General features: G+C 45.4%; 1 long non-coding RNA gene across 1 annotated transcript; it reads left to right on the top strand.

Annotated features, from left to right (window-relative positions):
* Nucleotides 1-21,556: 21,556 nt before the first annotated feature.
* On the top strand, nt 21,557-55,300 carry LOC129049840 (uncharacterized). Its single transcript, XR_008513216.2, has 4 exons — nt 21,557-21,742; nt 47,545-47,637; nt 51,790-51,888; nt 53,294-55,300. It is a non-coding gene; the product is annotated as an uncharacterized LOC129049840 (long non-coding RNA).
* Nucleotides 55,301-72,089: the final 16,789 nt, after the last annotated feature.

Below are 72,089 nucleotides of genomic sequence, written 5' to 3'. Positions count from 1 at the left end.
CTTTGAGAAGCAGAGGCGGGTGGATCACGAGGTCAAGAGATCAAGACCATCCTGGCCAACACGGTGAAACTCCGTCTCTAGTAAAAATAAAAAAATTAGCTGGGCACGGTGGCACACGCCTGTAGTCCCAGCTACTCAGGAGGCTGAGGCAGGAGAAACACTTGAACTTGGGAGGCAGAGGTTATAGTGAGCCAGAATCACGCCACTGCACTCCAGCGTGGCGATAGAGCAAGACTCCGTCTCAAAACAAACAAACAAAAAAGAGAATATAGCCAACTCAAACAATCAACATCATCAACCTGCTTGATATATTTAAGTTATTGACTACTAAACACAACATGAAGCAAGAAAATACATTTTTTCAAGTGCATCATTTATTAAGATAGGTTATATGCTGAGTCATAAAATAAGTCTCAATAAGTCTAAAAGGGTTGAAATCAACAAAGTATATTCTCTCTCTTTTTTTTTTTTTTTGAGACGGAGTCTCGCTCTGTCACCCTGGCTAGAGTGCAGTGGCGCGATCTGGGCTCACTGTAAGCTCCACCTCCCGGGTTCACGCCATTCTCCTGCCTTAGTCTCCCAAATAGCTGGGACTACAGGCGCCCGCCACCACGCCCTGCTAATTGTTTGTATTTTTAGTAGAGATGGGGTTTCACCGTGTTGGCCAGGATGGTCTCAATCTCCTAACCTCATGATCCGCCCGCCTCGGCCTCCCAAAGTGCTGGGATTACAGGCTTGAGCCACCGTACCTGGCCAACAAAGTATATTCTCTGACCACAATGAAACTAAATAAGAAAACAATTTTTAAAATAAATCTGAAAAATATCCAACTATTTGGAAATTAAACAACATACTTTTCTTTCACACTTTAAAATAATCCATGGGTCAGAGAAGAATCATAAAGGAAGTTAGTATTTTGAATGGAAACAAAATAAAAACAAAAGATAAAATTGTGAGGTTTATGTTTTTTAGAGGGAAAAAGTTTTATTTTTAAATGCTTACATTAGAAAAGAGGAAAAATGTAAAATAACCTGAGATTTCATGTTAAGAAACTAGAAAAAGAAAAGCAATGAAAACCCAAACTAGATAGAAAGAAGGGAATAAAAAATATAAAAGCAGCAGTCAGTGAAATAGCAAATGTAAAAACAATGGAGAAATCCATGACACCCAAAGTTTGTTCTTCAAAAAGTTAGATGAATTGATAAATTTCTGAATTGACTGATCAAAAAAGGGCATCTCTGACTCTTTACCAACATCAGGAATAAAATAGAGTCTATCTCTAGAGTCTGCAGACATTAAAAGGAAACTAAGAAACTATTATGAAAATCTTTATATCAATAATTTCAACAACTTACCTAGAATTAATAAATTCCATGAAATATACAATTTATCAGAAGAGACACAAGAAAAGACAAATATCAATAATTCTGTATATATTAATATTAAATTAAATAGAATTAAAGACCTTCCCACAGTGGAACTTCATGCCCAGATGGTTTAAGTGGCAAATTCTGTTAATTATCTAAGGAAGAAAAGATAATACCAATGTTATGTAAACGTTTTCAGGAAGCAGAGGAAAAAGGAATGTTCTCAACTGACATGATAGCATGATAGGGAGATAATACAAAGAAAATATTTAAAAAGTATTGACTGATTTCCTTCGTGAATAATGAGGGAACTTCCTTAACAACATTTGTCAAATTACATTTAGAAATATTAACAGGAGGCCAGGTGTGGTGACTCATGCCTGTAATCCCAGCACTTTGGGAGGCTGAGGCGGGTGGGTCACAAGGTCAGGAGATCGAGATCATCTGGCTAACATGGTGAAACCCTGTCTCTACTAAAAATACAAAAATTAGCTGGGTATGGTGGCATGCGCCTGTAGTCCTAGCTACTCGGGAGGCTGAGGCAGGAGAATTGCTTGAACCTGGGAGGTGGAGGCTGCAGTGAGCCCAGATTGTGCCACTGCACTCCAGCCTGGGTGACAGAGAGAGATGCCGTCTCAAAAAAAAAAAGAAATATTAACAGAATACTGTTAATATGGAAGGTTGTTTTGGTAGTCAAAAAACAAGCAATGTAATTCACAATATTACCAGAGAGAAATGATTATCTCAATAGATGCATAAAAATCACTTGATAATATGTGACATTCATAGATTATAAAAACTATCAGAAAAGTTGGAAGAAGAAAGCTTTCTGAACACGTTAAAGGATGTCTATGAAAAACATGGCCAACACCATTCTGAAAAGACCAGTTGTTTCTCCCTGAGATCAAGGACAGGTAAGGATGATCATTTTCACCATTTATTTGCACTGGCTTGAGGTCCTAGCCAGTGCAATAAAACAAGAAAAGGGAATAAAAGGCATAGCAATTGAAAAGAAAGAAAGAAAACCATTTTTATTTGCAGACAACATGATTATGTTCATAGAAAATTCTAAGAAATCTGAAAATGCTACGAAGTGAGTAATGAAGATTTCTTGTTACAAATATACAAAAACTACTGTATTTTTATATACAAGCAAGAATAATTGGAAACAAAATAGGAATAAATTGAACAAAAGTAATGCTGAACACTACATAATACTTTTGAAGGAAATTAAAGAAGATAGAAATATACGGACAGGTATACATGGTAAGAATCAAAGCTGTTAAGATATCTGAGAGGTTTTTTCCCTCCCCGACAATACTCTAACATCAAACTTGTGTGGGTTTTCTGTACCAATTTTCCAATTCTCCAACACACACTGGATATCTGACAATTCAATGCAATTCTGACACCAACCCCTGGAATTAGTGCAGACTTCATAGATGAAAGGTGCAGACCCCCACCCAAAGACTGACCTACTTTAGATGCCAGATGCAAAAGGGTTACCCAGGCTACTCACATTTCTGTCCAACAGAGTACAAATTTGGGTGTTCCCACAAATCTCTTCATGTTCAGTGATTTGCTAGAATGGCTCACATGACTAAAAACAATACTCTACTGGTTAATGATAAAGGATAATACTCAGGAACAGCCAAAGGGAAGAGATGCAATGAATGGGGCAGAGCCGCAGTGATTCCCCTGTTTTTTCCGGGGACTCTGCCCTCCCAGAACCTTGATGTGTTTTCCAACCCGTACACTCCTGCAGTTTCCTTGTTCAAACGTTTTCCTAGGACTCCTAGGTGGTCGATGAGTGGGGCTGGAATTTTCAACACTCTAGTCACTTGGTCTTTCTGGTGACCCATGGCATCTGAGAGGCCTCACCCTAAATCACCTCATTAGCATAAACTCAGGTGTAATTGACAAGGAGTTGTTAAGAATAACAAAAGAACGGCCTGCTGGGTGCAGTGGCTCATGCCTGTAATCCCAGCACTTTGGGAGGCTGAGGTGGGTGGATCACTTGAGGTCAGGGGTTTGAGACCAGCCTGGCCAACAAGGAAACCCTGTCTGTACTAAAAATAGAAAAATTAACTGGGCTTGGTGGTGGGCGCCTGTAATCCCAGCTACTCAAGAGGCTGAGGCAGGAGAATCACTTGAATCTGGGAGGCGGAGTTCTCACTGATCCGAGATTGTGCCACTATATTCCAGCCTGGACGACAAAACAAGACTCAATCTCAAAAAAAAAAAAAAAAAAAGAATAACAAAAGACACTCCCATCAACTCCCATCACTCAGGAAATTCCAAGCGTTTTAGGAACCCTATGCCAGTAACTAATGACAGAGACAAAATAAGCTTATTCTACTATAATTTTATGTCTACCCAAATTAATTTGTAGATTTAATGTAACTCCAATCAATACATCAGTTGGATTTTGAGAGAAATTGATAAGCTGATTATAAAATTTATATGAAAATGGAAACGACCTAGTTTGGTCAAGACATTTTTTGAAGAGTAGAGCAAATGTGGAGGACCCATACTATCTAATGTTGTCTACAATTCAACAAAACTACAATATTCAAGACAGTGCAAGAATAGGCATATAGAAGACTGAAACACAACCACACATATATGATTAGTGGATTTTAACAAAGAGGCATAGGCAATTTCATGGAAGAAAAATAATCTTTTCAGCAAATGATTCTGGGACAACTGAATATCCACATAGAAAAAATAAAGCTTGACTCTGCCTCATGTTGCTCATCAAAGTGAATAGATCATATGCTTCAGCCAAAGACTTAAAAGATGAAACTTCTGAAGGAAACACAGGGAAACATATTTCTCACCTTCGAGTAGGCAATGCATGCTTAGGATACAAACAGCACTACCATAAAAGAAAATTTAACAGTGGCTCACGCCTGTAATCCCAGCACTTTGGGAGGTTGAGGTGGTTGGATCACTTGAGCCTGGGAGTTCAAGACCAGCTGAGGCAACATGGTGAAATCCATCTATACAAAAAATATAAAAATTAGTTGGGTATGGTGGTGCACAGCTCTGGTCCCAGATGCCCAGGAGGCTGAGATGGGAGGATTGCTTGAATCTGGAAGGTTGAGGCTGCAGTGAGCCATGATAGGGCCACTGTGCTCCAGCACTTTGGGAGGCTGAGCCAGGTAGATCACTTGAGGCCACGAGTTTGAGATCAGCCTGGCTGACATGGTTAAACCTTGTCTCTACTAAAAATACAAGAAATTAGCCAGGCATAGTGGTGCACACCTGTAATCCCAGCTACTTGGGAGGCTGAGGCAGAAGAATAGCTTGAACCTGGGAGACAGAGGTTGCAGTGAGCTGAGATTTTGCCACTGTACTCTAGCCTGGGTGACAGAGTGAGACTTCATCTCAAAAAACAACAGCAACAACAACAACAACAAAAACAAAAAAAAGAAAGGCTTTTCTCAATTATCCTGCCTAAAGTCAGCCTTCTTCAAGTTCCCTCTTCTACAGCACTCTATTTATTTCCTCGGAAATAATGATCATGTCACCCTATCTTGTTGATGTACCTCTCTGTAGAGCAGTGCCCCTCCCTCCCTTGTGAGCACATAAACTCTCAAGACCTCTGTCAGTCTCATTCATTTCTGTATTCCCAAGACCCAGAACCATGACTGGCATATAGTAGATAGCTTAACAGATGTTTGTGAACTAGGTGAATGAGTGAGTGCCCCAGCTCACCTCACTTGGTAGTGGCAAGATGTGGCTTCCTACACAGGTAGGTTTGACCCTAAATTCCACACTTTTTGAACTGCGTGCTGACTCTTGTCTATGGGAAGGACAGACAGGTAAATAAATAAATAAATACCAAACTGTGTTAGTCTGTTCTCTCTCTTTTTTTTTTTTTTTTTTTGATACAGGGTCTTGCTCTGTCACCCAGGCTGGATTACAGTGGTGCTATATCAGCTCACTGCAGCCTCAACCTCCCTGGGCTCAGGTGATTCTCTCACCTCAGCCTCCAGAGTAGCTGGGATTACATGCGCCATCACATCCGGCTAATTTTTGTATATTCAGTACAGATGGGGTTTCACCATGTTGGCCAGGCTGGTCTCAAACTCTTGGCCTCAAATGATCTGCCTGCCTTGGCCTCCCAAAGTGCTGGGATTGTAGTAGTGAACCATTGTGCCCTAGTTGTTCTCACATTGCTATAAAGAAATGATCCAGACTGGGCAATTTATGAAGAAAAGAGTTTTAATTGGCTCACAGTTCCACAGGCCTTACAGGAAGCATGGTGCTGGCATCTGCTTGGCTTCTGGGGAGGCCTCAGGAAACTTACAATCATGGTGGAAAGAGAAGGGGGAGGAGCAGCGTCACATGGCCAGAGCAGGAGAAAGAGGGAGGGCGGACGTGCCACACTTTTAAACAACCGGATCTCATGAGAACTCACTCAATATCATGAGAACAGCACCAAGGAGATGGCATCAAACCATTCCTGAGAAATCCACTCTCATGATCCAATCACCTCTCACCAGGCCTCACCTCCAGCACTGGGAATTACAATTCAGCATGAAATTTGGTTGGGGACACACATCCAAATCCTATCACAAACAAACAAGCAATAAGAACACAGCAAACCCCATTTTCTCTCTCAAGGAAATAACCATTTATAATGTAAAGTAAGTGGCAAAGCTGACTAGCTGAAAGAGTTAAATGAAAAAAATAAGGAGGATTAGGAGGTGCAGGGGAAGCCAGTTAAACTTGTTTTTTTTTTTTAAGTGATTGTTTTTTCTCTCTCTCTCTTTTTTTTTTTTTTTGCCAGAGGCCTAGGTTTGCAGTCTGCAGAGCTATCTACAGGGCTGGCAGGAGACCCCTGAAAAGAAACCAGAGAAGCTTGCTGACAAAAGACTGGAATTCTGGTATCTCTTTTGTTTTCACCCAAGTCTGTGGCCACTGACATTCCTCTTTTCCACCACGGGTGGATAATAAGCCCCCTTCTCAGGAATCGAAATGCTCTTATACATTTTAATGTGACCTTAGACAGCGCTGTTCAGAAATCACAGGCCCATCTGACTACACTTGAGGTTGAATTGAGCTAATGGTATTCACCTCATCTTTAGATGCAAAATTGGAAGATAAAAAGACCTTGATGTGAAAAGAAGGGGGGGATGTGAGGGAGGTGGGGGGTGGACGGGTTGCGGGGGGCAGGAGGGGGGAAGCAGATTAGAGATACTGCTTAAAAATCACGTGATTGCGCATTGATAACGAAATGTCTCCTCTTTCCAAAATCCCCCATGGGCTCGAGAGATGTCCTCATTCTTTTATTTTTAACGATAGAATCTTTTTATTCCTGAGCTGGGGAAATTTGAATGTTGCTGCATATGTGGCCAGGAGATACATTGACCTTTAGCAAATCTTATTTAAAAAAAACCCAGATTGAACAGTTATTGCAATATTCCAGCCCTGTAAGATGAAAAGAGAGAGAGGAGAGGAGGGAGAGAGAGCACTTTCTTCCTCTGTAATCAGATGTGGATTAAATTTATTAAAGATGCTGTGTCTCCTTTTAAATGACTGGCAACCCTCTTTCTGAATTATCAGGAGCTGGCTGGAGACACGGCACCCTTCTGATTTCATCTTAAGATGACAGAGAAAAGTCTAAAATGGGAGAAAACTTGGTTCCTCTCTGTTGCTCTTTGGCTAAAACTTGGTTTTCATACATTGAGCCAAATGCATTCAGGGCTCCATGGTGAGGCCCAGAAAGGGGTGAGGGGAAATGGGAGGGTGGGGGCACAGGGTGTGGTCAGATCAGCTTCCCAGGAAAGAAGCTGGGAGGGAGCCCCAGCAACTCACATGAAATGCACAACCGCTAGAGACAGGCTCATTTCCAGCTTTGACGTGCCTGCTGTCTGTCAAGGGCCCAGTGAATGCTTCCCACCCCCAGGGCTCAGCCGCCTCCAGGACCGAGGGGCCCATTGGGCAATCTATCACGGAGCACACCTGGCCTGCCCAAAGGACACAGCAGGTAGGGGGGGTGGGTGGGGAGGGCAGGCTGGGGAGTGGCTGGCAGGGAGAGTGGGACCCCAGGTTAACTCCAGAGAATGGATCCGAATTGCTCAGACAGGACCTCAGGCCTCTGGGTGTATCCATCCAGAGGGGTGTACATAATTTATCAATGTAGAAAGGGTGACAGATTGGGATGGTCTGGCCTTTGGCTTTCAGCTTGTCTGTATTTATAGAATTGGATGTTGGGCCTGCAGGCCATTGCGCTCTGACTTTAAAATTGGGCATGCTGACTCAGGTACAGGTGGTGCATGGAATTGTTTTTGTTTTCTGTTTTTTTAGTTTTTTAAGACATGGAGATCTTGTTTGCCCCCATTTATCACAACCATGAAGCTGCTGTGGGGACATTTCTCCATCTTTCTGAGAGTGAGGGTCCTCCGTATGTCTTCGCGAAGGATGTCCCCGTAAAAGGGAAATTCTGAAGCGCATTTCTAGTTCCCATAGAATTTCCTTTGTGGGTCCTTGTTTGGGAAGAGAAAGTGGCAATCCAGGGTCACTGTGTGCCATGGTATAATTGTAGCAGAAGGTTGGCTACGGCAAGCCCACTTAAAGCCTGAATTTATGAGAGTTCAAAATTCACCCACCCTACAGAGGAAACACTATAGTTCTAATTTTCCCTTAGCTTAGAATTCGTTCATTCATAAGGAAATTCCAGACTAAAAGATGAGTTTGCCTAGAACGTCTGGGTATTCAATATGTGTGTGGAGTGAATGGAAAGGTGAATAAATGCCTGAGTGAATAACTGAATGGAGTCTATGCCCAGTGAAAGTGAAAGTCACATTAAGCATGGGCATTTCAGTGAGTGCTGAAAGTGAAAGGTGAGTGAATGAGTGAGGGAGTAGATTTCAGACTGAGGGGAAAGTGAGCAGGACACAGAGCAGGTGCTTCTTAAAATACATTTCGAGTGATTGAGGGGGTGCGGGACAAGCTCCACGGGCATGTGGTAAAGTCTCCAGGACAGGATGGTGAATGAATGGATGGTTTTACTTTCCGCATAAGGAGCTCATGGGTGGGTGGGTTACCCCTTCCTACTGCTAGAGGAATAGCTCAGGTTGCTCCAGAGCTCCTGAAGTCAAGTTCAAAGCAAGCTGTGTCTGGCTCCTAATTGCAGGACTGCCCCTCTGTTCTGGGATGTTCTGCTGTTCCTCCTTGGAGTCCTTGTCCTCAGGGCTTGGCCCTGGTGGCAGGATGGGTTGGCTTGCTGCCTGAACAGCACACCTGTAGAGCACGCCGCCCAGCCTGGTGCTGGGAATCTCCTAGAAAAAATGAGAGTTCCCACCCCTGCCCTCCAGGGCCTGAAAGCTTTCTTTCCATTGCGTGCCTAGAGCCCAAGGGAGAGCCAGCAGTGCTCCTCCTCACCTTGTCCTGAGCAGTCCTCAAAAATGCAGTCTTGGAGGCGTGGAGGCTAGGGAGGGGCACTTGGTCAATCCCTCGGACCGGGGCCACCTCGCCTGAAGAATCCTTCAGTTTGGATGCACCTGCCAGGGGTTCTGAGACACTGGCCTGGGTCCACCTGACCCAGCCAGGCCACCTTGGTGGGGCGAGGATGGGGTGGGTTGCAGGGTGGGGCCGTGGTTAGCTGTGGCACTATCGGGGGCTGACTTCTCCCACCCCAGGAATGTGCTGACGGTTCTGAGTGTAGAATCCCCAACCTTTGTCAGCAAATCACAATCTAAAAATGTTACAAAACTCCTACAAGAATGACAGATCATCCGTGCACATGGCTACTTACAAGCTGGACTTATTAGGATTGTGTTTGTGGAAGAAGAGGGCTGGCAGAGGCATTAGTGAACACGCTTGGGTTTCTGGATCCACAGTTCATCTTGAGGTGTGAGACTTTGGGCCATGGACTGTCCCTTCTGAGCCTTGGTTTCCCCTTTCTAATGAGAAGGCCTGTGCTGTGGGGGAGTCGGTGGGGGGCGGGTGTGTTTGAGGAATGGAGATACTCGTGCGAATGGCTGGGCATAGAGTAAAAATGTGATGGGCAAATAGTGGTTATTTTTGTTTGCAGAATTCTGTGTTTAATAATGAAAAAGAAGAAGAAAGAGGAGGAGGAGGAAGAGGAGAAAATAATACTATTTCTTGAGTTCTTACTATGCACTAGTTTAAGCACTAAGCCCATTGCAACACTGTAGTGCTTTACCCTAAAGTTACTATTAGGGTTCCCACTTGCCAGTTAGAGGAATGGGCTTACTTAGTGAGGTGAGGTGATTTGCTTGAGGTCACACAGCTACTAACTGGCAGTGCTGAATTTCAAGCCCCACCCCGCCCAGGGTCTGTGTTCTCACCCACTGTGCAGTGGCCAAGTCTGGGTGGCTGGTGTCCACCATGGGAGAGGACATCTTGCCTAGGACCCTATCTTAGTGCCACTGGGCCCAGGGAATAGGGTCAGAGCTGAAACACATGTGGTATGCATCTTAGGTGCTCATGAAGTGCCAACCACTTGTCTGGCACAAGGGATTTAACAACTTATGTCGGTGGGAGTCAGTGCAGAGTGCCTGTAGCTGAGGGGCCCAGTGTATTCAAAGAGGGATTGAACTAGCAAATATATGCACGCTGGGAAAGCTGCCCCAAAAACTGGCCCCAGTGAAAAGAGGCTTCCTGTATTTTGCCACACGTATTTGGAGTAGAAATTATCATTGAAGATCAAGGGCTGGGCTGGAAGCACAGCCTGCCCTGGCTGTGTTGCCTGTGGTGAAGAGTGCTGGTGGGAAGGGGTGAGGAGTGAGAGATGGGGGCCTACAGTGGGATCAATGGACTGAACGGATTTGGGGGCATGTGGTGAAACCTGACCAACCTTGACCTTCAGTGAATGGGGAAGAAGGCTGGATCTAATAGCCCCATGTGATTTTAATGACTGTCCTGGGAAAAGTTTGCACTTCGGAGGAGGATGGGCTGGACGCCTGCAGTGACCGTCCACTAGCTCTGATCTTGGACAAATCACTTACCCTCTCAGAACCTTCTTCCTTTCATTTGCAGAATCGGGAACATAATAAGCCTCCCCATATAGATGTCAGGGCTAAGATATTAAGTAATGGATGCCTAAAAAAGTACATTTTTGGCTGGGCGCGGTGGCTCACGCCTGTAATCCCAGCACTTTGGGAGGCGGAGGCGGGTGGATCACGAGATCAGGAATTCGAGACCACCCTGGCCAACATGGTGAAACCCCATCTCTACTAAAAAACACAAAAATTAGCCGGGCGTGGTGGCACGCTCCTGTAATCCCAGCTACTCAGGAGGCTGAGGCAAGAGAATCGCTTGATAGTCTGTCCGGCAGTAAATGTTTGTCAAATGTGTGAACAAATAGGTAAGAGCAACACTCAAAGGGTAACAAGAGGTGGAGCTTAGTTACTCCCCAGGGAGCTACGGGCAACCTGATGGAAAGATTTTAGTCATGGGAGAGATGAGGACGCTGTGCCCTAGGGAGACAGAGTGGCCTCTGCAAGGTCATACTGTGATGGTGGTGGGATTGGAAGTGAGGTTTTTCTGTCTACCAAAGCTGACCTTCCCACCACCCTCCCTCAACCTTCTAGACAGGGGCACAGCTCTCAGAAAGGGCCCAGGAGCTGACGCCCTTCACAGTGGACACAACTATCAGTTTGTTCCTTGAGAGAAATGACACAGCTCCACTGACCTCCAAGTTAAACATACATCCCCAGAGCGCAGAGGTGTCTCGGACCTGCTCTGCTTCCCAGCCAAGCCCAGGATGTGTGAAGAGCTGGTCTTTTCCACTGCCTGTTGGGCTGATCAATCAATAATCTTCCGAAAGTGAAGAAGTGTTTCCCTGTTTGCCATCGCTGGTGAAATCATTGTTACTGAAGATTTCTTTATCTTTCATCCACTTGCAAGACATCACAGGAGCTAATAATAATTAGTTTTATATTATCATAAAATATCCATAACCTATTACTTGTCATTTGAACCATTCTTTTTTTTGAGACAGAGTCTTGCTCTGTCGCCCAGGCTGGAGTGCAGTGGCGTGATCTCGGCTCACTGCAACCTCCGCCTCCTGGATTCAAGCAATTCTCCTGCCTCAGCCTCTTGAGTAGCTGGGACTACAGGTGCGCACCACCATGCCCGGCTAATGTTTGTATTTTTAGTAGAGACGGGGTTTCACCATGTTGGTCAGGATGGTCTTGATCTCTTGACCTCGTGATCCGCCCACCTCGGCCTCCCAAAGTGCTGGGATTACAGGCATGAGCCACCGCGCCAGGTCATTTGAACCATTCTTAAGGATACAATTCAGTGGCATTAAATACATTCACAACATTGTGTAATCATCACCACTACGTATACCCAAAATTTTTTCATCATTCCCACCAGAAGCTCTGTGTCTATTAAAAACAACTCCCTCTTCCTGCTCCCCCGCCGTGCCCCAAAGGCGAATTCTTATTTCGAAAAGGCCCCTCTCCTTGCCCCTGAACCACTATCCCTCTTTGGGAACATTTTTTAAATAAACACCAGAGTGCCCATCCAACCCTGCTGAACACGAGGAAGCTGACTGGATGATTCTGGGCTCTGAAACCTAATTAGGGGAAAGGGGAAACTAAAAACAAAGATTCCAAAAGAAAGAAACCTGGGCTGCTTGAAGTTACCTTCTTCCTGGAGGGTGGGGGTGGGGTCCGCCCCAGGAGATGGAAACCTGGACGGAGGTTTGTTTTTGAAATGTCTGGGCTGGGCTTGGCCTGCTGGCTCTCCTGGACACGGCTGGAGCTGCCTGTCTCCCTTCGCCATGCAGACCATGAACTATTTCTTTTGCTCTCTGTTCCAACTGCCTCTGAGGCCCAACCATCAGCTCCCTCTCCCCTGAAGGCAGCTGGGCATGGACATGTGCTGGTGGGAGTCAGCAGCAGAGGGCAGGGGAAGGCTGGCTGGTTGGTTTGTTGGGTTTCATCCTAGGCTACTGTTTCCCTGAAAAGAAGAAGAAACGACTCAAAACATCCATCTCTGGTTCCAGATATCAATAAGGGGGGAATCAAAAGCACTTGAAATGTTGGTGTCACACTGTGATTTAAGTCTACTACTTTCTAGCTGTCACTTCTGACAGGAGCTTCAAACCTTTGAGACTCAGTTTCCAACTTGGTGAGAGAAGATAACTTGAGTACCTTGTTGCAAATTTATTTATTCTGCAATAGGAACACAGTGTCATGGGCCCTTGGTGGTCTTTTGAAAATGTGCATTCTTTGTCCACCTGAAAACTCCTATTCATCCTGCAAATCCCAGCTCACGTAGCCCCTCTTCAATCCAGAGAACCTCAGAAGCGAATCATTTCCATCTCTGTTCTATTTCAGTAGCTAATACAGTTTTCTGTTGTCATATTTACAGCTCTGTTCTGGTATTTATATTTTTACTCTTCCGCTGGGCTGATCTCAAGGGCAGAGACTTTGCCTATTTGTTACTGTGGCCAGGACACAAAAAGTGCTTGGAAAATGTGAGATGCTCTTTGCATTCTGGTGACCTGAGGTCTATGTCGTCGATGCTGGGGCCCACGGAATGTAGTGTGTGGGTTACTAGGCAGGGACCACTGGTGCTGAGAGAATCTCTCCTCTCTCCTGTGAGTGAGGTCCACCTCCATTTGCACAGGAAGCCCCAAATAGACACTCAGAGTCTTATCTTTGGGTGATCTTGGAAGGAAGGCCCAGGATCATGACTAATTTCCAGGGCCCGTCCTCTCCCAGGATTTGGAGAAGCTGCCCTGGGCCGCCTGGGCAGGGCCGGGCGCTTGGCTTGGGAGGCCAGCTGCACCCGAGGTCAGCTCCTGGTGCTTTCTCAGGCCTGTTGAGACCTGGCTCGCCCCAGCCTCCCGGATGTATTGGAAAAAAATAATTATTTGCTTAAAACATGTAAAGTGCTCCTGCGATTTTAATCGGTTTAATTTAAATTTTAAACGACGGATCTTCAGCTTCTAATCACTTTGAAACTCAAGTGCTTTTCACCAAATGTGAAGTGTTTTAGGGTTGGAAATGATTATGTGTAGGACAGTGAAAGGGAGGAGAGAGAGGGGAGACAGAGAGAGGAGAGAGAGGAAGAAGATACGGAAAGGAAGGGCCAGAGAGAAGAAGAGCAAGAGTGCAACTCAGAATTAAGCTGGAAAAACGTTCCGTTGAGCTGACCCACTGTTCAGGGCAACATTCAGCCCTTTGGAATATCTTAGCTGAGAAGAGATGATGATGACTACAGTCCCATGTAATTCAAATTCAAAATTTATTTTTCATATTGACACAAAACTTACATGCATCGTGAGATTTACAACAACTTTTTCTAAGATTTTCTAATTGCAAAATCCTCTTAAGGCTTCTGAGGCTGAACTTTGTGTGTGTGTGTCCCCCGGCCCCTAGGCACATGCCTGGGATCCTGTGCAGGTCACCCAGCACCGGACACAGAGCGGCTTGGACAGCTGGACAGAGGGTGGCTGAAGAGTTAGAGATCTGAGTTAAGTGTGCAGGGCTCCAAGGTTAAGATCCTGCTGGAGGGCGTGGCTCCTGCACAAGGTGTGTATGTGTGTGCATGTGTTTGTGTCTGTGCACACATGTGAGTGTGTGTGTTGCTGGAAACACCTGACTGCAGCTGGCAAGGCTGGGTGTTCTGGAAACATGAGGGCCCCTCCATGGCCGCAGGGCACCATGGAACCAGGAAGCTGCAGCCCGCAGAGGCCTCAAGCTCAGACAGGGTCAGGCAGCTGGGGTGGATGGGCCGCCCACAGCTGCTGCCCAGGCTCCCCTGCTGTTTGCTTCTTTGTTTCTGTACAGAAATGCTGGAAGAGCAAGAGAAGCCAGACTGAAGTCTCACAGGCCTGGCTTCCAATTTTACTTCTGCTACTTTCTTCCACGTATCATTTTGGGCTGGTTACTTCGACTTGCCGACTTCCCAAGTGTTGTTTTGCTCTTTTGTAACCAGAAAAGAGGCCCTTTCTTTGTGTTCCATTGGCTTTTCCAGCTGGGTTTTCCCAGCCTCGCCCCTGGGCCCTGCAGTGTCCCTGCGCTTGCTTCTAAAATCTCACCCTCCAGGGACTTAGAGTTCCCTGGTCTGGCACTTATGTGAGTCCTCGTCATCCTTGGAGCTCCTCCGTGGCAGGCCTGGGTCCAAGTGGTCTTTGCATCCCCTGCACCTACCACAGGGCCAAGAGCTGAGTGCAGCTTAGATTGGAGGCTTCTGGAAGGTTGGAATGAGATGCAGGGGAAAGACCATGTGGTTTGGACCAGATGGATCAGGGTTTGATTCTAGGCTGTGCCATTTACAACCCTTAACATGCATTCACCAGTCTGAGCCTTAATTTCCTCTACTGTAAGAATGCAATCAGCCTCATAAGATCCCCAATATAACTTCCAGGTGGGTTAAGTATGTAAATGTGAGAAGAGAAACTTTAACACATTTAGAAAATAGAATATCTTCATGACTTTGGGGTAGAGAAGAACTTTCAATTTTCCTCCCCTGCACCTCCCCCAAAAACCCCAAAGAAGCATATTGATACATTTGACTATATTAAATTTAAAATTTTCTGTTCAATAAAGGGTACTCTAAAAGAAATGAAAAGGCAGGCTACAAACGAGGAGAATACATTTACAATACACATAACAAATAAAAGATTTGTATCCAGAGCATAGGAAGAATTGTAAAAAATCAAGGTAAGAATAGAAAAGCAAATGCATAGAAAAATGGACAAAATATTTGAATGGACAGTTCATAGAACAGGAACCACATGAAGTTCCAAATAGCTGAAGAGGTTCCCAATCTTTTTAATAATTAGGAGAATGTACATTGAAACCCTGTAATACTAGATTGGCAAAAATATGTGGCAGAGAAAGAAAATGAATGGGAGACAGAAAGTGGTTGGACTTGACTATTGTGGGGACTGTCCTCCCTGGTGAACTACCTGCACCCCAAGCAGCCCATGACAACCTCCCCAAGGCAGTGTCTGTCTGCAGACTCCAAGAGAGGACAGACCCCAGATTCTCCAGCAGCCACTCCTACCGCATTCTTTAGATTTAATTTGCTATTTCCTTTCCAGATTCTTGAGATGGAAGTTTGCATCATGGCCTTTCAACTTTACTTCTTTTCTAATGTATACATTTAAGTCTAAATCAATTTCCCCCTAAACATGGCTTTTGTGCATCCCATGAATTATCAAATCATGTAGTTTCACTATAATTTAGTTAAAATATTTTCTAATTTCCACTGTAATTTTTTTGTTTGACCCAGTGTATTTCTTAGCAGTGTATTTCTTAATTCCCCCAAATTCTTAATTTTCAAAAATATTCTTCTTACCTTGTTATTGATACATAGCTGAATTCCATTCTGATCAGAGAACATGCTGTGTCTGATTTTAATCCTTTCAAATATGTTGAAACTTGCTTTATGTTTCAGCTTATGGTCAATTTTGGTGAATGTTTAAGTGTACCTGAAAAGAAGGTATACTCTGCAATTGTTAGGTGTGGTGTTCTATAAATGTCATTGAGGTCAAGTTGGTTAATTATGTTAGTCAAAACTTCCATATCCTTGATAATGCTTTTGGTCTGTTTGTTCTATCAATTAGAAAAATATGTGTTAAAATTTGCCACTGTGGTGATAGTTTTGTCTATTTCTGCTTTTAGTTCTGTTAGTTTTTTCTTTATATATTTTGAGGCTATGTTGTTAGGTGCATGTACATTTAGAATTATTATGTCTTTCTGGAAAATTAGACTTTGTATTTTAGAAAATATCTATCCTTATATCTAGTCACATTTTATTCCTTGAAGTCTACATTGTCTTATATTAACGTAGTTATACCAGCTTCTCTTGGTTAGTGTTTATATTAAGATAGCTTTTCATCCTTTTACTTCTAATTTTTCTGTATCCTTATATTTGAAATGTGTATCATGTGAGCAGCATACAATTGGTTTGTTTTTCTTCAATCTTATCTGACAGTCTTTGTGCATTTGCACTTAATGTAACGACCAATATAGTCTATTTCTTCTGTCCAACCTATGTTTTTTTCCTCCTTTCTTGCCTCCTTTTGGATTCACTGTTTTTTAAATTATTCTTTTTTTCTCTTCTCTTAACTTAGTATTTATTTTTTTTTGTTATTCTTTCAATGATTATCCTAGAACTCTGGTTCTCAAACTATTTGGTCTCTGAACATCTTTATATTCTTAAAAATTGTTATAAAGATACAATGATTTTTATTTTTCTGGATTACATTATCAATATATTATTGCAATAGAAGTTAAAACCAAGAAAAATTTAAAATATTTATTAATTCACTTTAAAGTAATAATAATAAAATACTAGTTAGTATACATTACTTACTTTTGTGAAAAATAACTACCTTTTCTAAAACAAAAAATACTGAGAAGATGACATTATTTTCCATTTTGTTCTGTTTCTTTAATGTATAGCTTAGTAGAAGACAGCTATGTCCTCATAACTGCTTCTGCATTAAATGTGTTGTGATATGTTGTTTTGGTTGAAATATACAAAGAAAATGTGACCTCATTCAGATACGTAGATGAAAAAAAGGGGACTATTCAATGGCTTTTCCGGAGTACTGTGGGTATCTTCTTAGGTCCTATACAAAACATTCACAAGTGGTAATTTCTTAAAGGTTAGTAGCAAAGTGGAATCTAAAGTCAGATCAGTGAACTTCTCATAAAAATCTATTGGTCTCCCTTGCAATTTGAATAGGTTTTCCCTCATGTGTAATTTTGTATCACTGTGCACTGGTCATTTGGAAAATATTGCTTCATTGAGTTATTCAGGTCTTCCAAATGTTGACATGTTTGATTATATAATATTTGAAAATTACATTTGTTTATGTTGTCATTGATTTTACCACAAAAGTATTGGGAATCTATCAAGCTTAGAATGGCCAAGACAAGTTTTATAAAATCCTAATTATTATTTGAAAGCTTAAATTATGTATCATTGATAACATACACTGTACATTATTTTCCTGAAAGTGACATGTTTACTATGTTAAATTTTGAGAAGATGTCTGTCAAATATTCAATTTAGAATAACCACAGTTTCCCTATCAACTGATAGGGAAAATGGTCTTGGATGAAAAAGTGGCAGTGCACCTTGCAACTTAATTACACGAGTGCTTTCCTTGAGATCACCATTTTTTTTCAGGATAAAGCAGCTGTGCTTCATGCCTATGTTCCATTTCATCACATAGCATATTTTAAAACATGTAGTCCAAGTTTGTAATTTAATAAAAATTAATACTTTTTCACTGTTTCAGCAAGAGTAGTCAATTGCCCTTTCTTTTTTTTTCTGCAATTACATGGCAGTAAAGACTACAATGACTAGTAGTACAGTTTCTCACCACTGTCATGCTTTATACAAGCTACAAGCAATTTTATCCACTGTGTTTTCTGTTTTTTTTTTTTTTTTTTTTTTTTTTGAGACGGAGTCTCACTCTGTTGCCCAGGCTAGAGTGCAGTGGTGCGATCTTGGCTTACTGCAACCTCTGCCTCCTGGGTTCACACCATTCTCCTGCCTCAGCCTCCCGAGTAGCTGGGACTACAGGCGCCCACCACCACACCAGGCTAATTTTTTGTATTTTTAGTAGAGACGGGGTTTCACTGTGTTAGCCAGGATGGTCTCGATCTCCTGACCTTGTGACCCGCCCGCCTTGGCCTCCCAAAGTGCTGGGATTACAGGCGTGAGCCACTGCACCTGGCCCCACTGTGGTTTTTGCACCATCAGTGCAAATATGAACAAACTTAAAAGAGGTAAATAAGCCTTAGTATTATGAAAACAGTTTTCGTAATACTAAGTCCCCTTGGGGACTCCCAGGGGTCTATGAGCCACATTCTGAAAACTGCTGCCGCAGAGATGATAACAGGCATCTTTGGTTTTTTTTTTTAACAGTACTTTCCCCACTTCTTAGACAATGCAAAAGTCTTAGAGTACTTTAACTTCATTTACTTCCTTTTCTGATTATATGTTATAGTTTTTATGCATTTTATTTCCCTGTATTATTCATATCCCACAAGTCCTTTTTTTATATATTAAGGCTCATTTACATATACCTATACATTTGCCTTTCTGTCATTTTTCACATCTAAATATTGCTTCTGCCTTACTCCTTTTCCTGTTTTTCTGGGACTCCAATTTTATGTATTTTATATACTTCTTACATTTTCTCTTCTGTTTTTCCTATCTTCGTGTCTCTCCATGAATCATTCTAGACCTTTTCTTTTAGCACATCTTTTAGCTTACTGATTATCTCTTCAGCTATATCTTATTTGTTATTAAACCTATTTACTGAATTTTTAAACTCAGCTCTTCTAGTTTTCAGTCCTAGACTTTATATTTGAATCATCTCTACAGTTTCTAGTTCTCTATGTAATTCTCAATCTTTTATTTCCTTGAACATTTGAAGCTAGCTATTTCTGAAGTCTGGATGTGATACCTCCTTTATCTGGAAGACTTATGGAAAGTTTCCGTATTTTTTCTCTTTGTTGTCAGCTATGTTATTTTGCCTTCTTGTGTGTGTGGTTTTGACTGAATATTGGAAAAATTGTAGATTTAAATTTAGAACTAGGATGATCATATTATATCCCTCTCTAGGGAAGTCTAGTGTTTGGTTGTGGCAGGGTGCAGGCAATGCTTGATCTCCTTAAGCCAATTAGGGATGGCGATGTTTCAAATAGGACTTTAATCCCTTTGAGGGACACGTATTTCTAGTTTGCCTTTACTCCTAGAGTATATACCTTTAGAATTATTTAAAAACCAAACTCAATCAGTCTCCCTGTGAAAGGCAGAAGCAAAGAAAAGGAGAAAAGAGGATCATAGAAAAAGTGGACACTACTTCTGGTGTTGGTGGTTTAGTAAGTCCACCAACTGATGGTCCCTGAACTTTAATTTTATATTTAAATTTATAACACTTGTAGTGTTATAAATTTTTCAAAATCTCATGCTGGGTTTGTCTCACTGAGTTTTCTTCTTTTCCTGGATTTTGGCCCTGTAATTCTTCACTGTCTTGATAACTCTCCAATGCCTTCAGGCATTTAATTTTTATTTTTAAATTAAAATATTATTCAGATTTTCTAGGTTTTAAAGTGTGGAAGTTGGTCCCAATTACCTAGTCTGGCATTGGAAGAAATGTGGCCATCTGGTGCAGCTACTTTTGATTTGGCCTTATCTGGGAAAATTGAAGATATTTGTGTTGCATAAACTAGAAATTCCACACCCCAAATATTTAACTTAGAGAGAAACTTTTGCAAATGTAAACAAGGAGTTATAAGTAAGAACATTTATAGCAGTAATTTCTAAAATAGCAATGCCAACCACCAGGAGAATGGATAAATCAATTGTGGCATTATTATTTATGTGGCATTATTTTTTATTCTTATAAAAATAATACAGCAGTGAAAATTGGTGAACTAAAGTTACATGTATCAAAACGGACAAATCTTTTGAATGTAATTTTGAGTAAAAATGTGATGTACAAAATAAAAGCGTGTGTGTGTGTGTGTGTGTGTGTGTAGTAATATTTACATTTGTAGCAATATGGGTCTGCCTAGTTATAATAGACACTGAACTGAATACAGTTTTTTTTCCCCCCAGGTAGAAAGGGATGGGTTTGTGATTAGGAAGTGGCAGATAGATGATTCAATTTTGCTGATATTTTACTTCTTAAATAGGTAGTGAATATAGCTGGGTGTTTCTTGTGATTTTAAAAATATTCTGGATTATCTTGTCTTGGATTGGTTAATTTAGTTCACTTACATTTATTTACTTTATTGATTTATTTCTTATTGTTTCTATTACCTTAGTTTGTTATTTTTCTTTTTCCACTTTTTAAATATTCTCTTTTCTTCTTTATTGCCTGGGTGGAAGTATTGATTAAAGGTTGTTTTTAAAAATTATTCATTTGCTTATTTTTATTCCATTTTGATTCTCCCTCTACTGCTTTGAAATTTACCCTTTTGTTTTCCTGATTGTCCTGGACACATTATCATGCATATTTAATTTAATGACATACTAAACAATATTTTAAACCCCTTTGATTATAAAAGGACATTAGAATATCCCAAATCAAGTTACCATCCTTCCAACCTACAAGTTATTGCTGTGTAATGTTTTAATTCTATGATTTTTCTGTGGCTTTATAAATTAGACTTTGTTATTATCTTATACACACATTTTTATCGGCTTATTTGCTCACCATTTCTTCTTGCTTCTCACAAGGACCTTTCTGTGATAATTTTCTTTCCTTCCTTAGGGGAGGTGTGGTGGTTTACTCCCAACCACATGTATCTGAATATTTTTGTTTTACTTTTGCTCGTACTGGGTACATAGGTTTGTGAAGTACACAGTTCTGGGTTGGCATCTCCACACTTTGAAGGCACCATCACATGTCTTCTGGCTGTCATTATGGAGGTGAAAAGTTTGTTTTCAGTCTTCTGATTATTCCGTTCAAGATTGTCTCTGCTTTTTGTCTGGCTGCTTTAAAAAAAATCTTATTTTTGCCTGTGGTGTTTTAAAGATTCACTATAGGCATCTGAGAGGACCTGAAACATTACTCTTACCTGGAGTATATTATGTGATTTCTGAATCTTGGATATATGTCTTCTCTTTGTTCTAGAAATTTCTCAGCTAATATCTCTTGAAATATTACCTCCATTCTTATACATCTGCACTCTCCTTCTAGAACTCTGACTAGAGATATGTGAGAGCTTCTTATTCTATTCTCTGTATCTCTTTCATTACCTTTGTATTTTCTATTTCCTTATCTCCTGATACTGTATTTTGGGTAATTTGATCAGACTCTTATCCTGGGGTTCACATATTTTATTATTAGTTGTGCGTAATCAACTTGTCAAGCATCCATTGAATTTTTAAAAAATCAATTAAAATTTTTCAGTTTTAAAAGTTCCATTTGGTTATTTTTCAAACCTATTTGGTCATTCCTGATGGTCTCTTGTTTACTTTTTATCTTTGTGGTTCCAATGTTACTTTCTTTATGCATTTCTTACATTCTTTTTACATTTCATACATTGATATAATACATATTGGATTATTTAATATCTGCAACCCTGAGGTGTTTAAATCTATTATTTGTTACATTTGTTGACTGCCACTTACAGATACTTGCCATCTTCTCTTTCTGTGACTTTTCATTGTGAGCTTACTGCTTATGTTTTAATCTTATTTTCAGATTTTTTACTCCTGAGGGCCCAAATGAGGGATGCTTTCCTCCAGAGATTTCTGTCTAGTTCTGCTGTGAATCAGGTGCACCAAAGACTTGAAGACATGTCCATCACCTTTGAGCATCTCATATCTGCAAGGACTGCCAAACTCAACTCCTCCACCTTGCTCTTTGTCCCAGGCTCAGGATCCTAATTGCAATGGTAATTGGTGCTCATCCTCAAGTCCAGCAAACCTCTTCATTTCATACACTGCCAGCTTATCCCAACTGTATTAGTCTGTTCTCATGCTGCTAATAGAGACATACCTGAGACTGGGTAATTTATAAAGAAAAGAGGTTTAATAAACTCACAGTTCCACATGGTTGGGAAGGCCTCACAATCATGGCGGAAGGTGAAGGAAGAGGAAAGGCACATCTTACATGGCAGTGGGCAAGAGAAGTGTCAAGCAAAAGGGGAAAACCTCTTGTTATAAAACCATCAGCTCTCATGAGAACTCACTCACTACCACAAGAACAGCAGTATGGGGGTAACCGCCCCCATGATTCAATTATCTCCCACTGGTCCCTCCACTACATGTGGGGATTATGGGAACTACAATTCAAGATGAGATTTGGGTGGGGACACAGCCAAACTGTATCACCAACTTTAGATTTAGCTCACATTTTGAGGAAGACTGACAGGTTTGAAGAATTCCACATACCTTGAAAGCCCACTGATGTGTCAAAAAGCCCATGTTATTGAGGACAGTCTTGTTTTGATTTGTGACAGTGCCTTTGCACACTTGATCTGCCGTTCTCCAGCAGTGGAAGTTATTGTATTATTCTGTATTAACCTTTTTACTTCTTTAGCTCTCATAAATACTGCATGATAAAGGTGACCATATTTTCTACTTTGAAGAACTATTATAAGCATTAGGACACCTAGAAAGCTGCTAGCACTTAGTAGCTGCTAAATAAATGGTAGCTAACAACAACACTAAAGGTGATTCAATATTTACTGAACCTAATTGAACATACACTGATGGTTATAGGTGGATAAACCTTGGACATATATCATATCACTTAACCTTACAACACTATAAAGTTGGTCATATTGTCTTTCTTTTACAAATTAGGAAACTGAGGCTCAGTGAGTGTACTGATCAACATTACTTTATTAAATGATATGAACTATACAGTAGTGTCTAATGGAACATTTGGCTCATCCGTTTATTCATTCATTCTTTTGGAAGGTACTTTTTGAGTGCCTTTGACCCTGGGACTGCGGTGATATGTAATAGACGTTTGCCTTATCAAGGTCCTGGAAAAAAGCTACTTTGACAATTCTCCCACCCCCTACACCGTCCCTGGGTCTCACAGTTTTCTCAGGATGGTGAGATCTGTGCATCTCACTTTCCCCTGGGGCTTGGACTCTCCAAGCAAATGGTCCCTAGTAATAACCATTCTTCTATAAATTAATGGGAGCTTGGGGGCCCTGAGTTATAAGCACTGCGATGCAACTTTGTTTTAGGACAGTTGTTTGAATTAAGGTGCAGATGTGATGTGTGAGTTGCAATGTGTCACTTATATTTAGTGTAGGCATACCTCGTTCTTTTGCACTTTGCTTTATTGCCCTTCACAGTTTTCATTGTTTTTCTTCAGATTGAAGGTTTATGGCAACTCCTATTGAACAAGTCTATTGGCACCATTTTTCCAACAGCATGTGCTTACTTTGTGTTTCTGTGTCACGTTTTAGTAATTCTCACAATATTTCACCCTTTTTCATTATTATTATATTGGTAATGGTGATCTGTGATCAGTGATTTTTGATGTTACTCTGGTAACTGTTTTGGGGCACCATGAAGTGTGTCCAGACAAGATAGTGATCTTAACTGATTAATTGGGTGTGCTCTGGCTGCTCCATTGACCAGCCATTCCTCCATCTATCTCTTTCTCTCCTCAGGCCTCTTTACTCCCTGAGACACAACAACATTGAAATTAGGCCAATTAATACCCCATACAATGGCCTCTAATTGTTCAAGTGAAAGGAAGGATCACATGTCTATCGTTTTAAATGAAAAGCTAGACATGATTAAGCTTAGTGAGGAAGGGATGTCTAAAGCTGAGACAGGTTGAAAGCTAGGCCTCTTGCACTAATTAGCCAAGTTGTAAATGTAAAGGAAAAATTCTTGAAAGAAATTAAAAGCGCTGTTCCCATGTACTCATGAATAATAAGAAAGTGAAACAGCCTTATTCCTGATATGGAGAAAGTATTAGTGATTTGAATAGATAAAACCAGCCACAACATTTCTCTAAGTCAAAGCATGATCCAGAGCAAAGCCCTAACTTTCTTCAATTCTGTGAAGGCTGAGAGAAGTGAGGAGGCCGTAGAAGAACAACTGAAGCTAATGGAGGTTATTTCATGAGGTTTAAAGAAAGAAGCTGCCTCCATAACATAAAAGTGCAAAGTGAAGAAGCAAGTGTTGATGTCCAAGCTGCAGCAAGTTACCCAGAAGATAATTTAGGTGGATAATTGATGAAGGTGGGAACACTAACAACAGATTTTCAATGTAGGTGAAGCAGTTGTGTATTAGATAAGAAGATGCCATCTTGGACTTTCATAGTTAGAGAGGAGAAGTCAATGCCTGGCTTCAAAGCTTTAAAGGACAGGCTGACTCCCTTACTAACTGCTAATGCAGCTGGGTGACTTTAAGTTGAAGCCAGTGCTCGTTTACCATTCTGAAAAGCCTAGGGCCTTAAAAATGGTGATAAATCTATGCTGCCTGTGCTCTATAAATGGGACAACAAAGCCTGGATGATAGCATGTCACTTACAGCATCGTTTAGCAAATAATTTAAGCCTGCTGTTGAGACCTGCTGTTCAGAAAAAAAGATTCCTTTCAAAAGTGACTGCTCATTGACAATGCATCTGGTCACCCAAGAGCTCTGATGGAGATGTACATGGAGATGAATGTTGCTTTTGTGCCTGCTAACAGAGCATCCATCCTGCAGCCCATGGATCAAGGAGTAATTTCAACTCTCAGGTCTTATTATTTAAGAAGTACATTTCATAGGGCTAAAGCTACCATAAGGCTAAAGCTACCATAAAGCTACCACTACCATAGATAGTGATTCCTTTGATGGATCTGGGCAAAGCAATTGAAAACCTTCTGGAAAGAATTCACCATGCAGAACATGCATGACTCATGGGAGGAGGTCATAAACATTAACTGGAATTTGGAACAAAAGTTGATTCCAACCCTTATGGATTACTTTGATTACTGGGTCAAGCATTTCAAGACTTGGTGGAGGAAATAACTGCAGATGTGGTGAAAGTAGCAGAAAACTAGAATTAGAAGTGGATCCTGAATTGCTGCAATCTCATGATCAAACTTGAATGGATGAAGAGTTGCTTCTTATGGATGAGCAAATAAAATTTCTTGAGAAGAAATCTACTCCTGGTAAAGATGTTGTGAATATTGTTGAAATGACAACAAAGGATTTAGAATATTCCATAAGTGTAGTTGATAAAGTGGCAGAGTTGACTCTAATTTTGGAAGAAGTTCTGTGGTAGGTAAAATGCTATCAAACAACTTGCATGCTGGAGAGAAATCTTTCCGGGAAGGAAGAGTCTGGGGAAAACCTCATCATTGTCTTATTTTAAGAAATTGCCACAGCCACCCCCAATCTTCAACAACTACTACCTTAATGAGTTAGCCGCCATGAACACTGAGGCAAGACCCTCCAACAGCAAAAAGATTAGGACTTGTTGAAGGCTCAGATGATTGTTAGCATTTTTTAGCAATAAAGTATTTTTAAATTAAGGTATGTACATTGTTTTTCAGACAGACTGCTACTGCACACTTAATAGACTACAGTTGATATGGTTTGGTTGTGTCCCCACCCAAATCTCATCTTGAATTATAATTCCCATAATTCCCATGTGTTGGGGAAGGGACCTGGTGGGAGACAATTGAATCATGGGTATGTACATTGTTTTTCAGACAGACTGCTACTGCACACTTAATAGACTACAGTTGATATGGTTTGGTTGTGTCCCCACCCAAATCTCATCTTGAATTATAATTCCCATAATTCCCATGTGTTGGGGAAGGGACCTGGTGGGAGACAATTGAATCATGGGTATGTACATTGTTTTTCAGACAGACTGCTACTGCACACTTAATAGACTACAGTTGATATGGTTTTGTTGTGTCCCCACCCAAATCTCACCTTGAATTATAATTCCCATAATTCCCATGTGTTGGGGGAGGGACCTGGTGGGAGATAATTGAATCATGGGGGTGATTTCCCCCATATGTTTTCATGGTAGTGAATAAATCTCAGGAGATCTGATGGTTTTATAAGGGGAAACCCCTTTTGCTTGGTTCTCATTCTCTCTTGTCTGCCACCGTGTAAGCCATGACTTTCACCTTCTGCTGTAATTGTGAGGCCTCCCCAGCCACATGGAACTGTGAGTCCATTAAATCTGTTTTTGTTTAAAAAAAATAAATTACCCAGTCTCGGGTATGTCTTTATCAGCAGTTTGAAAATGGACTAAAAATACAGTATGGTATAAACATAACTTTTATACACACTGGGAAACCAAAAGAATGTGTGTGACTCACTTTATTCTGATATTCACTTTATTGTGGTCGTCTGGAACTATGAGTGCAGTATCTCCAAGGTACGCCTGCAATTAGTAATGCCATTAGAAGGGACTGATGAGCCCATGGGTATTCACAGCCTGTCCTATAAATAGCTGGTGCTCTTGGTGAGAGCAGGGTTAGCATCATTGTGTCCCCTTGTTCTCTCCAGAGCTGTCTGGATGACAGGAAGTGCACTGCATTCTGGCTACTACTGGTCACCTACTGGAATTTTCTATTACTTGTCATTACACATAACTCTTCAAGAGGACTTCAGTCTGCTGTGACACCCCCACCCCCTGCACTGTCCCTGGGTCCCGCAGTTTTCTCAGGGTGGTGCGATCTGTGCATCTCACTCTCCCCTGGGGGCCGGACTCTTCTTTCAGCTCCCCCAGGTCTGGGGAAGAGGCTTGGTTATTTTCTGCTTACAGATGATAGTAAGTCTGCCATTGGGGTGAGATTCATAAGCTTAGAAGGCAGCAACCTGCCTGGGCTGCACCTTAGGAATAGTGAACCTGGTCTTTATGCAGGATTAAACCTTTTCTATGCATTTCTAGATGGGGATGTGTGATGGTGAGAGGGAAGAGGATGGGATGAGAATGAGAGCAAGCCTTATATTTTATTTTCTCTCTATCAAGCATTCATTTATTGAGCATCAGTTTGCACAGCTACTGAGTATCAGGGGATTCAAACCCATGTCTGTCTAGACTCTGCAGCCCTGCTCCTGCTACCCGAAATAATGCCCACCTCCCAGGGTAGCTATAAAGCTTTTGAGACACCGTCTGCAGCGTGGCCCCACAATGCGTGGAGTATAAGAACTCAGTGTGCGGTAACTTCTTTCTTTCTCTGAGCAAAAAAGAAATCTTAAAAGAAAGTGAAAATCTGTTGCCTTGGAGAAGTTTGAGAAGGAACCAGACAGTGTGTGGGAAGGAATTTGCTCAGCCTGGGCTGCCATGCCGGTTCTGGTGGGTTCCACCTCCGAGCGTCCCCTGGCTCATGGGGGCATTTAACCACCTCCTCCAGGTTTTGTTTCCCCTACTTCACCCACACGGAACAGCAGTTCTCACAGGCAGACGGGCTGGCAAGTTAGCATCTTTCCATGATGAACTGTGCTGCACCAAACCTTATCTTTCATTTATGATGATTATGCTTATAATGAAGGACTGCAAATCTGACAGACTGAAGATCATCTTGGAGGCTGTACTTTTCATAGTTCTTGCAGTTTGAATTGATTTGGGAGAGAGAAAAAGGGAGAGAGGCTCTTTGTAAAGAAAACATGATTTTTATGTGAATAGTCATTACAGACCAGGATTATATTATATTCATCTCCCCATGCAGAAACGACACCAGCAAACATCCTTCCTTTATTTCCCTGAGTAAAAGAAGGCCTCATGGTTTAATAAGCCAAAGGGAACACATGCAATGAATGAAGTGGCAAAGTAATGGCCTCCCCATCCTTCCTCCTGCTCCTGGAGAGCATCCCAATGTCAGATATGGTTAGCCTGGAGATTTAGCTTTTTGCCTTTCACCTTTGGACAGGTCATTTCATAACCTTGAGCCACAGTTACTTATTTTTAAGGTGAGCCTCTGGTTTTGTATTGCTGTATAGCAAGCCACGTCATACTTGGTAGTATAAACCATCAATACTCATTTATTATTATAATCTCTTCTGGTTCTGGGCTCAGCTGGGCAGTTCTTAGGCAGGACCTCTCATGGAGTTGCAGTCAGTTGGTGGCTGGGCTGGAGTCACCTGGAGCTTCCACACTCATGTATCTGGTGCTTGCTGCTGGCTGTTGGCTGGGATTTCAGAAGGGACTGTCAGCAGGGACATCTACTCGCAGCCTCCTTGTGTGCCCTTGGCTTCTTCACAGTGTGATCGCTGGGTCATCTATTGTTAAACACACTCACTAAGGCCCTTCCAGGTTCAAGGAGAGGAGACATAGGCTGCAGCTCTTGCTGGGGACATGGCAAGGCTCTGGAATGGGGTGCAGGTCTTTCTGGAAAATATAGTCTGCCACCATAAGGATAATAATAATGGGTGTTTGGGTAACTGTAAGAATAAATGAAATAATGTTAACAGGCAGTGAAGTATAGGGGAAAATATTTGAATTTTGGAGTTAGAGTAGCTTGGATTTTGATTCTGATTCTACTGCTTCCCAGCTGTGAGAGAAGCTGACCATGTTCTGGTGGGTTCTGTCCATCAGGACTGATTGAAGAAGGTGTGGGGGTAAAAGTAGGGGGACACTTCACGTATTTCTTCTTTTTCCTTTCCTGGTGTGTCTGGTGAGCTGTTGCTGGTTTGTGTAGTGTTTAACAGTGACTTTCCTGCAGCAAGACTTACTTCTTATTTAAGATGATTATGTTTATAATGAAACACTGTGGATTTTTTACATTGAAATCACACAGGAGGTGATCCCTTATCACAGCCCTTTGATTTGGGCCAATTGAGGAGTCTGCTAATTTCTAATACCTCACTTCCTAGGTCATAGCAAAGACGAAATGAATTAACATGCGTGAACTCGAGAGTGTAGGAGTTGTGGTGGATGGGCTGAGTGTGGATTTTGGGATCAGATAACGAGTTTGGATCCTGGCTTGGCATTTCATTAACTGGGGAAACCTTACATAAGTCAGGTCCTGTCTCTGAGCCTCTGTTTTCATTTCTCTAAAATTGGATGATGCCCTGGGTTACCAGGTCACACAACTGTAAGTAAAGCCTCTCATCGCATGGTCTATGAGAACCATGTCCGCAGAGGTGTGACGGGCCCAGTCTGTATGGCCCTGATGGCCTCTGCCATGCACTGCTGTCCTGAGGGTGAGAAAAGGGATGGTGGGGAAGGGCCAGTGTGAGCCTGGACTGAGAATACTCTCAGCAAAGGTTTGCTCCCCTCCTGCCTTCCCTGAACCCTGGGTGGGGAGCAGTGAATTTCCTAGAACCCTTGCAGAGAGTTCTTTTCTTCTGCTCCCATGACAAGTGGGCCCAGATTGTTTCACTGAGCTCTTCCCTGGGGACTGCGGAGTACTCTAGGTTTCTCACAGCCTGCGGCCCTGGGAAAGGGGCTCCTGCTGTAGGTGGTAAGGCCAGGAAGTCAGGGGTTCATTCGCTGTGGTTTGGATCTGGATGGGCCTGTTGTGTGGCTGTGCAGTGTGTCGCACTGGTTTTTTGATTAGTCCAGTATGTTCTCAGCCACTCAGCCCCTTCGTTATATATTTGCCCTTTGGAGCCTTGCGACAAAGTGCTGGGTTTGTGGATGGGATTCAGATGGACCTGAATTTGAATTCCTACTACTTACACCCTTACTTACTGGCTGTGGGATCTTGGCCAGTTGCTCATTTCTTCTGAGCCTCATTTCCTTTATCTATAAAATGGGAACAATAGCCCTTGTCTCTCCAGCTGGATGTATGAATTAAATGGCATACAGCCCATGTAACTGAGTCATTAATTTGACGGTATTGATTATTTATTGAGTGCCCAGGAAGATTTCCAGGTGCTGAGATGGGAACTTGTAGGCAGTCTGTGTACTTGGGGGCAGCAGCTGAGCACAGGTGAGTAAACTGGTCAGATGGTGAGGGATGGTGCTGGTCAGATGGTGAGGGATGGTGATCCGTGCAAGGTGAATATTGCAGGTGCAGAACTTCTTTTCTGTGGGTCATCTGGGAGGGCCAGGCCGATGAAAGAGGGATTTGAGCAGGGCCTGGAGGGGGTCCCGAGTGAGGACATGGCTCTTCGTGGGAAGACCAACAGGCAGTAGGAAGAGTGTGCAGGTGGTCGAGGGGAGGCCTCATGTGGAGGATGTTTAAGGATCAGATGAAGTGCCAGGAAGTGTGGGCAGGGGTGAGGCCTGCAAGGGTGAGTGCAAGGAGGGGAAGGAGCCAGACAGCCCCCACCCACAGGCCACCCTAACTAGCTCAACTTGGTCAAGAAATGCCCTGTTGCCTCCTTTCTCTTAGTATTTTACCACTTTTTAATAGACCTTTAAAGAAAGTACAATTATATTTGTAAATAACCTTAAAAAAACTTTGCAGTTTTCCCACTCCCACAAAAAAACCTACTCTTCAGTGTAAAATAAGTCCCATCCTTGCCATTAAGTGGCTCACTTAGAATCAGTGAATATTTCTAGTTCATGCTTTACACATCTGCTCAACGGACCCTCACAACAACCCTGTGAGCCACTGTTACTATGCCCATTTAACAGATAAGGAAACCGAGAGGTAGAGAGGTGAAGGGCAAGGACAAGGTCACATGGCTTGCAAAAGGCAGATAGGACTTAGGCCTGGGTTTTCCTGACTCCAGGTTGTTCCCTCAATCCTGGCTGATGACATCAAGTCCTGGAGCCTTTGACCTCTGACAGCCTCCAACTCCCCTCCTCTGTCTGCCTCCAGCATTCGTTTCTGTTGCGGATGTCAGTGTCTGAGATGCAGGCATCTCCCTAACTTGCCAGGCTTGATGAAGCTCAGTGGATTTCTTTTAGTGATGATGGACATAATTAATTTAGCAGAGGAGATGCCTCATTGCTGCCAGTGTCAAATAAAAACAAGAAGGAAGACAGGTTGCACTCTAGCTCTGAACACAACGATGGGCTCAGTCAGCCGGAGGGTCAAGTATTCTTGGAAGAGGGAGGACCCCAGCTGAGGGCCTGGTTGGTTCTTAGGAATGCCTCACATGCACCTTGTCCTAAGCAGCAAGCAATGACGACAGCAGGCATGGAGGAAAGTGAGTGCTTGAACCAGGCAGGTGAAAACATTCCTGAGAATATGTCAGTAAGTGGCATGCCATTCATTGGTTCTCAAACTTCAGTGTCTATATAGATAATCTAGAAGGCATGCTTAAAAAAATCCAGATGCCTTCACCACATCCCCAGAAGTTTAAATTCAGTCTCTTTGGAGAGGGTCTTGGGATCCTGATTTTTATCAGTCATTCCACATGATTCTGGTGCAGAAGTTTCCAGAAACATTGGCACAGGGGTTATGTGCATGAGCTCTGGAGTTTTTCAGTTGTGGTTTTGAAGCTGGTATGACTCAACACAAGAGATCTAGCCTCCTTAGTCTTTGCTTCCTCCTGCTGTGGAATAAGCTGTAATATACCCACCTCAGAGGGTTATTGAGGAACATATAGGACCATGTACATAACATTGCTTTAGTTTTGAATTGACGGGTTGCCAAGAGTAGGAGGCTCAGCCTCCAGGTGGAGGACCAGTCAGAGATACTTGAACATCAGTTGCTTGGGGTTCCAAGTCCAGCAGATGCCAACTCCATCAGCAGGACCAATCACTCAGTCCTTCAAAGTTCAGCTCGGACATCGTTGCCTCCAAGAAGCCTTCCTATGGCTTTATGCCTTGAGCTCCCACTACCTGCTGCATCCCCTTCTAGGGAAACATTTTTCACATTGCACCAAAACAGTCTGCTGCTATATTTCTCTCCCTGAGCTGGACTGTGAGCTCTTCAGTGGAAGGGACAGTCTTGCTCATCCTTCCTTCTCTAGGACCTAGCACATAGTGCATTTTGCATAGCTATAATCAGAATATCGAAGCAATCTTGTATTGCTTTTGCCTTCCCTTCACACACTAAGCATTTGCCGTGGTCCAAAGTCTTTATCCTTAGCTTTTCTATGGCTGCCTAATGTTCTATAGAAGTGTTGCTCTCTGAATGTTTGAACTATTCCCTTATTAAGAGTCCTCCTTTATTTGCTACTATAAATAATGTTGAGGAGACTCTTGTGTCCCTCCCTAGTTTGTACAATGGGCTGCTGCAGATTGTCAAGAAAACCACTTGATTCTAATAGTAAATAATTTAAATAGATAATTGTAACAAGGTGGGATGCAATCCCCAACCACATAAAAAAAATAGTCAACATTACTAGGTATAAAATGCAAAATAAAATGATGCCTGATGTTTTATCTACTAAATTAGCAAACTTGAAAATAATGGTAATTTCAAGCACTGATAATGACATTAAGAATTAGGTGCATTCATTTAAACATTGTCTTTGGGAGTGGAAATTAGCACAGTTTGGCAATGGGTTTAAAAATTGGTAATCCCACTGCTTGGAACACCATGGTAAAGAAATGACTTCTTGTACAAATTGGAGGAAATCACAAGTCTGTTAATGGTTACTCATACTCTTTTGCAACACAGAGTCATCTTCCTAGAGAAGGCAGCTTCCGTAGGATTCTAGCCCTGCATGATATGAGTTCCAGACTGGAGGTGGAGGGAGAGATAAGAGCAGCCTCCATGAAGATGTGATTCTTGATCTGAGACTTGCAGGGTCAGCAGCTCCTTGGCCAACAGATGGGAGAATGGGAAAAGGGAGAGGTGGGTATTCCAGCATTTGTGAATGTGTGTGTGCACATGCCGGTGTTTGTAGAAGGGTGAGTGAGTACTTGGGTGTGTCAAAACAAGAGGCTGGAGGGACTGCAGATCATGAATTCTGTGCCATACTTGAGGGTCCCCTGAAGGTGGTGGGGTGACACTGAATTAGAGAAGAGACATGGATTTTAGAAAGCTGTCACTGACTGCTGGGTGAAGGATGGAGGCAGGGAAGCCAAGTAGGAGGCTGTCACAATAGCTTAGGGGAGAAATGTTGAAGGTGAGCCTGTGTGAAGGTGGGTTGGTTGGAGGGAAGAAGGTGGATTACAAAATTTTAGGAGCTCACCTCCACTTTTCTATACGACCCTCTTCCAGGCACCTTCCCTGGGGAAGGTTCCACTTCACCATGCCTCTTCCCGGTACACGGGGTCTCCTGGAAGCCTTTGGTGCCCATCAGCTTGCACACGTTGCAAACTCTGCTAATGGCATGTTGGCTAATTGCATAATGCAGCTATCTGCCTGTGATTTGAGGCCCAAATGTTGTTCTTTGCAGGATAATTATGCGGGATAAGTGAATGGCTGGAATATTTACAAGATTTTGTCCCTTGGTCGATTTCCTTTCTCAGAAGACAGCCGCTGTGTGGGGTAAAACATAAGACAGAAAATATCTCTGGGACTTGCGCAACATGGCCACAGGAAGGCTTGTGGTGTTTGAGAGAGGAACATGCAAAATATTAAGTTTGGGTAAAAAAGAGCATACAACTGTTCCATCCTTGAAATGCATATGTTCCACTGGATGACTGGCAGGGCTGGATTCGGCTGTTGCCTGTTTCCAGCCGAGGAGCGCTCTCATTTCCAGCACTGGCATGTCAGGTTGGACACGGGTCCCCAGATGGTTCCTGGGGTGCGTGGCTGGGTGTTGGGTTTCTGCTGCATTGGAAGTGAATCCTGAAGCATCCGTGGTTGTGACTTTGACCGAGTGATTTCCATAATCTAGGCCTCGGTTTCCTCATCTGTGAGACGGGGAAAGCAATATGTCTTTGGAGAGTTGTCATCGGGGGTCTCAGAGGCGAGGGAGGTAAAGGGTTCCCTATGAAGTATGGGATTGAGATGAGGCTTCCTTCCCTCCTGCTTCAGACCAAGGGCAAACCCCGAGCTGGGCATTGTGGGGCTTCCTGGGGACCGAGGAAACCCTGACTAGTGTTGCCTGTTTCAGCCTCCTCCCCATTAACTCAGCTCAGCCTCATTAGCTGGGAGCCTGGGTGGAAAAGAACTTTGTTGAAGGCCTTGCCCTCTTTCTGAGAAAAGGCGGTAAAAGTGGATCTGCTTTTCCTGCCTAGTGCCAAGCACTGTGGGAGAATTTCTTTTCTTTTTTTTTTTTTTTGAGACGGAGTGTTGTTCTGTCGCCCAGGCTGGAGTGCAGTGGTGAGATCTCAGCTCACTGCGAGCTCTGCCTCCTGGGTCCACACCATTCTCTTGCCTCAGCCTCCCAAGTAGCTGCGACTACAGGCGCCGGCCACCACGCCCAGCTAATTTTAGTAGAGATGGGGTTTCACCACGTTAGCCAGGATGGTCTTGATTTCCTGACCTTGTGATCCGCCCACCTCGGCCTCCCAAAGTGCTGGGATTACAGGTGTGAGCCACCGTGCCCAGTCCAGAAAATGTTTTTATTTTATTTTATTTTAATTTTTTTGAGACAGGGTCTCACTCTGTCACCCAGGCTGGAGTGCAGTGGCATGATCTCGGCTTATTGCACCTTTTGCCCCCAGATTCAAGCGATCCTCCCCCTCAGCCTCCCCAAGTAGCTGGGACTACAGGCGCCCTCCACCATGCCAGTCTGATTTTTATATTTTTTTGGTTGAGACGGGGTTTCACCATGTTGGCCAGGCTGGGCTTGAACTCCTGACCTCAAGTGATCCTCCTGCCTTGGCCTCCCAAAGTGCTAGGATTACAGGCATGAGCCACCATGCCTGGCCTCGAAAATGTTTTTAAGACACACATAACCCTTGGAAAGGATTTTCATCTTCATGCTTTGCAGAGGACATTAGACGCTAAGAGAGGTTACATAACTTTCTTTGGGTCACACAGCTCACAGGTGACAGGAGTTGGGTTTGGACTCATCTCCAATGCCTGCTCTGTCTGGGCTAGGCCAGGGTGCAGGAGGTTCCCTTCGCCTTTTGATGGGTGTGAGTAGGAGGTGTTTGTTTTTCCTTCTCAAACTCCAACTGTGGCCCTTAGCTGTTGGGGAGGTCAGATGAAAGCTGCCTTTGTCCTTGGCCTTCTTCAAACAGGTTCTGGTCTCTGCATCTGAGTGGCTTTTCCGCAAAGTGGATCTGGCTTCTTGACAAGGCACCATCCACCCCCAGCTGCCCTCCCCCAGCCTCCCTGCTGTGGGAACCTCCCATGCCATGTTCTCCTGACCGGAAGCCGCCTTCCCTAGCCTCGTGAGTCCCTGCTCTCCCTTAATGATAGGGATGTGGGCTCCCCAAAGCTCACAACACAGGGAGGAAGTGCTGCTGAGAGGGTTGAAGAGCACGCCAGAGTCGCGGGCAGGAGTCTTGGCCTGGTCACTTACTACCCGCATGCCTCCAGGCAAGCTCTCCATCCTCTCGGTGCCTTGGTGTCCTCAACTGTCAAGTGAGTGTCATATGGCATGTCCCTCCAAGGGCAGAGGTTGGTGGGGATGAAACACAATAACGAATATCGAGCGCCTGGCTTGTGGGAAGTGGTTATCTCAGGCCTTACTGTCATTGTCACATCTCATGAGTGATGGAGCCTGGTGCAGTGGGCAGAGTCCAGAGGGTTTAGACAGAACTGGGTTCTCCACTCACCTCCCCTGATCAACTGCCTGGCCTTGGGCAATTGCTCCATTTCAGGGGACGTTCATGGGGACGTTCATCAGGGGGTGCTGAGTTGAGAAAGGAAGAGCTCCGGGAGCTCTGGGTGAACTCAGACACCCACGTTAACTGCTGTGTAGTGACATGGGTTATAACTAGTTTAGTCTGGCCAACATTTGTCGAGTGCCTACCTCGTGCAGGCACTGGGTAAGGACAGGATGCAAGCAGAGTTCTCAAATGCACTGGTTTACAGTCGAAGCAGACAACGTGCACACCACGGCCTGAAGTACAGCGGGTGTTTGGAAATACACAAATTCAGCTTCTCTGCTCTCCCAAGTTGTGACCTCCTGCCTTCCTATGCAACAAGTCCTGGCCTTCCCGACACTGAGCCTTCCTGATCACTTCCTGACTGATGCTGTTGTGTAAAGTTAGGTCTGGTGATTCTGGCAGCACATTGTGGCTAAGCTCATCCCAGGCGCTTGGCCCTGATCGTCCCTGTGCCACCCTCACTGCCCGGCACTTAGAGGCTATGTGGAGCCATGGGCAGGGTCCAGGCAGATACAAGGGCTTGGCTGTACTCACTGTCCTCTGCTCGGTGCCTGGCGCAGGCCCTGGCACACCGGGGGCCCTGGCAGGTTGGTCTTGTGTAGTGATTCCTGCTCTTGGTGGTTTCCTTTGCTCTGTATGCTCAGCCCCCAGTGTGTAACAGTGAATTAACTTGAGCTGGTGAGTGAATGTCAACTCCTATTTATCTCCCCAAAACAAACAAAAATATTTTTTTGAGTGCAGTTTGGAAACTCCTGAGGTTGTCAAGTTAAAAAAAGAAAGAATGGGGATGTGCTTTGTGGAATGTCATGAAACGTCATTGGCCTTTTAAACCTAGCATGACTCAATGTGCCCAGTGAGTTCGAAGCTTGGTTAGGTTAGGTGATCAACTAGCACAATAAAATCAAAAGTTGGCCAGGTGCGGTGGATGATGCCTGTAATCCCAGCACTCTGGGAGGCTCGGGCTGGTGGATCACTTGAGGTCAGGAGTTCTAGAGCAGCCTGACCAACATGGTGAAACCCCGTCTCTACTAAAAATACAAAAAATTAGCTGGGCATGGTGGCGCACTCCTATAGTCCCAGCTACTCGGGAGGCTGAGGCAGGAGAATCACTTGAACCCAGGAGGTGGAGGTCGCAGTGAGCCAAGATCATGCCATTGCACTCCAGCCTGGGCAACAAGAGGGAAACTCCGTCTCAAACAAACAAACAAACAAACACCTCAAACGTTTAAGAAACATGTAGGAGAGGAAGCACTTGAAACTAAAAATTCTTTATACAAATGGTGTGTGTGTGTGTGTGTGCACGTGTGAGCACATGCTGAAAGGCCTTTTATTGTGGTGGAACGTGTTGGACCCGAGGCAGCCTGTTCCAGGTATGTAGCAGGTGCTCAATAATTGCTCTTGCATTAGATCGAGTGAAGCTCCCTGCTTCACATCCCACTTTTCTTTGCCAGGGTGTATTATTTGAAAATTGCTGGCCAGCAGAGGGAAAACACCTCAGTGGTCAGATTGAGTTGGTTTAAAAATCCATTAGCAATTAGTCTGCCCTCAGGACGTGGTATTCCTGGGTTTATTCACCCTTTGGTTTGCTCAGTAGTCTCCCCTCCTAGCTGCAGCCCTGAGCAGGGTGTATACAAAGGTGATAGGTAAGTTTGGGTTTCTGGGTGTGTAAGTTCCTTGGGCTGCCATGACCTAGTATCATAAACTGGGGCTTCAACAAGAGATATTTATTTCTCACAGTCTGGAGGCTGGAAGTCCAGGGTCAAAGTGTCAGCAGGGTTGGTTCCTTCTGAGGCTGTGAGGGAGAATCTGTTGCAGGCCTCTCTGTGTGGCTTGTAGGTGGCAGTCCCCATCTTCACGTGGCTTTCTCCCTGTGTGTGTCTGTCCCCAAGTTTCTCCTCCTTATAAGGACACCAGTCATACTGAATTAGGGCCCACCCTAATTCTCTCATTTTAATTATTACCTCTGTAAAGACTCTGTCTCCAAAGAAGGTCACATTCTGAGGCGCTGGGGTAAGACTTTCCATATGAATTTTTGGGGATGCAATTCAACCCATGACATAAAGACTCCCAAGCCCAGTGGGGAGGCGGGAAGTCCGTGGACCACCGCAAAGGGGTGGGAGCGAGGTACCTTGGAAGAAGAGAAGTAGTGGCTGAATCTGCTCCGGAAGATCTGAGAAGCCTTTATGGGAAGCCACATGCAGGCAGGAGGGAAGGACTGAGCTGGAGTTTGCTAGAGTGGGGAGGTGGGTGAAGGGAGGACACTCTCTGGCTGACCATGTGCCGAGTTCAGGAAGTATGGTTGACCTAGAAGGCTGCCACAGTGCCCTGAATGGGCCATGGGTGCTATGTGGACACTGGGGGAGAGGAGGCTGCAGGAAGGCTGGAGCCCACAGTGGGTCTTGGGCTCCAGCCTGAAGGCTGCTTGAGTCTGAAGGCCATGCAGCCTAGAAGGGTTTTGCCCAGGGTAGGAACAAGACCAGACTTGGGCTTAAAAAAATTCATTCACATTCACTTATTTGACAAATGTGTATTGGTTGGTTCTTTATTGAGGGATCTTGGGCCCTGGAGTCATTCTTCTGTTGATGAGCTAAGTGAGCTCAACTAAGTTATTTAACCTCTTTAGACTGTAGAATTGGGACTTAATAGCAATGCCTGCCTCCTAAAGTTCTGGGATGAGGAGGTGTCATAAGGGACTTGAAAACTCAGCTTAGAACCTGCTGTAGAGTTCAGTGTTCAACAAATATGAGCTATTAGGATGCAGGAGACAAGAGGAGGAGAAGGAGAAAGATGAAAAGAGAAAGGAAGAAAAGGAGGATGGGGAGAGCCAGTCAGATACAAACCCAAGAACCATGCACTGAGGGAAGGACAGGGAGGAAGACCCGGGGGTCTCTGAGCATAGGCCATCCAACCCAGGGAGGCCTGACATATCTGTGCTGGATGTGAGCATGGAGAGAGAGTCGGGGAGCCTGCAAGGGGACTGGGGTGAGGCCAGGAGGAGCTGAGTGTCCTCCAGGGGCTTGAGTGACGCATTGGCTGTTGGCATCTTTCTCTGAGCAGGTGCTTCCCTACCTGTGGCCAGCAGACAGCCACTGGCTGAAGGGAAGGGCTGTTTCTATATTTCTGGTGTGCACACGCCGATGATAGTTCCTGCAGATAAGCCGTCCCTGGAAACCTGGTCTGTTCTCTTGGCTGCTCTTGGTGGAATGGATTGGGTTTTGGGTGCTCTCCGAGGTAGTGTCCTCTGGGTGCTGGCACCAGCCTTGCCTCGCTCAGTTTAGGAGTTGCCATGCTTCATGAGGCAGTCAGTGTATATTTTCTTGGGGCCTTTCAATCGTCCCTGTCATTTTAATTGCCTCCTGTTGCTCTGCAGGAGGACTCAGAAATGTGTTGAGAAGTGGGATCCAGCTCTGCTTGGAGCCTAGTCCTCCTGAACCTGAATTGACTCATCTGTGAAATGGGGCCTCATAGACCCAAGGCTGGTGTGTCTGCTGTATGCTTTCTGACTGGAAGGTGCCTGTGCTGTTCCTATTCTTACAGGCATCTCAGGTTGTTGTGGGGGAAAGGAAATGATGACCATGAGCAATGGTGGGCTGGCAAGCATGTAACAACCAGCTATCTGAAAAAAATTCTGGTTTGTGGTGTTTGCCAATTTCTTTGGTGTAAATACTTCCACCATGGTCAATTTCAAGCCACCAAAGGATGTCACCGAACCCTGAGTCAGGAGCTCCTGAGACGTGCCATTGCTGCATCTGGGAGCAGACACAGCACACAGTCAGTGGGGGCCATTAATTATTGTCATTATTTTTATCTTAGAGGGCTGGAAATTTCTCGCTGATCTGCTGAATGAAAGAAGTCAGCAAACATATTGGAAGTAGATAGTATGTTTTGCTTCCAAACTAAGCCAAGCTAAACATTCCCATACACTATCTTGTTTAGTCCTCACATTCTTTTTTTTTTTGAGATGGAGTTTTGCTCTTGTTGCCCAGGCTGGAGTGCAATGGCACGATCTCAGCTCACTGTAATCTCTGCCTCCTGGGTTCAAGTGATTCTCTTGCCTTGGCCTCCTGAGTAGCTGGGATTACAGGCTCCCGCCACCATGCCTGGCTAATTTTTGTATTTTTAGTAGAGATGGGGTTTCACCATGTTGGCCAGGCTGGTCTCAAACTCCTGACCTCAGATGATCCACCTGCCTCGGCCTCCCGAAGTGATGGGATTATAGGCGTGAGCCACTGCACCCGGGCAGTTCTCATATACTTCCATAGCTTGGAGATTTTACTCTCGTTCTGTAGATGAAGAAACTGAGACTCAGAGAGCTTAACCAACTTGTGTAAGTCCCCAGCCAATAAGTGACAGATGGGACCTTGAACCATGAGGAGGAGGAAAGTGGTCAGTAGTAATATTAAGAGAAAACCTTCACTGAATGTTTGTCACGTGTCAGGGACACTCCCTCATATAATGCTCACAACCGAATTATTTACAGGTTGGGCATGATACTCTGCCCAAAATAAAGATGATATAACAGAGGCTCAGAGAGGTTAAGGAACTCACCCTAGGTCACACAGCTAGAGAGTGGTAAAGCTGTAACTTGAGCCCAGGTCTTTCTGCTTCTAACACTCAGGTTGCCATACCACCCTTGTACTGCGGTGATCACATTATGTCTTCCACAGTCTGCTATTGGTCAAGATCTCTATTTTTAGTCCCCAGACTTATATAAAATATCACTTCCATTTTGGATGCCCCTCCAAGTGCATGGGTATGAAGAAATGCATGACACAGATGGTGCAGGAGAACATGGGGCTGCCTTGGGCTGGACCGCTGTCAGTGTCCATGGCCTTGGGCAAATCTCAGCCTGTCCTTGCATCTGTGGACACAGAGGCTGGGACTCTAAGAGAGGCTGGTGGTGAGCCTCCAGTTCTATTGTCCCCCATCAGCCTGGGGCAGTCACTGACATCAGCAATACCTGCAGGGAGAGCCATTGAGCGTCTGTCCCCTGGGAGTTGTTGCTGGTGGCTGGTGAAGAGAGAGGATGGGGCCTTGGAGAGGCTGGATTTGGGAGCCTTTTCTTCACCATCTTAGGCGAAGAGGAAGTATCACAGGGCACCTGGCAGGTGAATGGCCAATGAAGAAAGAGTTTTGTAGAAAGTTTCCCATGCTCTGCAAGACTCTGGCTGAAGGAAGGTAAAACAGTGGGGCTGGGCTGGGGCTGGACTGGGCTGGGCTGGGCTGAACTGAGCTGAGCTGGGCTAGGGTTAGGGCTGGGCTGGGTTGGGTTGGGGCTGGGCTGGGGTGAGCTGGGACTGGGCTGGACTGGACTGGGCGGGGCTGGGTGGGGCTGGGCTGGGCTAGGGCTGGACTGGACTGGACTGGGCTGGGTTGGGTTGAGGCTGGACTGGGGCTGGGGCTGGGCTGGGCTGGAGCTGGTCTTGTCTGCCTGGGCTGGGCTAAGCTGGGCTGGGTTGAGCTGGGCTAGGACTGGTCTGATCTGGCCTGGTCTGGTCTGGGGCTGAGGTGGGGTTGGGGCTGAGCTGATCTGGTCTGGTCTGGGCTGAAACTGAGGCTGGGACTTGGCTGGACTTGGCTGGGTTGGGTTGGGGCTGGGCTGGGGCTGGGGCTGAGCTGGGCTGGGGCTGAGCTGGTCTGGTCTGGTCTGGTCTGGGCTGAGCTGGGCTGGGCTGGTCTGGGCTGCACTGGTCTGGTCTGGGCTGGTCTGGTCTGGTCTGGACTAGGCTGGTCTGGGCTGGCCTGGTCTGGTCTGGACTGGAGTGGGCTGGGCTGGGCTGGGGTACTGTTGGGATCCAAACTGTGTCTGCTCTGGCAGAGGTGAGAGGTGGGTGGTTGTTTAGGGAGGTGGGGGCTGGGAGTGGGGCTCCAAGGGTCTTGGGAAGGGGAATGAACACAGGCCTTGGAGGCAGAGACTTGGGGTCTTGGCAACTGTGATCAAGTTACTTTACTGCTCAGAGCCTCAGCCTGCCCATCGGTAGAGTAGTTGTGATAGCACAGCCCCCAGAGTGGGGGCTGCGGTAAGGAATAGACACAGAACCTGGTATACAGGAAGCGCTCAGTGGAGAGCTATCGTCTCCCTCTCCATTGAGGTCCCTGTCACATCTCTCTTTGCAAATGGTCATGGACTAAGGCTGTTATTTGACATTCCCTGTGCTCCTTTAGCCCCAAGCCCAGGGAGGGCACTGGCAGGTGGCCCTGGGACCGCCTCTCCTCCTGGGAAGCCCCGCGTGTTTCCAGGCTCTGGAGCAAGCCTCCCAGAGCTGGAAGGCGCCGTTGTGTACGCGGGCCACCGCCCTCCACCGCCCTCCGCCGCCAGGGCTCTGCAGACGCTGGCTCCCAGGAGCCGGGACAAAGCCCTATTATGCAGGGTGCTCACATTCACATCTGAAGTGTGTGAACCTGCCGACCTGCCCGCTCGGCCCACAGAGGCTAGAGTGGCTCTGCCCAGCCATTGTTCCCACAAGGTAAGGGAGGTCACCCGGGGTGAGGCCGCCCAGGGCGTCTTTTGAGGCTGCGGAGGATGAACCCTCTTTTGCTGGGATGGGAATAGTTATTCTCTGTCTTCCTCTTGCTGTAGTCTTGGTTGAAGGTGGCAAGCTCTGATCTGGAAGGAAGGATGCCCAGGCTCTGTTTAGCACCGGGAGGTGGGGATGCCGGGTCCCAGGGTTGCTTTTGGAATGGAGTAGGTGTGTAGCTGGAGGATGCGGAACTTGCCGGAGCAGCAGAGGGGTAAACCACATCCACTCATCCCGTCAGTAACTATTTGTTGAGAGCTCACGATGGGCCAGGCACTGTGGATGCAGTAAGAACAGATAAAAATCTCCACTCTCACTGAGCCTGTCTTCCAGGGAGGACTTCTAGAAGACCTCGCCTGGCCTTTTCTGGCTTTCCAGCTCTATGAAATGATTCACTTTTCCACTCGACACTTACTAAGCCTGAGGGATATTCATTCATTCATTCATCCACTCATCCATCCATTCATTCGTTCAACAAATGCTTATTGAGCAGCACCTACTGTGAGCCGCACCCTTCATTAGCAATCAGGATGTCTTAGCTTTGGTTGTCCCAGACAAATCCTGAGACAAGGACTCCTGTGTTGGGTGGTTTATTAGGATGCACTTCCAGAAGAAACCTGTAAGGGGTGGAGGTAGGGAGTGAAGAAGAGGTCAGGGGACTCAGCCACAGAGGATGAGATTTCAGGGACACTTCCAGTCTCAGCCTGATCTCCTGGGGGAGCTCTGGGGGTATAAATCGTAAATTGTGCCTCAGAGCTTGTCCTGAGTTTAGGCAAGGAGCTGGTGGCCCCAGGACCTCACCAGGGCTCTTAAACTTGGGGACGCTTGGGCTCTCTGAATGCAGCTAGGGTAGCTCAGGTAGCCCAGGCCTGTCCTCTAAAGGGAGTCACAGGTGTAGGTGGATAGAGGCGAAAGTGATAAGAGGCCATAGAGCCAGGAAAGGCTCACCCAGAAATGTGAAATGAAAAGTGCCCCCAAACTGGAACCAGGCTTGCCCAGGATGGAGCCTTGGCAGAACAACGAGGTGGGGGCAGGGACTTGTGAGTCAAGCCCTCCCTAGAGGCCCTGCCTCCTTTATCCCCCAGCCTAGGGAAAGAGGCATCAGGGAGGTCTTCTTGGAGGAGGTGATCCTATGGGTGCAGTGGGTGCAGACGGGTTGCTATACAAATACACACACACATACACACACACACACGCAAACACATGCAGAAACTTGTGGCAGGGTTGGGATTTGAACTTAGGTCTGCTGATTCTAAAACCTGTGTTTATTTCATTTTGCTTTTCTCTACATAAACATTTTTTCACCCAAGCTCATGGTTTCATAGAGTGGGTTGAAGGCGTTTTAGTGGTCATCGCGGCCAGCTCCTTTGGGTTTCAGGTTGGGGAGCTGAGTCTCGGAGAGGGGAGATGGCTTCCTAGAGTCACACAGTGGTTTAGCGCCCGAACCCTGGCCTCAGAGCCCCGGCCCGACTTGCCAAGCCTCAGTTCCTGCTGACTCTTGCATCATGGGATTTTGGGCTCTGTGAGTCTGCAGGACAGACAGGACAGGCTATGTCCTTCTGGGAAAGGCCTGGAGGTTATTTGGATGCAAAGATGAAGAAAGGCTAATGGGATAAGGAGACAGCGTTTGTCTGTCTCCTGCAGCAGAGCAGTGGGGATTTACCCAGTGGGAACAGGTAATCCTGGTAGGGGCGGATTTACAAAGTCCATTTTGTCCACGTTGACTAGTAAATTGGCTTAAGGCTTGCAGTTCGGCCATTCACCATCCTGGAGACTTGCATGAAAGGTGAAAACAACCTTTCTAAGCCCCTTCATATCCATCCCACCACTTTTAGGGGTGGAGAGTGAAGATCACTTGGAAGAAACTTCAGCTAGAAAATAAGTCTGTGCTCCTCAGCTTCGCCTGGGGTGCATTTCTTATCTGTGAGTAATGACTTTTTCACAATCCACCTTTTATACTCATTTCAATAATGTGCCTTGGGAAGCCAAGGTTCTCTTAAAGGAGAAGGCCTTATTTATTTCCTGCTCTGGTCTGGGAGTGACACAACTGAGCCAAGAGTCCAGGCAAACCTTGGAAGATTCATCCTCCAACCCACTTTCCCAGCCCTGAAAAATTAAACCAAGAATATGTCCCTTCAATCTTGACCAGAAAACCAAACAGAACAAAAAGCCCAAAGCTCCAAGCCCCAACGATTTCAAAGCAAACACAGCTTCAGGGGCTTTTGAAGGTGGAAGGTGAAAGCCCCAGACAGCAAAATACACTGTATATTGTGGTTGCCTTTTGTCACAGCTGCTGGCCAGCGATTCTGGGACAGGTGGTCACAGGGCCGGCTAGCAGGGCTGGCTGGCAACAGCCTGGTTCCTGCCACAGCAGGCTGAGATGCTGACCTGTCCCTCGATCTCGTGTCCTTGTGGCATTCCCAGTGTCCATCCACCTCCCTCTTCAGATGGGTGGGATGTTTCCTGATTCTCTGCAGCTTGCTGATGGAGAGGCAGTGCCTCTTAAGCAAGGTGTTAACCTGTATTGACTTACTCCGCAGGGACTTTATATGCATTGTTGCAATCATTAATAAGAGATGGTTACTTATTTACTTATTTTCTAGGTTTGTAGGAAATGAAGGCTGGGAGAGGCAAAGCCAATTGGCTCAAGGTCACATCCATGAACATTTCTCTAAAGTTCTACTTTCCAGACCACAGCAAGTCAGCAAGATCAAGAGGGTCTTAGAATAAGTTCTTGACAAAAAGAATAAACCTCCGTCTCACCCACTCTCTTCCTCTCGTCCTTCCACGGCAGAGTTTGGGGTTGGTTTTCACCACAATCATTGATCTTTTACTTCTTTGCTTTTTGAAAATATCTGTAGCTGTGGGTCAGGCATAGTAGCTGAGTGAGGATGTATATATGTGTGTATATACATATGAAATATATATAATATATATAATATTTTTTGGTCGGAGGGTGTGTGTCCAAATATTAACTTCTAATCCTCTCCCAGGAAGGAGATAAACAGTCCCACAGGACTCACGCAGAGTATTTTTTAGTGTCTTGCACTTTTGGTAAGTGACAGTTTTGCAAATTGCGGGTAAAGAACTTAAATGTCTAATTAAATCCTGAAGATGTACAGGAGTTTGAAACGAGTGATTGACGCTCACGGAGGTGCGGCTTCCTGACAGAGGCTGCCTGACAGGGACTGCAAAGCCCGTTCAGCAACTGATGTCTTGTTGTGATCCATGTTGTCATTTTTTCATTACTGATTAAAATTAAAAATCTGCTTGGCAAATCCATTGTAAAAATTCCCTTCATGAGCATCGACGGGTACAAATTATTTTGTCAATCGTCTGGCAATCAAAATGGGGCTAGAGACGGTTTCTAGCCCACACTTCTTTATTATTTCCCTCTTGCTCACGCTAGTGACTTTTCACAACAAAGTTTTAAAAAGCGTAGGTAGCAGGCTTGGCAGCGCTTAAAAATTAAAGATTCCTCTCTATTTTTTAATGAAATGTTCTGTTTGTGTGCACCCCCTCCCCCCACTGAGAGCGGAGGGGAAGGTTCGTGGTGGGAGAGTCAGTCTGCGCTCTGTAATTGTCTAATGCTGTGTAATGACAGGTGAATAATAGTAATAAAAGCCTTTATTAGGATAAAAATCTGTTTTGAGAATGGAAGCGTAAATTGTCTAAAACTGCGAGGCAGAAAAGAAATCTTGCTAACCCGCAAACCGAGTGGAAAATATTTACAGCAACTTCATTAGGATGATTTTTGACTTGGTATCCACGTGTCATGTGGAGGATGAGGGAGGCGTGGGAAGGGAGGACATGCAGGTGGCGTGGAGCTGTGCATGGTGTCCTGGGAGACAGAAGACCTGGATTCCAGGCTTAGCTCTTGTGCTGTGTGCCCTGGGCAGGTCAGTTCCCCTCCCTGGACCCTAGGTTCCCGTCTTGCAAATAAAGTGATCTGCTCGCTTACCCAGTTCCTGCATCCTCTCCGACACACACTCTGCACGTGTGTTTATTCATCTGAAGCCTGGAAGTCAGCAGGCATTTAAAGATCCTCAAAGTTCATCCTCTCAAGCATTCTGTGGTACGGGAAAAAGACCATCCCTGGGTTTGGAGCCTGAAGCGCTGGGTTGGAGCCTGGTCAGCCACGTATGTGTTCTGTGTCTTGGGGAGTTTACTCATGTCTTTGAGCCTTAGTCCCCTGAGTCTATGAGCAAACAGCTAAGGCACACCCAACACCACGCCTACCACAGGGTAGGCACTGAATCTATGAAAAAAATAATTTAAAAAATCCCAATCAGGCATCCAAAAAAATCTTTGAAGGCCTCTGAGTAAGAAGACGGTATGTGTGTGTTTCCCAGGGCCCCAGACCCCCAGAGCTCCCACAGGTGACTCCAACATGCCACTCATGCCACTGGGTGCTTGTATTCTACTCAGTGGAGTTGGAGGCATCTGCTCTCGGCTGTCAGTATCTCCAGGGCAAGAACTGATCGCATCTATTTCTGGGTCCCCACAGCCCAGCCCATTGCCTTGCACCAACTAGGTGCTTTGCATATGATTTGGAATAAGGAATGAACGCCTGATGGAAGACGCTAGGAGGGAACACAGAAGCATGAACCTCCCCGAAGGAGGCTTGAACCCAGTGGCTGGGCTGGGATCTCCACAGCATCCAGTCCTGATCCTTATAAACATCCCTTCCAACTAACACGAGGGTCTGTATTCCAGGAGGGGACACTAGGCTCTTTCTGTGGTTCTCAGATACATGAATGAATGGGGCTGCGAAAGGCGTGTTTAGTACCTTCTAGAACTGTAACTTAGACTTCATTAAAAATATTTCATTTTGTGCGGAGTTGTTTGTTTATAATTTATGCACTTCATTTTTCCCTTTCTTGCTTATAAAAACCTAAAGGTTTCCAATCTTTCAGGAAAGGGAGAAAAGGAATATATTTCACAGGGACTGAGACTGCAGGGTCATCTTTAATAAAAAACAATATACCTTCTGTCTTTTTATAGACTTATCTGCTTATTAAATACCTTGAACAAATCACCACACGGAGAAAGATTTTGTAAACAATTGAAATCAAGAGGTTCAGAATTCCAAATCTACATCCTTTTATAATTGAATTGGAATATTTATATCTCTTCACACATAGTTGGCACGGATGCCTCATACAGAGAATGGGCATATTGGAAGATACAAATAAATTCACATTTTCCTCCCGCTATAACACAGCAGGAACAGGGCGATTGGGAATAAAGGCCATGGGTATTTGAATGGTTAAAAAAAAATCCCTTTAATGATTGGGCAATTTTCTTTTGGATAATGGTTTATTCCATTTTATAAAATGATTTCCCCAAACCTATATTTTGTGGATATTTTGCTAATGTGCCAACCCGCAGCTGGAAAGATGGGAACGCTTTTTCTACACCCCTGAAATGTGAGCTTATGCATAAAGTGGCTGGTGAGAGTTCCACATCCAGGAACTCCAAGGGGCCAGGCTCTGTCCTCTTCACTCCTCAGTGAGGCTGATGCAGACATTTGGGGGGCGTCAGCTGAGATTCTGTTGTCCATTTGCGTGTCCACCCATTCACCTTATGGACCCATCATTGTTGAACCAAGTTTGATTACATTAATTTTCTCCCCATAAACACTCACCGAATACCTTGTGTTGTATGCTGGCAGTGGGAGTCCAGAAATGAACCAGACTCATCCTTGGCCATGGAGGAACACCCAACCTAATTGGAGAGACAAAGGTGGAGAAGGAGAGAAGGCTGGGTAAGAGAAATTTAACAATAGGATATGGAGTGGGTCACTTTTGAATTCCATCCTAGTTGCAGAATCCATCAATAAACATTAATTCTAATTGATATCTATTGCATGACCTAGGGCTGGGGTCAGCTGACAGCCCTCTATCACATACCCTTCTGTATCAGTGGCAGACATTACTGATTGATCATGGCACTCTTTTCACTGGAGCCAGGAGCAACCATCACCAGTCCATTGGAGTTGGCATGGGAGAGTCAGTCTCGGTGTTAGAGTCCGCTTATTGGGAAGGGACTTGGGTTAGAAGTCAGGAGACAGGCCAACTCTCTGGGTAACACAGGCAAGGCTCTATTAAATGAGAGGACGATAGCTGATCTTTAAAGCCCTTTCCAGCTCTGACATGTTAGCCGCAAGAAGCTTGTCGAGGACATCTTTAAGTCAGCACGCATTGGTTGAGGACCTACTGTGTGTGGGGACATGAGAAGTACAAGACACAGCCATTAAGGAGGAGATGGGCATGCCCTCGACCAATCCTAATAGCAGCCAGAGTGTGAAAAAAAATAATAGAGGTTGGGTAAAGAACTCTGGGAGGTCAGAGAAGGAAAATACCAGTTACAGGGAAGACTGGGAAGGCTTCACAGAGGAGCTGGTGTGAAATCTAAGCTTCGATGGATGAAAAGGAATCCAATAAGCAGAGATTTGATTTGCCATTAAAGTGAAGCAGTTCCTGCTTCTCCCTCCCAGAGCTTCCAATCCATTTCTTCATCTGCAAAGTGGCATGAGGTCGATGACCTCTAATCAAGATTGAGCAAGACAATAGCTGGAAATGTGCCTTGTAAATGATAATGTTTTATGCAAATGTCTATTAGTATTCTTAGTCCATTCATTTGTTCATTTTAAAATTGTTGAGCACCTAATCTATGCCAGGCCTTTCTCAGACCCTGGGGATAAGGAGGGGAATGGGACATGCCTCCCCTTCCCAGAAGTCTGCATTCTGGCTGGCATGCTAAATTTTGCTGGACATCCTAGGGTATGAGTGTACGAGTGTGACACTTCGAATTGTCTTTGGCAGTTGAGGAGATCACACGTGGTGAGTTTAACAAGCACGCGTCATGCAGTGCCTGCCTTAGTTTCTGGGATTTAGAGCAAATAACCATTTCTGGAAAAAGGTTTGTCCTTAGGAGGTAGCTCTAATCTCCTGGAGACACCCCAGAATGGGTTTGCTGATGTGTGGGTGAGAATAAGAATCACCATCATCAAGACAATAAACAGGAGCTCATGCCGGTGGAGGGCTTAACATTGCCCCTGTCTCAGAGGGGCAATCTGAAGTCCTGGATTCCCTACCAGCTGCAGGGAACCTCACCACCACAGCCCCACCTGACTCTCCCAGGGGAGCCCACAAGTCTACTTTTACTGATGTTGGAACTAAGGGTTGCCAAGGTGAATGTCTACCTCAAGGTCTTACAGAGCATATGTGGCCCAGCGGCCATAGCTCCATGGAGCCTAGTTGAACAAGCCTGTCCCAGCCGGAATTGATTCCCGCACCAGCATGTTGCCTGTTTCTGAGCCTAGGCCTCATGGCAACAGTCAAGGGTGGTCAGGGTTAGGAGCGTGAGTTTGCAGCCAGACTGACATGGGCCAAGTCCTGGTTTCACCACTTACTGTGTGAGCCAGGTCATGTCACCTCCCTGAACCTCAGTTTCTTCATCTGTAGACTGGGATTTATGTGAGCTGACTTGTGAAGGGCTGTACAAATGATTGGTTAAAAGGAAGACGGAGGAAGCGCTTGAGCAGAGGCTGAGAGTGAGACCCGTGCTCAGGGCAACTTTTCAGCAGGGGCCTCTCAGCCTCCCAGGAAAGGCTGCTGGGCCGTTTTATAATCCACCCCCGAAGCTGACATCTCCAGGCCTGAGCGTACAGTGTCCCAAAATGCTCCCTCTGTCTCTGTTGGTGTTGATACATACTTGTCGTGGGCGATGTTCCCACTATCAGACATTTGGTGGAATCATGAACATCCATTCCCACCCCGCTTGACGCATTTTCATGTTTTTTCCGTAACAGGCCTGGGTGTGTCGGCTTTGGGGTCCCACCATCTTGGGCTTTTGCGTTTCTGGTTTGCCTGGGAATGCAAGGGGTTTGGAGATGCCCAGACACCTTTGGCAGGCCTGGTGAGAGGCCTGGGTGTTGGGGTGACCCTTGTTGCTGGAAAAAAAAAAATAGAAAAATCAAGGTCAAGGGCAAGAGTGAGGTCAGGGGCCTGTCCCCACCATGTGCCCATTGGCTTCTCTCTGCAGCCTCCTGTGCCAGTGAGGCTCCCATACTCTGGAGTTCTGGGTCTTATCCTGCTACTTCTAACCCCATGCTCACAGTGAGCCTCTCCGAGCTTCAGTGTTTATGAAACAGGAACAATAAAAATCTCCACCCAGACATTAAATGATAGAATGGCACAATGCATGAAAACAGCTGTGCCCTGCGCTGGCGTCATGGTAGGAACTTGGGGAGAGTTGTAGGGCCTTGATGTCAGGAAACATGTGCCAGCTTCCAATTCTATGGTCGATGTCATCCCACTTAAAAAATCCTAATAAGGCTTAGGGAGGGGAGTGCACAGGCGAGTGGAGCCGAAGCAGTTCGCTCTATCTGCCAGTGTCCTCTTTCTGCCTCACCCACCTGAGCCCAGGTTCAAGGCTGCTGGGACCAGCAGAGGGCAATGCAGCATGCTGAAGATGGGTCTGAGGGTCTGACCAGACTTGGACTTTGGCCGGATAATCTGAGGCCTCGTGTCAGCCAACCACAGCCCTGGGTTTTACCAGTGGCTTCCTTTGGACCCTCCCTCTGGAAATGCACATTGGTTCCCAATGGCTGGAAGCATCAAGCATGTACGGCCCCCAAACCTCAAAGGGGGTTTGGCAGCTGTGGCTTTTCTGGCAACAGAAGCTGTTGATTTATTTTCCCAGCCAAGTGGCTAGTTGAGTATGCCAACTACAACCTGCTATTAGAAGTTCCTTGCTGTGGTCTGTGTGAAGGCCCCAGGGGAAGGGCCCCACATGCGGCCATGTCCCAGGGTCTGTTCTTTCCTCCATCTGAACTCTCCCAGCCCCTTGTCCATCCCCTTGGTCAGCATGGGGCTGGGGCAGGAAATACCGCAGGGGCTTCCATGAGAGTCTCTCTTACTCACTGGACTGTGCAGACTCAGGGATATGCATTTCTGTTGATGTCATAGGCTGGGAACAGAGCTGGTGATTTGGGGTCCATGGATGGCCGTAGGCATTTGTGTCAGTCAGGTTAGGCTGGGTTATGCTGCAGTAACAAATAATTCCAATATCTTGATGGCTTAATCCAACATAGACTTACATCTTATGCATATTAAATCAACTGGGGGCTTGGCTGTGTTGCTCTCACTCAGGGACTCAGGCCAACAGGGCAACTGTCACCTGGAATGTCATCTATTGCCATCACAGAGTAAGTTGCACACTGGCTCATAAAGGTTCCACCGGAGAGTGACACACATTACTTCTGCTTACATTTCATTGGCCAAAGCCAGTTACATTGTCCACTTAACTTCAAGGCACCAGAAAAACACCTGTTATGTTCTCAGAGAAGAGCTCGGAATATTGGTATACTGTGTACTCGTGACTACTACACCATTGATATGATTTGGCTCTGTGTCCCCACCCAAATCTCATCTTGAATTGTACTCCCATAATTCCCACATGTTGTGGGAGGGACCTGATGGAAGATAATTTGAATCATGGACGGTTTCCTCCATACTGTTCTCATGGTAGTAAATAAGTCTCGTGAGATCTGATGGTTTATCAGGGGTTTCCGCTTTTGCATCTTCCTCATTTTCTCTTGCCACCAGCATGTAAGAAGTGCCTTTCACCTCCTGCCATGATTCTGAGGCCTCCCCAGCCATTGGAACTGTAAGTCCAATTCAACCTCTTTTTCTTCCCCGTCTCGGATACATCTTTATCAGCAGTGTGAAAACAGACTAATACAACATCTTGCTGGATCTCAGTTTATAACTTTAGGGGAGTTGTCTTTTCTCTCTGAGTCTCAAAGCAATGACAGGTAAAGGAGGGAACATAATGTTTATTCAATAGGTTAAGGTGAAGGTTGGGATAATATATTTAAGAAATACTAAACACAGTGCTCATTTCCTTGTAGGTCATCTGTAAATTGATGAATGAATACTTGGCATAGAGTGATGAGAAAAAAAATACCCCAGGACTTGGTTCAAGCCTTCCTAGGACTTATAGTGTAATGGTATGTATGTAATAGTCACATATCTAGAGGGGAAAATGACCTTGACAGGTACTTTAAAGGGGGAATAAGGTACATCGATTGCAGAAACAGCTCTACTTGCCTACCCTTTCCTGTATCCAAGCCCTTTGCAAAGTGACATTGCAGTTCCTCCCATTAAGAGGTAGCTGCTATTTCCCTGCCATTTGAATACAGGATGATCTGTGACTTGCTTTGTCCAATAGAGTGCAGAGAAAGTGATGCTGTGCCAGTTCTGATTCTAGGCCTCCAGAGGCCTTGCAGGCTACTGCCACCCCGTGAGGATGTGGCCAGGCAAGCCTGCTGCAGAAAAGAGACCACAGAGAGTACAGCGGAGCCACATCAGCTGAAGTGTCATAGACCAGCCAACCCCCAAGCCAACTCAGCAGTGAACTGTTCGTGCAAGAGCCAGTCCAGCTGAGATCAGCTAAGCCTGGCCCAAATTGACAGAACAGCTCAGTCATCCTACAGACAAACAGAAACCACGTATGGTTGCTGTGTTAAGTTTCAGGGTGGTTTTGTTACACAGCCTTATTGTGGCAATACATGGCAGATGCAGAGAGATCCATGCTGTTATGAGAATGTATAATCAGAGAATTTGACTCATCTTGGAGGCCAGGTGGGGAGTCCCTGAAAAAAATCAAGACTGAGCTAAGCCCTGGTGGAAGAGTAGATGAGGTGTTAACTAGGTGAAAGGTAGGCAAGCGCCTTCCAGCAGAGAGGATGGTGTGGGTGCAAAAGCACAGAGTGGGAGGTGTGCGGCCCATTCAGATACTGAAAGGGGCCAGGGTGATGGGCGGCCGCAGCAAGAATGTTGGTTCCCCATCCCAGGCCCCTATAAACAAGGCTTTTCATTTCCAGAACGTCCCACTTAGCGTGAGCATTATTAATGATGCAGGTTTTTTACTGCGGCCAGGGCCCATGTGTACATAAGATGGGCCCTGAGGGCTTCTGCTTACCTGGGTGCCTGGGGAAATCAGCAGGTGATCCTAGTGTTAGAACTGAAAGGGCTCTTAGAGGCCGTCTGGTACAACCCATCCTTTAACAACTGGGAAACGGAGCCTGGTGAGAGATTGTGACTGGCCTAAAGTGTTCTAGGGAGGGCCAGGTATGTGTGAAACTACTCACTGCTTTTCTTCAAATATAAGTCCCTGTATGACCAGGGTGAGTCTACAGGGCCCAGATGACTCAATGAGCAGTTTCAAAGGAATGTCCACAGCAGTTGCAGATGAAACCATTATAGAGGGGAGGGATAGTTCTGTTTAAATATCTACCATATGTCAAGTGCTACGTGAGGAGCTTCATAAAGACCCTTTTATTTAATTCTTTTTGCAACTCTATGGGGTAGGTGGTTTTTGTTTTAATTTAATTTTATTCATTTGATACACAGGGGAACTAAAATCCAGAGAGATGAAATAATCTAAGTTTCTACAGCTAACAAGTCACAAGGATTTCCCTGACTTCAAAGTCCATCTTTGCTTCACTCCAACATGCTGCCTTATAAACCTAATTCTTTTCTGATGGAATTGTTTGATGTTTTTGTTGACTGTGGGAGATATTAGATGTAGCAGATATTTATTATTTTTTGGTTAGTCAGCACTCAACCTTGATCTGTCCTTGGGAGCAATTTGCCATTTCAAGCCCTCCTGGGTGAGAGCTATTCCCGCAAACTCTTTTCCCCCTTTGGGCTCTGCCTAAGCAATAGGGCAACCAGGCAGAAGACAGCAGTTACACAAAACATTCTGAAATTCATTCCAGTTGGTTTCTGTGATCACCTGCCTAGAAAATGTACACAATTCACTGAGCAACATAGCTCGCCTAGGCCCTTGTACTTGGTGGAAGTCAGCCTTTGTATTTCTCTCGAAGTGGTTTAATTCTTAGTGGATGAACTATCAGTGTATAATTGGGAGTAGGTGTTAGAGTGTTTCTATCTAAAGAAGCCCAAACTGTTGTGAGATCTTCAGTTTCTAGGGTCAGATCAGTGCAGCTTGACTCAGCTCAGTGGAGCCTAGCACAATTTAGCACAATTAAATTCAGCTCAGTGGACCTCAGCTCATGTTACCTTAGCTGGGCTCAGCTCAACTCAGTTCAGAGCTCAGATCAGCTCAGCTTGGCTCAACATGCTGTCTTTAACACTGCCCAGTTTGGCTCAATTCAACACCTCCCAGCGGTACTCAGCTTACTCAGTTCAACCCTACTCAACCTAATGGAGCTCAGTTGGCCACAGCTTTGTTCAGTCAATCACAGAGGCATTTATTGAGCACCAAAGTTGGACACTCTGAAGGCTGTTTCATCCAGGAACTCATAATTTAGTCACTGAAATAGTTTGAATTATAAGGAAGAATGTTTATAGTAATCCATAAGCGAAGACTATGAAAGCTGGATGGAAGAGACATCTACTCATCACTGAAGATGTTGAGAAAGCTTCTTGAAAGTCATGTTATTTCAGGTAAAATTTAATTTCGACTAATGATGAAGAGCTGGGGCAAGAAGGCAGTGCAGAAAGAGGAAATATCCTGATATTAGGTTGGAGCAAAAGTAATTGCGGCTGCTTTTGCCATTACTTTCAATGGCAAAAACCGCCGCAATTACTTTTACATCAACCCAGTTAATGCCTGGAAGGGGTGGAGTAAATGGAATGACTGGGGAGTGGGTGTAGAGTGAGTGTCATAGGAGAAAACACTCAAAGGCAGGAAGGGGTGAGATTTAAGGCCGCTCTGAGTGGCATGCTCAGGAGTTTGGACTTTTTCTGTCAGAATAGTAATCTACTAGGCAATTTCATTTTATTCTTACAAAAATCCTGGGAACCATTTAGGTTAGGGATGGTAATTCCCATTTTACAGATGAAGAAATGGAGGCTTAGAGAAGAAGTTAATGCCTGTCCAGGTAGAGGATAGTTGAGTTGGAAATTAAACCACTTGGAGAGAGCAGTATCCTTTTTGTTTTTATATCCTTGGGCCCACAGCTGGTATTCAAGAGCTGGAGTAGGGTGTGATTCAAGCTATATTTTCATACCATAAATTTCCAGAGAGCAGAGGAGGGATAGGAAGTGGTTGACGCACGAATATAGTTAGAAGAGAATGAGAAGAGAATGAGTATCTGGTAAAAGGTAGGTGCCTCAGGGATTACGGAGGGGAAGTGTTTACTAAACACATGTCTTCAAGTTCTCACAAAGTATCTTGCAGTATCTAGACCACATTTAATTGAGTTCTAAGATCATGGTCTCAGTGTTCCAAGCCTCTTACCCTTCTAGAACCTCACGTTTTTCATCTGGAGAAATGAAGTTTATAATACAACTCCCCTAATGATTGTTAAAGTGTAAATGAGATGCAAGTGATTAAAAAATAAAATGCTTTCAAACCTAAGAAAAATATAGAGTATTGTAACAAATACCCATGTACGCACTACGTAGAATAAATAAATATTATTGTTTCACTAAATTGGCTTTGGTTTTTTGTTTGCTTTGAAAACAAAATCTTTGACAGATTGATGTGGCATCTGTATCCCTCTCTAAATCTATTCTCCTCATGCTTTGTCTAAGGTACTATTCTCTCAAATTGTATGTGTCCCTTTCAGTACCTTTACTAAACATGAACATATCTATAAACAACAAATGGTATTGTACGTGTGTTTTAAACCTGTATATACATGACATCATACTGTATCATTATACAACTTGGATATTCTAATAGATGATTTTAATCCATTTACATTTATTGTGATTCTAGGACTTATTTTTTGTTTTCTAAATATATACTTTTTGTTTATTACTTTTTACAGTCCCTTTATTTGCCATCTGTTGCAAAGGGTAGCAAACTATGCGCTGTAGGCCAAATCCAGACAGGTATCTATTTTTGTAAATAACATTTTATTGAGACAGTGCCCTTTATATTTTGTCTTTGGTTGCATTTGCACTACAGAGTTGAAGTTGAGTACTTTTCACAGAGACTGTATGGCTACCAAAGATGAAAATATTTACTATCTGGTCCTCTGTAGAAAATGGTTGATAATCCCTGTCTACAGCGTTGATTTTAATTTTTGTAACTACTTGTTTGGAAGTAATACATGCTACATATTTTTTTTTAGCAGTTGCCCTCTCACCCCAAATTTTAAGGTGAATATTAACAAAAATCTACAGCTATCTCTATCCTCTTCCCTAACAATTTATCTCACAGCTCTTTAATTCTGAACTCTCCCTCCATTTAAAAAATATTATTGATGTTTAATATTTTAGCTCTACCTTATTTTAACCCTTACATTAGTCATCCTTTTTTTTTGCAGTTAATACTTATTTAGCCTTATAACACATTTACCAATTTATGGTCTCACATTGCTTCTTGTAGTCCCATCCTTCTTTCTGGTTTTTAAACAATTTGTAAAGTACTTAATCACCAAAGATTGTACAGTATGTACAAAGTTTTCTCTTTGTTCTTGATGTTTGATAGTTTCACTATATTTTATATTACTTAAGTCAATATGAGGCCTCACAGTTTTTTCTTCAATTCTGAAAAACTGTCAGTTCTTAGCTCTTCAAATATCTCTCCCACATTGTTTCTTGTTTTCCTCTCTGCAACTCAAATTAGACATAGCAGAGAGAACTGTATGAAATTGATGAGAGCCGACAATTTTTGACCTATAAAAATAGTTTCACTTAATATATTGAAGCTTCTTTTCATATATGATTTGATATATATACACATTATGTAATCATTATCATAGTCAAATTAGTTAACATATCCATCAACACCCATGCTACACATTAGATCCCCAGAACTTGTTCATTTTATAACTTAACGTTGTACCCTTTGACCAACGTCTCCCTATTTCCCTCATTTCCCAGGCCCTGGTAAACACTGTTCTACTCTGTGCTTCTATGAGTTCGACTTTTTTAGATCCTGCACATACATGAGATCAAACAGTATTTGTCTTTCTGTGTCTGACCTGTTTCATGTAGCATAATGTCCTTCAGTTTTATCCATGTTGTTGCAAATGGCAGGATTTCCTTCTTTTTAATGGCTGAATAATATTCCATTGTATATATATCACATTTTCTTTACTCGTTTATCTGTTATGATATAGAAACTTAGGTTGTTTCTATATCATGACTATTGTGAATAATGCCACAATAAACATGGGGGTGTGCAGATATCTCTTTGAAATACTCCTTTGCATACATACCCAGAAGTAGAATTGCTAGGTCATATGGTAGTTCTATTTTGAGTTTCTTGAAGAACTCCATCCTATTTTCCATGGTGGCTGTACCCATTTACATTCCCACCAACAGTGTGCAAGTGTTCTTTTTTCTCCATACTCTCACCAACACTTGTCCTGTCTTTTTGACAGTAGCCATTTTAACAGGTGTCAGGGGATATCTCATTGTGGTTTTGAACTGAATTTCTCTGATGCCTGGTGATGTTGAACACCTCTTTCTGACTTTGGTTCCTTTCTTTTCATAGTACTTTTATTTAGTGCAAATCTGTGGCTGATAAATTGTATGCCTGAAAATGTCTTTTTCAGTTCTCACTCTGGAATAGTGGGCTGCTAGTACCTTCTGTAAGCCTTTCACAGATTGTACCACTGCCTTTATACTTGAAGGGTGCTGACAAGAGGTCTGCTGTTTTTCAATCCTTCCTGTCTTTTCTCTCTGGTGACTTTAAAACTTTTCTCTTTGTTCTTGACATTTGATAGTTTTACTATATTTTATATTACTCAAGTCAATATGAGGCATCATGGTTTTTTTTTTTTTTTTTTTTTACCAATTCTGAAAAATTGTCAGTTCTCAGCTCTTCAATTATCTCTCCCACGTTCTTTGTTGTTTTCTTCTCTGCAACTCATGTTAGACATAGTAGGTAGAGCTGTATGACATTGCTGAAAGTCAACCATTTTTGACCTATAAAGATAGTTTCACTTAATATACTGGTGCTTCTCTTTTTGTCATGCAGAACTCAAATTATTCTCTCATATTTTCCAGTTATTTATCTCGCTTTTTCCTGTATCCTGTGTGATTTCCCAATGTCTGCGTTAGAGTTCAATATTTTTGCTTCTATGTGTCTAGTCTTCTGTTTAACCTGCCTTTTGAACTTTTCTATTTTAATTATTACATTGTTCATTTCTAGAATCTCCTTTTAGTTCTCTTCAGATATGCCTTTTCTTTCACATACTATTTTGTTCTTGTATGTATTTCTTGGTTTGTATTTCTTCCTGTCTCTCTTCAAAGATTTTAAATATTCTTATTTTAAAGATTTTTTTCCCAAAATTGTCTTTTATTTCCAGCTCTTAAGGTGAACTTCTCTCCTTTGCTACGTCTTTTGATGGTACTATACCTTAGGGTGTTTTTTTGTTGTTGTTTTTTTTTGCTTGGGTGGATTATAATATATTATTGTGAGCTCATCTTCAGTGGGGGTAGCTTTCTCTAGAGCTTGGTTTTCTAGTTTTAAAGGTATCACTTCTGAGTAGTTTTACATTTGCCTCTGCTAGGATCCTGTGTGTTTTGTCAGTTCTGGAGCAATTTAGAGTAATGTTTTAGCTTGTAGTTTCATGGGTGAGCAATGCTTTCTGGTCCCTGGTTTTGTGCAGAGGCTCAGAGACATATCTCTGCCTCAGTTCAGCCTGAAGTCTCATTTCCTCTCCTAGTCTCCAGTTCCTATAATCTAGTCCAATATCCTGTGACGTGTTCATCTTCAGCTTTCATCAATTACTCCAGTTTGAGTTTTATCTTCACTTTGAGCTCTTGGAGATTTTTCTTTCCTTGCTTTTAAGCTTGGCTTTGTATTTGAAGAGTTTTTTGTTGTATTGTATCCAATATTTTTATTTGTTTGGGCTGGGGATGGGCAGATTGGGCAGTCCTTCTGTGCCAGCTCAGTCCACCACATGGACCGGGCATCTGAACATACACATTATTATTACGAAAATCTTTATTGTCGTGATAGAAGCCTCATAAGTCACCAGAAATAAGACAATTGCTGTAAAACCACTCTGTAAACTGTAAAGTTCTCTATCAATAGATGGTATGAGGTGCTCAATATCCATTCCTAAAGAAGGTATTTAGGAATACCATCTATTTATTGGACTGAGTGAGAGAGCTGCCTGTATTTGCCATCTCAGCTTTCTCATGTATCTAGGTCATCTATGTGACCTCCACTGGCCAAACCAATGGTCATCGGTCTTCTCTGTGCTCCTGTTTGCTCCTTTTCAAAACTCTTTCTTTTCAATGCTTCCAGGACATCACACTCTCTTATTCTCTCCCACTCCCTTACTGGCCGCTGTATCCACACTCCTTTATCCAACTTCTAAAGTTTGGGTGTTCCTGGGTTCTCTTTCCTTCTCTGGCTGCCATCCATCCATGGCCCCACCTACAAGCTGTATCCTGAAGTTAATATGCTTCTCTCCAACTCCATTGTTCCCACAGCAGCCCATCATCTTTTGCCTGGACTGAGAAAGTCTCTTAACTGATCTGTGTTTTTCTATTATACTTATTTTGCTATTATCCTTTCCCCAACTAGCAAAGAGAATCAGAGCGCAGGTTAGACCCTGAAATTCCATAGCTGCAAACCCATCAATGACTTCCTGTTGGGCCTAGAATAAAGCCCAATGCAGCCCCTCATCATGCTTTTTAAGGCCTCACCCGATATGCCCCTGCATCTCTCTGTAGCTTCACCTATTCCACCTTCTGGTGCTTCCACATGCCCCGGCCTGGCCCTCTCAGTTCCACTCCAGGGCTTTCGCCAGTTCCACTCTAGGGCCTTTGCACTTGCTAATCCTCCTGTCTGGATCACTTTTTGCCCAGCCACTTTTCCATGTCTACTTCTTTCATTTCATTCAGCCTCAGTTTGAATGCCATCTCCTCAGGGAGGCGTTTGCCGGTTCCTGGTGCTGAAGTAGCACAACTCCTCCCTGCAGTCACTACTTTGCTCTTCAAGACATTGTTATCTAACATAATCTCATTTATTTCTTAACTTGCTCATGGCCTGCTCCCCCAGCAGGAAGAACGTGAGCTCTACTGGGACAAGGGCTGGGTCTGCCTTGTTCATTGTTGATTTCCAGCATTGAGAACCATGCCTGGTCCTTTGTCAGTTCTTAATTTTTTTTCTCCAAAGTGGTGAATTGACTTTATGCTTTATGTGTGTTATCTCTTGCAAGTCTCTCAACCACCCTACAAAGTAGAAATTCCTGTGCCCATTATAGAGATGAGGAAAGTGAGAATCAGAGAAGCACGATCCCCAAGGTCCTAGAGCCAGGAAGAGGCAGAGCCAGGCCTCAGGTTTTCCCAGCTAGATCCAATGTCCCTGCTCATTCTCTCGTATCAAATTGCCTCTTCTGAGCAGATTTGGGGTTTGGGTGCAGAGGTCAAGACACAAACAGTTGTTGAGTCGGGATGTCTCTTTTGTTTGAGAACAAAACCTTTTATTTAAGCCAACGAGAAGAACATTCAAGTCTCCGACGTCCCGCACCGGATGACATGCTTCCTTGAAAATGCCCACACAATGGTCGGCATTATGCACAGGCATTTTTTTAATCAACTCTGTTTTGGAGTCTCTCGAACCATAAAAAGATCAGTGTGAAACCACAGAACTTCTATGTTTCTTGCACTCTTAAAACTAAAGAAAAATAAGGTTGCGGTGGGGGGGGGAGGTGGTGGCTGGATTATTTGAACCATATTTTGCAAACGCTAGCTTCTCTCGCACTCTGAGGCAGCTGGTGCCAAGTTGCAACTCGCCACAAATTTTTATGGTCCGAGTTATTAACCTTTGCAAACAGCTGCCTGCAGTGGAATTACTGACAGGGCCCAGATCCCCGGGCAGGAGTAGGGATCACTGCAGGGCCTACCGAATGCAGAGATTTCCACCCTGGCTCTGGAGATGTCATCTGTCCTTTGACTGCACATGCTCACTTGTGCCACAAATAATTTCCTTGTTCTCTCATTTACTTGAGAATTTTGAGAATTGGCACTAGCAGTCCATTGGCCCATAAGTTAGCACCAAATGAGGGGAGTATGCATCTTGATTGCCTGCATTGCCTGGAAATAGTGTGGAGTCAGGCAAAAGGATTTCTGGTCTGATGGACTAGATCCCTGGCTTCAGTGACCAACTCACGACTCATAGGCATTAGCTGTGGGCCAATGCTTTATCTGGGGCCCATCCTCAGTTCCCTCATCTGTAGAATGGGCCTTCTAATCTTGCCTTCTAGGCTGGGCATGAGGATGAAATGAGATGGAGTGTGGGAGACAGCATGAACTGCAGAGTTGGTGAGACCCAAGACTGGATCCCAACACCAGCTCCTACCAGCTGTGAGATCCTAGACTAAATTTCTGTTAGTCTGTGTTTTCCCATCTTCCTCACTGGGTTATGCAGAGGTTTAAATGAGATAATGCACACAAAAGTTTTGGCACAAAGCCTGGCTCCTCGCTCTCAATATATAGAGATCATTTTTGTCTTGTTCCTAACAGCCAGCTCCCCCAGTAATGAATGGTACTGGGCATGTCCTGGAGGAGAATCAGCAGTATTTTGAATGTGTTCTTAGGCCATCTGGCCAACTTTTAAAGTTTTCTGGGTTGGTGATCATTAGGAGGTTTGTGTGTATCTGTGTGTGTGTTTTACTTGAACTCTGAGAGATTGGGGGAAAAAAAAGAAAAAAAAAAACCCTTTGTTCCATGGAGAACGTGTTTCAAAGAAAAAGTCATCAGCCAAGAATATTCAGACCCTTTTGTTGTGTGTCGAAGAGATGATTATTCTGTAGGCTCTGGGGCACTTAAACTCTGTCCAGAAATTCCTTTGGTAAATAATAATAATAAAAAATATCCTTTGGAAATAATAGAGGGGATTTAGCAAATGCCTTTCTTTCAGGAATCTCAAAGGCGTTCATGTAATTTCAGGGCTTTAGTGATTTTCTTAAAAGGGTTTGACTTTCTTTCCTGCATCAGCCGGAGGCATGTTCACAGGAACTGTAGAACTCTAGAGCTGGAATGGATCCTAGGGGTGATTTTGTCCAGCTTGTCTGCTATAGCAATAGGGGAAACCAAGGCACAGGTAAGTGATGACACAGCTGTGATACCAGGGCTCGAATGCAGGACTCCTAATAACCACCCAGCACTCTTTCTGACTCTGCAGGCTTCCTGACTTCTGTGAGTTCCACATTCTCCAAAAGGCATCTGAAGACTGACAGTAGATTGACGTTTGACATGTGTTTGCTCACTGCATCGTTGAGCTTTCACCTGTGTAAATTTAACAGAAGCAGCCGGTGAACAATGAGAGTATGGACTTCCCCCCGGGGCTCCTGTGCTGGGGCTGTGAGTGTCCAGCCAAGCAGAGGACCACTTCCAGCTCTGGAGTCAGACTGGCTGCTCATTTGCTAGCTGTGTGGCCTTACGTAATTCACCCAAGCATGACGGATCTCTTTGCCTTACCTTTTTTTTTCTGAGACAGAGTCTCACTCTGTCATCCACTGGCACAATCTTGGCTCAATGCAACCTGCAACCTCTGCCTCACGGGTTCAAGTGATTCTCCTGCCTCAGCCTCCCAAGTAGCTGGAATTACAGGCACGTGTCACCATCACACCAGACTCATTTTTGTATTTTTAGCAGAGACGGGATTTCACCATGTTGGCCAGACTGGTCTCAAACTCTTGACCTCAGGTGATCTGCCTGCCTCGACCTCCCAAACTGCTGGGATTAAAGGCATGAGCCACGGCGCCCACCCTGCCTTACCTTTAAAAGGCAATAACTAGTTACTTGGGTAGGATTTTTGGATAGACTTAAAAACCCACACACCGTGGTCCTCCATCCCATCTCTAAAGCATGGGGTGTCATGATCTGCACATGTCAAGCCTGTCTCTCCAGTTCAGGAAATGTCTGTCAACAGACCATCTTATTTTTGACTCATTCTCCATTGAGCCTGTTCATTCATTCATTCATTCAGCAAACATCTTCTGAGCCCCACTGTGTGCTAGGCATTGGGTGGACTTGGTAGCCAGGACAAAATACGAATCCCGACATTATAGACCTTACTAAGGAAAAACAGAGCAACAAATCACGGCTGCCACCACCACAAAAATGTGTAACTGTCTGGGTGACATAGGTTATGCTGCTGTAACAAACATCTCCCACAGTTCGTGGCTTAAACACAACATAAGCTTAGTTTTTTCTTTTACTTTAAGTTCTGGGACACATGTGCAGAACGTGCAGGTTTGTTACATAGGTATATGTGTGCCATGGTGGTTTGCTGCAACTATTGACCTGTCCTCTAAGTTCCCTCCTCTCACCCCCAACCCCCCAACCGGCCCTGGTGTGTGTTGTTTCCCTCCATGTGTCCATGTTCTCATTGCTCAACTCCCACTTATAAGTGTGAACATGTGGTGTTTGGTTTTCTGTTCTTGTGTTAGTTTTCTGAGGATGATGGCTTCCAGCTTCATCCATGTCCCTGCAAAGGACATGATCTCATTCTTTTTTATGGCTGCGTAGTATTCCATGGTGTATATGTACTACATTTTCTTTATCCCGTCTATCATTGATGGGCATTTGGGTTGGTTCCATGTCTTTGCTACTGTAAATAGTGCTGCAATAAACATATGTGTGCATCTGTCTTTACAGTAGAATGATTTGTAATCCTTTGGGTATATATCCAGTAATGGGATTGTTGGGTCAAATGATATTTCTTGTTCTAGATTTTTGAGGAATCACCATACTGTCTTCCACAATGGTTGAACTAATTTACATTCCCACCAACAGTGGAAAAGCATTCCTATTTCTCCACAGCCTTGCCAGCATCTATTGTCTATTGTTTCTTGACTTTTTAATAATCGCCATTCTGACTGGAGTGAGATGGTATCTCACTGTCGTTTTGATTTGCATTTCTCTCATGACCAGTGATGTTGAGCTTTTTTTCATGTGTTTCTTGACCGCATAAATGTCTTCTTTTGAGAAGTGTCTGTTCATATCCTTTGCCCACTCTTTGATGTGGTTGTTCATTTTTTTTAATTTTTGCTTTTGCTGCATGTCTGACACTGGTCAGCAGGAGGGCTCTGTTTGCCATAGATACTCAGAAACCCTGGCTAGGCAGAATCGCCCCAATTGGGCCTTCACCATCACTGAGGCAGCAAAAAGGGAATATGAGAATTGTACATGAGTACATGGCTTCGAGAGCCTCCACCCAGAAGTGACACACTTTACTTCCACTCGGATTTCCTTGGTCCAGGAAAGCTACACCGTCACAATTAGTTCAAAGGAGGTGGGGACATGCAATCCTTCAATATACCTGGAAGGAGAACTGGCGTGTTTGTGAACCTAAGTTTCCCCTTCTGAAAAAACGGGGGGTGGGGGGAGGGCCAGCTGGCCTTGCCTTTCTGGCTGTGGCATCCAAGGTCTGAGCTCTGTGCATGCAGAGGCAGCGTCAGGTCCTGTCTCTTTGGGGGTGGGAACAGAGCTCACTCCTGTTCACCTGCAGGGAGTTGGCGGAGAAGTGGGTGCAGCCAGGGTGTAGAACTAATTTGGGTTTCTGATTTCCACAGAGATGCCTTTATTTTGGGCCTTCTTTCCCTTCTGCTCTGAAATTCTGGCAGAAGTATTTTCAAGGTTATGGTTATTACATCAATTATTTTTCTAATTTCTTTTTTGAGTGAAATCCATTTTTGCAGAGTGAAGAAAGAGTGGTGTGAAAGGGGTTTAACGAGTGATGGGAAGCCATAATTTTGGCAGGAGAAATCGTGACACTTTCAAAATGAGTAATTACAGATGGGGTGTGCTTGAAACCAACTTTCACAGCAAATTCCCCTGCTGTTTCCAATTGGTTTTGCTGGTTAGTTTTAATTCTTGCCTTGGCTTTTTCCACTGTTGCTGGGAATCCTTCCCCCGTGGCTGTCGGCCCCTCCAGAAGTGGCCACATTTCTAATGCCAGGGAACTCATGGGGGGCATTTTGATACATGAACTTGGAGATCTGTCTCTTATGCAAATCCCAGGCCACTACCTGGGGGTGTGCCAGGAACCTCCTTGGAGGTTTTATGACTGAACTAAATTCCAAATGACAGAAACTTAACCCCGTCAATTTGGGGTCACCTCCCTCCCTGGAGATGAGCCTGCATGCTAAGGGGCTTGTAGCAGGGCTAGGCATGTCCACCCGTAGCCGTCATCCGTCCACGTTGGCACTGCTGAGACCTCCTTTTCTCTTATGTGGTTTGACCATGTTCCTTGCCTTCCAAGAGAAATCCTCTCCCAGTCACTTTCGGGCCAGCAGAGAGGCCTGGGAGCACCTGAGAGCTGTTGGTGGCCTCCTCAGGCCCTCCTGCAGCCACAGCCAGGTTGCTGTTGGGCTTGCCACTTCCCTGGGTTCTCCTGGGGAGCGGAGCAGAGCTCCACTCTATTCTTAGATGGGCCAAACTCCTCTGCCACCCAGGATGGGTCAAACTCCTCCTCTGCTACCCTTTTCTCCATAGAAAATGCCCACACCCGCCCTTCTGACTTTCTGTTTGGCTCAGACCATTTGCTCCCTTGGTTGGTCTTCATCCTCCATGATGGGGCTTATGGGGAGGCGTCAAGCCTGAACAGCCCTGGTCTGGGTTTGAACCACCCCTCGGGCCTGTGGCGGGAGAGGCGGATCCTCGGGTGTGCTCCTTTACTGTGGGGGGGCGAGGGGCGCTGGCTCCTGATGGAGCCTGGTGGGACTGCTGAACCTCACTTGGGTCTGCACCCTCACCCTGGGCCACCCTCCTCCCCTCCTCCTGGCAGGCTCGTCCAGGCTGGCTCAAGCGTCACCCCTCGGTAGCTTCCCCTCGCTCCCCTGCTCCATGATGTGTCGGCATCCACAACTCAGAGCACTTGTTATGTTTGAGTCCAGGAGGTTAGCCAGCTGGGGGCGTATCTTCTTGTATCAGTCAGGGTTGGGTCAAAGAAGCAGAACCACTGGAAGGTACATGTGAGTACAGACAGAAAGGGATCTACACCTGGGTTTTGACCGCAACCTCACAGCTGCAGGGTCTGCTGGAGCAGTCCCTGTAAATCTGTTGCCTTGGTGTCTGATGCTGGAGCTTCAAGTTTGCAAAGCAGGTAGTTGGGAAGGAGAGTGGGAAGTGCGGAGGTCAGGAGTCAGCCAGAAGCACACACAGAGCTGAAACGGAGGAGGACAGACAGGAACCTGTGTTGGCTTGTGCTGCCGCCATTCCTGATGATGTTCTTCAGGGTGTCCTGCCCAGAGAAGAAGCAGACGCCTCTCAGCTTGGAGCTCAACACATGCCTGGCCCAGGAATGAAAGAGCTGCAGGAGCGTCCTGTGGGAGGTGGAGCAGGTGCAGGCCTTGGGTACTGCCCACCCCAGGGAAGCTGGCCTGCAGATAGGCAGCACATGTGGCCTGCAGAAATATGCCTGTCCCGGACTGCTGAGTGTGGACATAAAATCGGCTGCCACTTCACTGCCACCCTTCAAATCCATATGAGGATGTATCTTGGGCCTCACCCCCACTGGACGCCTCCAGAGAGCAGAATTCTGGGAAATGTAGTCCAGCCTCACCAGGCTGGTGCATCCCCACCTGCCACATTCCTTCATTGGCCTTGAACTGCTCAGTAAGAGGCATCAGGTCTAGTTCAGGACATTTCATTTATTCAACAAACTTTTGTTGAGCCCTTACTATGTGGCAGCCCTGTGTCACATGCTGGCAACACAGAGATGAATCAGACCCAGTCCCTGCCCTAAGGACCTGCTAGATTGGTGGGAGGGATTGGCTCAGAACCAGGCACCACTCATGCAGAGGTTATCACAGAGATGGTGTGGAGCTGTGTCCATGGTGGCTGGAGGTACGGGGCCAGGCTGGGGAGAGGTGGAAGGCCAGCAGAGGCTTTGCAGAGGAGGGCCTGCTTGAAGGATGGAGCAGGAGTCGACCAGGCAGAGGAGGAGGTAAGAAGGTTCCAGGCAGCAGCACATCCAAAGGCCCTGAGGAATAAGGAGGCACTCACATTGAGAAGCCATGCGTCCCAGTCTGGCCAGAGTGCAGAGGGTGAAAGGCCTTGGCTGAATGAGATGTGAGGTGGGAAAGAGCAGTGTGGGCCAGCATCTGCAGGGGCTTGGGCTCCTGGCGAAGGAATTTGCCTGAGAGGGGGGATGGGGTTGTTTGCTGCTGGGTGTCCAGGGGTCAGATGGAAGCTTTGGAAGGTCCTTGGTGCAGCAGACCTGCCCTGAATGGGAGGAGGAACAGTGCAGGGGGGCTGGTTGGGGGTCAGTATGGTTTTCACCGGGAGCCACGGTGGGGGCCTCCACAGATGCATGAAGGACAATAGACTTAATTATGTCACCGTCCTTTGCAGTCTTCGAATGAAATAACAAAAACCACAGGGGAAGGCCTCCAGTCCTGGGGGAAGACGAGCAGTTCTGTCTAAAGGCTGACTTTATTTTCACACTCCAAGCTCCCACTCCTATCACTGAGGTGGTTTGGGGGTGGGGCAAGGGCCTGGGCACATGCCGTGCCCACCTGCAGGAGGGGAGTGGGTCCCCAGACACCCTTGTGGTTGCTCCCTGCTCGGCCAGGGAGAAGGAATGCGAGGGAGGCTGGCAGGAGGGCTCGGAAGTTGGCCGAATGGAGGAGTTTCCACATGCAGGTCACATCGGCCCGAGTGTTCCTCTGCCTCTGGCCACTCATGGCCAGATCCATGGGCTTCTGTCCTGGCACAAGAACATCAGCCTTCGGAGGGCAGCCACGAAGGCCTTCGCTCCTGACATTGGCATTTTATATAACGTGCTGCAGCCATAATAGAATTCTCCTTAAATTTCAAACAGAAATTTTCATCTGAAGTGTTTTGGGAAGGGTATTATTACGGAGCTTCTAATTCCCACTGCCGCTAAGTACGTATTAATAACAAGGAGAGGTATAGAAACTGCAGCTCCAGCCAACAGCACTTGACATTTAGTAGATGAATTAACGTTTATAGTGAAATGGGTTTTTAACTAGTAATATTAGAGGTCTTTGTTCCCAGCTTTTCTTTTGCGGTGCCTTCGTTCTCGCCACGTCTCTTTCTCCCCTGCTCCCTTTCCTCCCTCTCGGCGTTGGGTGTCTTTGTGTCTTGCATTTGCGTGCTCTCCCTGCCTCCTGTTTTTCTCGGCACGAGCCCAGCTCACATGCTCTCTGGAGCAGTCCCCTGGCATTGGCGCTGAGCTCTGGTAACAGAGGCAGGGGACAGGGAGGTGAGTGACAGGCTGCACTGATCCCCCGTCCATCCCTGTCTGCAGCCAGGCTCCTGGGAAGGCACTGGGCATCGGAATTGGGCTGCGGCTCTGCTACGGGTCCTCATGACTGGCCAGGCTGCTCTGCTCACCTCTCTGAGCTGAAACTTGCCTTCTCTCCAGCGAGGAATTACCTACCACATATAATTGTGAATCTATTAAGTGAAGTGATGCAGCCTGACTTCTACAGCCTCTGGCACTTGGAGGTGATTCTCAAATGCAGGTTTCTCCCAGTCTGTCCTCTCTGGGATCAGGACTCAGGAGCTGGCCCAGGGTACGAGCACTGGACAGGGAGCAGGAACCCTGGTTTGGACCCAGCCCGGTGACCTGCTCACCTCGGGACCCTAAGAGAGGTGCTTTTCTGCCTTGGCCCTCAGTGGCCCATCTGTAAAATGAACTGGGTTAAGGACACATGTAGCGAGTCCTTTTCAGGTCTCCATTAGAGAGTCACGACTGGGCAGCTGCAGAGGACGGAGGATGGGAAGGAGAGGAAAGACTCAAAGGCCGGCAAGGAGAGAGCAGGCATCCAGCACTGGGACCATGATTTTACCTCCATCCTTCTCCAGGTCCTTACCCAGCCTCTGCCCCCATCAAATCTTTCCCAAGGGCAGGTGGTGCCAGCCCTGTAGCTTGTAGGGAAGGCAAAGGCCCCAGGCCACCCAATTGAAACTGTAGTTGAGGCAGGAGGGTAGAGGGTGAGGGGAAGGCAGGCAGACGCTGCTGGTCCAGCTGTGAGGCCAACCAGGGAGGAGGTAGGACAGACAGATACGCTGTGCCCCCCAGGGGCCTCCTCTTCCCCTGGTTGTTGGGACCATCACCTCTGTGTGAGCTGTGAGAAGCAGCTGTGTCATCTCATGGTGCTCTGGCCCTCATTCCTCAGGGCAGATGCAGAGACCCCAGCGGAGCACCCTAAGACCCTGGGGGGTGGGCAGGAGATGGGTCCACTTGATGGAAGGAACCTAGGTTCCCTGGAGCCATGCCAGCCCCCCACTTACCTCCACTTTTCTACCATGGTCTGAGATGTGAGTCAGAAGTAAATTCTCGCTGTAATGAGCTCCTGAGATTTGAGGTTGTTTGTTATAGCACCTAGAATACCCTAAGGAATACGGGGAGAGGGAACCCCAGGGGGCGAAAGTTGACATGGATTAATTGTGAAAATCCATTTCTTATCAAACAGGATTATTTTGGGTACGAGTGACAGAAACCCCACTTGACATGGCTTAAGGATAAAATGGAATGTATTAAAGTCCAAGGAGATAAGTCTAGCTTCAGGCATGGCTGGATCCAGGTGTTCAGACACAGTGCACCTGACTCTCCCTCTCCCTCTCTCTCTCTCTCTCCCTGACATATCCCCACACTTCTGCTTTTCTCTGTGTTGGCTTCATTTGCTATAAGGTGGCAGAGACGGCACAAGCAGCTCCAAACCTAGCAGCTCATTCAGCCTTGAGGAAGGAGGCAGCATATTTCTCAGTCGTTCCAGCTAAGGGTCTGGAGTATACTTCCTGTGACTGACTCACTTCAGCTTCATGTCTGTCTCTGAGGCCATCTACACTCATTTGGTGGTCAGGCTCTTGATGGCCAGGCCTGGGTCATGTGCCCACCTTGGAGCTGGGGATGGGGCAGCCTTGGTCAACCCACGTGGCCCAGGCATAGTTAAGGGGAGGGTGGCTGGTCAGACGAAAACACATCCATCACCCACCATCCCTGGCCCATTATTGTGCGTTCCCATCATGCTCTGCATTTGTGGGGGGCCGTTAGGGTGGTTAAGTAAGGGACCTGGCCAAGGAGAACGTGGCCCTCGTCCCTGTCCCCTGTCCTGTCCCTGTCCCTTGTGTGTGTGTGTGGCTTGGGGAACACATAGACAAACTTTCATTGTCAGATCTTACGGAAGGAACTTCCTTTCTTCCAGCTGCATCACATCCGGTGCAGTCTCTGGGAGGGGCGGGGGAGCCTCCTTTATTGAATGTGTTTTTCTGTCCTGCAGAGAGGCCACATCGGTGGTGTCAGGGTTGGATTCCCATCCTTGTCCTGCTTCTTACAGGACATGCATCCCTGGCCCAGCCACTTTGCGTCACTCCCTTTGCAGGCCCTTGAGAAGATCAAGTTGGGTCTGAGCTCTGGCTGCCCTGGGCTGTGGGAGAGGCTCAGGGCCTGTCGGAGACTCTGCCTTCTTCAGCCTCAGATGGTCCCCTGTCAGGGAGATGGGGAACTGTTTTCTTTTTTTTAAACCAATGCTTAAAATGGTGGTGAAATACACATAGAATTGACCATCTCAGCAGTTTTTCAGTAGCATCAAGTACATTCACATTGTTGTGTCCCATGAATGGCACATCCATCTGTAGAACTCCTTTCATCCTCCCAAACAGAAACTCTGTCCCCATTAAATAACACCTCCCCATTCCCCACTCCCCCAGCCCCTGGCAGCCTCCATTCTGGTTTCTGTCTACGATTTTGACCACTTTGGGTATCTTGTATAAATGGAGTCTTACAGTATTTATCCTTTTGTGTCTGGCTTATTTCACCTAGCATAGTGTTTTCAAGGTTCACCCATGTTGTAGCACACACCAGAATCTCCTTCCTTTTTAAGGCTGAACCATATTCCATTGTACATATACACCATGTCTTGTTTACCCATACATCTGTCCAGGGACTCTGGCACTGCTTCCACTATCTTTGGGCATTTCAGCTATTGTGAAAAGTGCGGCTGTGTGCACGGGTGTGCAAATATCTGTTGGAGATGCTGCCTCTCATTTTCTGGGTGTATACCCAGAAGCGGAAGTGCTGGGACCAATGATCATGCTATTTTTAGTTTTTTGAGGAACTGCCATCCTGTGGGAACAGTTTTTAAAAGCCCTTGGTTCCATCAGCAAGGGTTGATAAATCAGGGGAAAAAAAAGATGAAGGAAAAAAGAAGAGGCCTTACTTTTGGGGGCCGAGATGGCAGCGGTGACAGGGGAAAGGATGTATTTTGACTAGCAAGCCAAGCAAGCGTCATCCAGGTGCTGGGCAGGGCGGCAGAGGGAGGGGCCGGGAGGAGCGCAGAGCCTCGCGCCCGGATGCCCGGCCAGCTAGCAGCACGGGCAGCGGCTTTATGTTGATGGCAAATTGTCACTTTGGCGGAATTCAGGAACGCTACTTATGTCATTAGGCGGCAATCTATAATTAACGCACTCAAGGCTGTGTGAAGGGTAGGATTCTTCCAGGGACAGCTAGAGCGGTTCCACCTGCCTCTTCTGGGAGGGGGGTAAGTGGGGGTGTTCACTTCAGCCAGCAGCTGACACCTAATTAGTGGCAATTGTATTGTTCTGATGCCTCCTCCACCAGGAAGCCTCAGGACTCCCAGCTGGAAGGGAGGCTGTCTCAGAGGTGGAGACCAGCCAGAACAAAGAGCTGGAGAAGGAGGTCTGATCCAGGAGAGCCTGGGAACCATGGGGAGTCCAGCTCATCTACAGAGTCGTTTTTATTCCTGGCCATGGAGCCCTTGAGTGCCAGGGTCAGGGATGGCTCAGTTCAGCCAGGCCCCAAAAGAGTGGACCAGACTTCTCCAGGGGTTAAGCAACTTTTAAAATGTCGACAGGGAAGGGAAAACATTGTGGAGCTTTCTGACCACGGGGCTGCCTGCAGCCCGGTTTCCCAAGCCATGGGCGGGCTTGGCGTCTGACTGTCCCCTCTGGAATGTCTGGGCTGCAGCCGGGGCTTGCTCTAAATGAGAAACAGGCGGGAAGGGCTTAGCGGGCCTGGCAGGCCGTGGCCAGCTTCTCGTGCGGTCTGGGCAGGGCTGCTTGGCACGGGCCACCGAGGAGGACGCACTGGCTGTGCAGGCGGCCCTCCCACCAGCATGGAAGGCTTGGGGGGCCCTGGGCCAGCCTGTTCAGGCCAGCGCCTGCACGGAGGGAGGGCAGCCATCTCGGGGACCGCAGCAGAGCACCGCCCTGGAGGGCAGATGGAGCTGGTTCTGCTTCTGGCCCGGCCCCTTCTCCTTCTGCAACC

This window comes from Pongo abelii, chromosome 15 (genome assembly GCF_028885655.2).
Source record: "Pongo abelii isolate AG06213 chromosome 15, NHGRI_mPonAbe1-v2.0_pri, whole genome shotgun sequence".
NCBI classification, from domain to species: Eukaryota; Metazoa; Chordata; class Mammalia; order Primates; family Hominidae; genus Pongo; species Pongo abelii.
The sequence above is the reverse complement of the archived record's forward strand: the minus strand, read 5'-3'. Positions and strand labels throughout refer to the sequence as shown.